Source organism: Aquarana catesbeiana, linkage group LG05, assembly GCF_042186555.1.
Source record: "Aquarana catesbeiana isolate 2022-GZ linkage group LG05, ASM4218655v1, whole genome shotgun sequence".
Classification (NCBI taxonomy): Eukaryota; Metazoa; Chordata; class Amphibia; order Anura; family Ranidae; genus Aquarana; species Aquarana catesbeiana.
The window spans coordinates 604122144-604194232 of record NC_133328.1 but is presented as its reverse complement, the minus strand read 5'-3'; the positions used below and the strand labels follow the sequence as shown (position 1 = coordinate 604194232).

General features: G+C 46.0%; 1 protein-coding gene across 1 annotated transcript; it reads left to right on the top strand.

The window, feature by feature from the left end:
• The first annotated feature begins 16428 nt into the window (after positions 1–16428).
• LOC141146164 (uncharacterized) lies at positions 16429–44452 on the top strand. Its single transcript, XM_073632903.1, has 6 exons — positions 16429–16660; positions 40376–40500; positions 40599–40670; positions 42221–42310; positions 43454–43586; positions 43635–44452. Exons 1-6 carry the CDS (start codon positions 16533–16535, stop codon positions 43933–43935), a joined length of 849 nt encoding a protein of 282 aa, XP_073489004.1. The 5' UTR covers positions 16429–16532; the 3' UTR covers positions 43936–44452.
• The last annotated feature ends 27637 nt before the right edge of the window (positions 44453–72089 follow it).

Sequence of the window (72089 nt, the reverse complement as noted above, 5' to 3'; positions counted from 1 at the left end):
ACGCCACAAGACTCACAACATAACATGGACCTGAGGTGGGCAAAAATGCCACGATAGGGAAAGCTGTTTTATTGGTATACATGACATTTATTGGGCAAGCTTGGTTGAAGGCTTGCGACATCTCAACCTGGGGATTCAGAATGTACCAGGTAAAGCAGGTGGATTTCCATCTGCCTAATCTTCTGATGACATGACCCGGCACCCGAAGCCACTCCGATGCGGAAGGAGTGCCAGGAAAACTGGTTAGGGTTGAGGCCTAGATTAACCAGGAGGATGCGAACATGTCTGATGAACTGGCTAGCTATTAGTGGGCTGGAAGGAAAAGGCAACAATGGCCTGGAGCTAGACTGGCTCGGCAGGTGTGATAACAGCTGGTCCAGAAGTGCTACTGAACACCATTCATTGTGGATCCGGAAGAATTTGATGTTGACCCCAGTGCAGGACTGATGAGTTTTGGACACTGCCAGATTTAGGACAAAATGGTCTTGAAGGCAGACCAGATGGCACCTGCATAGCACCTGGCAACCGGGGCCACTGTAAGTGAACTCACTGGGCTGTAGGAAGCTGTAGAAGGCCAGGTAGGTAGCTGCTAGGATGACCAAGCTGGGCAGCAACCCAAAAGGGGACCGTAACAGGATGGCTGACATGTTTCAGAACGTGGAACTTGATATGGGCAAGCGCTTGCTACTGTCTATGGGCTGATGTTTCTGGATGTCACGCAGCAAGAAATTGAACGCATGGGTTGCAAACAATGAGGGTTTCCCAGGGGCTTGTAGAGAGATGAAATACTGGATGCCAGCTAAGTACAGTCTGACAGTGTTGTGGGACAGGCTCAGATGAGTGTGGCAGTAAGACACGTAGGCCAGGATGTGCTTCATGTAGCCTGTGCCCGTCCCAGGGCATGTGGCTAGGAATTTTCTGTAGGCACTCCAGGTGGTGTGGCAGGCCTTCAGCGTGTTGGGCAACAGTGACCAGTTTATGAGAGAGCGCAGCATTGTGAAGGTGGTCTCTTAGCCCATCGTTAGCTGCAACTAAGGTGGGCTAGGAAATGAGGTCGGGTCTCTGTAAGAAATACAAAGGAAAATTGAGGCGGGACAGTTCATCTGCTGCAAGATTGCACTTGCCAGGTATGTAAGTACAGTGCACATTGAAATTGTAGTGAAGGGATATATGCACCAGCCTGCATAGGAAGGACATTATAACCAGGGACTTGGACCTGCCTTTGTTGACAATCTCAGCCATGGCTAAGTTGTCCATGGAGAAGGCCACGGTCTGACCCGCCTAGGTGTGTCCCCAGACCTGAGCTGCCGTGATGATAGGGTAAAGCTTGAACAATGAGGATATCTGGCTGAACACAGGACCAGTAGGATTTCCTGCGGCCATGGACCTGCAAACCAATGGGTAAAAAAAAAGGCAGTGAAGCCTGTGGAGGCTGCTGCATCTGTTACTATATGAGGTAAGGAGGCTGAAGCTGCTGGGATGAACATGGATATGCTGTTCCAGTTCTCAAGGAAGTTGTCCCACATTGCTAGATCTGCAGCAGCTGCCTGGTCTAGCCTGATGGTTTGATCGGGGTCCTGTGCGTGGGAAAGGAAGACCAGGAGGCAAGAAATAGAGGAACGCCTCTGAGGGACAATCCTCATAGCAAAGTTCAGCATGTCTAACAGGGACTGCAGCTGTCTCTTGGTGCAACTTCGTGAGGTGGTATAGGTGTGAATGACCACCCTAATCTGTGACAGCTTGTCAGGGGGTAGGCTGGCCTGCATAGAGCAGGTGTCAAGAGTGACTCCTAGGAAGGTGATGGACTGCGCAGGGCCTTCCACTTGATGCTCTGCTATGGGCACGTTGAGGTTGCCGAACAGTACCCTTAAATTGTCTAAATCTGGGGGGCTCGTTGGGCCAATTCGATCATCAGGACGACGACCAGGTAATGGATGACTTTCTGGCACTGCACCTGGTAAGTTAGGATCCAGGTGAGGGACTGAGCGAACGTATTGAAGAGCCATGGACTGCTTTTTGAGCCGAAGGTCAATTTGGTAGCAAAGTAGTATGAATCTCTCCATCTGATCCTGTGCCACTGCCACAAGGAAGGTTCAAATGGTAAGAGCTTAAAAGCATCTGAAATATCTGCCTTGGACAACCATGCACCTGTGCCTACGCTAATGATGGACTATATAGCTAAGTCAACGGACGCATATTTCTCTTCATAGAACTCTTCGAAAGGAATCAGTGGGTTAAGACTGGGGATGTGGGAGGAATGAGGCGTGGACAAGTCGTACACCAAACATAATTTATTTGAGAATTTGCCCTTGACAAGCCCAATATAGCTAACCTTCCATGTCTCAAATGGTGACTCAGCGAAGGGGCCGATAATGAATCCCTGGTCCAGCTCGGTCTGCAATAGATTGTCAATAGCCTGCTCGTCAGTGGGAGCTGAGCGAAGGTTCCTGCACTCATGGGTGGTGTGGGGTAGGGTGATGAACCCCGTGTGGAATCCAGAGACAAACCTGCGTACCGGGGATAGTGCTATGCGGTTGACGGGTGAGAGGAAAGGTAGAACTCCAGCCATCGTATGTTCACCCGGCTCAGTCAGGATTAGTTGTGATGCATGTGCTTTTGAGATGAGCTCTATGACAGTTGACACAAATATGGAGCAGTCTGCACTGGTTGAAGCTGCAGGTTCCATAGTTGAAGTTGTTGCTGATAGTTATCTTGCCTATTAACTGGAGGGGCAGTCCACCTGAGGATGCTGCATAGGGGCAGGCATGCCTTGAGCGGCACAAGAGGTAGTGGGGAAGGCCAGAGAACGTCTGGCGTCCATGTTAGAGCACCAGTTTTCCATGTGCATGGAGGACTGGCAAATGGCACAAATCAGGGAATGCAGACCGGCAAAGTGATGGCAGAACAACTCGGTGTCCACGATGCTCCAATTTGTACCCTAGTTCAACAACGACATAGAGGTACAAATCCATCTCTTCCCTCCTGCCGGAATTGGCCGAGCACGACATGTTCCTAAACATGCCGAAGGCCAGCACAAACTCGGTGATCGACAGTTTGCGATTGAGCCTGGGGTCTTTGGCCTTCAGAACCAAGGACATGTCCCCCCAGGCGTAGGACTTATTCTCGGCCAGATTGTGGACCGAGATGAGCAGGGAGGCCAGGTTAACATCCTTTCCCTCCAGGATGTCCTTGCTGAAGCCAGCAGGGACGAGGTGTGCAGTAAAATTAGTGGAACTAGTGTCCAGTGTGCCTGTGGGTGGTAGTGCCAAGACCGGAGCTGCGACCGTGTCTAGGGAGGTCACCGCTGGGTGCCCCTCTAGGACTCCCACTCTCGCCTGCACGTTGGAGATTGCTGTGTGGTCAGTGTGCCGATCATAGTGTGCAGCTGGGCGAGAGCTGAGGGGATGGACTGCAGGGATGCCTGCTGGGCGCCGGTAGCAGCTTCTGCTGGTGTTGGGAACAGCAGCCTGAATAATCCGGCTTTTCTGGCCCTGGCGGGGTAGGGAATAGCCCTACGCCACAGCTCTGCCATGAGATTGGGGATAGCCCATCCCCTGAGGGATGGGCTGGGATGAGGGACTGAGGGATGAGGGACTGAGGGATGAGCGACTGAGTGCTGCCTGGCCCTGAACCTGCTGTGGGTGACAGAGGGGCGGAGGCAAGGTCCTCACTGCCGGACCGTGACATGACTCCAGCTATAATAAGAAAAGAGGGGAGGGGGGAGGGTGTATGTTTAAGAAGAGTTTTTTGAAAATGAGAACAGTGGAGGAGAGACGGAGTACGTAACAATAGGTAAGCAGCAAGAGGGAGGAAGAACAGAAAAAGAGGCGTGCTGGAGCATGTCTGCGTTTGCGACCTAAGAAGTTGCATGAGTTGTAGGTGTGAACCTGCAAATGAGTGGTATAAGTGGCGACTGAGAGCTTGTGGCAGGAACCTCCAGGGGGAGGCTGTGCTGCAGAAGCTCGTGATGCCTGAAAATGGGTTATGAGTGGTATGAGTGGAGACTGAGAGTTTGTGGCAAAGAACCTTGAGAAGGAGGCCGTGTAGCAGAAGCTCATGGTGCCTGTGATGAGTAATGAGTGGTGTGAGTTGCGACTGAGAGCTTGTGGCAAAGAACCTTGAGAAGGAGGCTGTGTAGCAGAAGCTTGTGGTGCCTATAAATGGGTGATGAGTGGTATAAGCAGCAACTGAGAGCTTGTGGCAAGAACCTCATGGGGGAGGCTGTGTTGCAGAAGCACAGTGCCTGTTGGAAGAACGTATTATATATATATATATATATATATACAGTATCTCACAAAAGTGAGTACATCCCTCACATTTTTGTAAATATTTTATTATATATGTTCATGTGACAACACTGAAGAAATGATACTTTGCTACAATGTAAAGTAGTGAGTGTACAGCTTGTATAACAGTGTAAATTTGCTGTCCCCTCAAAATAACTCAACACACAGCCATTAATGTCTAAAGTGCTGGCAACAAAAGTGAGTACACCCCTAAGTGAAAATGTCCAAATTGGGCCCAATTAGCTATTTTCCCTCCCTGGTGTCATGTGACTCGTTAATGTTACAAGGTCTCAGGTGTGAATGGGGAGCAGGTGTGTTAAATTTGGTGTTATCGCTCTCACTCTCTCATACTGGTCACTGAAAGTTCAACATGGTACCTCATGGCAAAGAACTCTCTGAGGATCTGAAAAAAAGAATTGTTGCTCTACATAAATATGGCCTAGGCTATAAGAAGATTGCCAAGACCTTGAAACAGCTGCAGCACGTTGGCCAAGACCATACAGCAGTTTAACAGGACAGGCTCCACTCAAACAGGCCTCGCCATGGTTGACCAAAGAAGTTGAGTACATGTGCTCAGAGGTTGAAGGGGTTGGGGGTCAGCCTGTCAGTGCTCAGACCATACACCGCACACTGCATCAAATTGGTCTGCACGGCTGTCGACCCAGAAGGAAGCCTCTTCTAAAGATGATACACAAGAAAGCCCGCAAACAGTTTGCCGAAGACAAGCAGACTAAGATCATGGATTACTGGAACCATGCTCTGTGGTCTGATGAGACCAAGATAAACTTATTTGGTTCAGATGGTGTCAAGCGTGTGTGGCGGCAACCAGGTGAGGAGTACAAAGACAAGTGTGTCTTGCCTACAGTCAAGCATGGTGGTGGGAGTGTCATGGTCTGGGGCTGCATGAGTGCTGCTGCCACTGGGGAGCTACATTGTTCATTGAGGGAACCATGAATGTCAACATGTACTGTGACATACTGAAGCAGAGCATGATCCCCTCCCTTCGGAGACTGGGCCACAGGGCAGTATTCTAAGATGATAATGACCCCAAACACACCTCCAAGATGACCACACTGCCTTGCTAAAGAAGCTGATGGTAAAAGTGATGGACTAGCCAAGCATGTCTCCAGACCTCCAGTACACTTAGGGGTGTACTCACTTTTGTTGCCAGTGGTTTAGACATTAATGGCTGTGTGTTGAGTTAATTTGAGGGGACAGCAATTTTACACTGTTATACAAGCTGTACACTCACTATATTCCTCGATGGGTGACATATGACATCATATCTACCATAAATTTGAAGGTGCAAAATAGTCTGTAAGTGTAAATCCTCCTTGTGATGTATCAGATCACACTGAAAAACAAAGTGAGTATCCACCACCAGATACTGTAAATTCCACGCTTACCAGCTTGCACAAGCTGAATTGCTTGTAGCTAATACCCAGCCAGGGCCTTTTCCTCACAAAATGTCAGACATATAGCACTCAGGTCGGATAGACTTTCACTGAGCGAAGGAACCTGGATAAGCATGCTTTCAACTGGGTAAAGGATCATCACTTGGGCACCATGATTATGGATGCGAAAAGAGAGAGACTCGCCATAGTGTAAAACGAATTGTTTAATGTATAAAACGTATTGCACTTACATCAAATTGGATGACATAAAGCAGATTTAAAAAGCCATCTTGCTGAAGCAAATGCCCATCCTTCGGGGATAAAAACAACGTGGTGACATCAGCACGTCCCTCCTCCTGTCGTGTTTCGTCACAATAGGATGTCATTGTGGGGGAACCAAAAAACCTGAGTGGCCGAATTGTGTGCCACTGGAGACAATTAGTGGTCAGATCGTGTTCCACTGGAGACATGTTTGCAACGATTGCAAGAAAGTAGCCTCATCAGGGAGACAAAAACAAGGACAAATCGTGGTGACTCAGGTCGGAGTTATGAAGCTGGAGTATCTTATGTGTATGAGTAAGTGTGACCGTATGCATTGTCTGAGTAATGACTGGTTGCTTGTGGCAGGAGCCTCATGAGAGAGATCGAGCTGCAAGAAGCTTGTGATGTGTGTGACAACTGGAATCAACTTGTGTCGTGCCGAGGATATGAAACACTATGTTGCTGACGCGACCGGGATTCGAATCGGGCTGTCGTAGAGTGTTAGGGTGCCACCCCCTCCTCCAAAACCGAACACATACCAACCACCCAGCCCCAGAGGCTAATCAAGTGCAGACAAGGCACCAAGTGGGTCTAATTACCACCTCAATCAGCCACAGAGCCCATACAATCAATACATGCTAATCTCCAAATGGATGAGGCAGCAACCCCGTAGACAGTGAATCCCATAACCAACGAAGCCTGTGTCAAGTGATATTGGACAGCGACCGACAGCGGCTCGGAGGCTTGGATCTACGAACGAATCGTATGTTTGTGGATGGGATGACAAACAAGGCAGAGGGAACCTACGAATCTACTACGCCTGTGCCGAATGATGTCGAGACACGACCGACAACAACTCGGATGCAGCTAAGTGCGAACGGGATGCGGGATAGGAAACATAACGAATCGTAACATTGCGTATGAAACTAAAAAGGTTTGAATCCTACCTGCAACAGTGAGCGAGAACTGCTGATGAGGGCCATGAACTGAGAAGCCGCAACACACTTGTAATCGAACGCACAGACTCACGAACACAAAGTGAGCTGGGGAGAGTCGGCTTAGTGACGTATAGTACCGCGCACTGGAACCGACAAGGAACACAGGTGAGTGGGCTGCTTAAATATACCCCCCCTCCTCTGGGCTCCTCCCATAAATTCAGGCCACCATACTGGCCTTCTAATATATATATATATATATATATATATATATATATATATATACAGGGCTTTTTTTCTCGGAAAATAAATACAGGAACTCAATCATGCCCCCCCTTCACACACACCCTCCAAACTGCATCAAATAGTGGGTGTGGTCAAATTTCACTAACAGTGGGGGGTCTTGACAGGGCCATTAACCACTTGCCTACAGGGCACTTACATGCCCCCTTTCTTGCCCAAGCCATTTTTTAGCTTTCAGCGCTGTCGCACTTTGAATGACAATTGTGCGGTCATGCTACACTGTACCCAAACAGTTTTTTTTATCATGTTCTTCACACAAATATAGCTTTCATTTGGTGGTATTTAATCACTGCTGGGTTTTTTACACAAAAAAAAAGACCAAAAATTTTGAAAAAAAAAATGTTTTTTCTTTTTTCTGTCAGTAAATTTTGTAACTAAGGAATTTTTCGCCTTCACTGATGTGCGCTGATGAGGCGGCACTGATGGGCACTGATAGGCTGAACTGGTGGGCATTGATGAGGTGGCACTTATGGGCACTGATTAGGTGTCACCGATGAGGAGGCACTAATATGCCGCACTTATGGGCACTGATAGGTGGCACTGATATGAGGCACTGATGGGCACTGATGGCCCTGTTAGGTGGCATTGATGGGAACTAATAGGCGGCACTGATAGGCGGCACTGGTGGGCACTGATAGGCGGCACTGATGGGCATTGATGGGTGGCACTGATGGGCTACACTGATGGGCATTACTGATGGGCATTGATTGACATCAGTGATGGGCATTGCTGGGCAGCACTGATAGGCGGCGCTGATTGCCAGCACTGACTGGCATCCCTAATGGGCAATGATTGGTGGCACTTGTGGGCAGTGGTGGGCACTGATAGCTGGCATTGGAGGGCAATGGTGGGCACTGATTTGTGACACTATATTGCAATATTGTAATCAGGGCACTGATGATCAGTGCCCTGATTACATTCCTAGATGTCCTCCTGCGTTGAGATGCCGCTGATCTGCTTTCCTCGCCACACACTCTGTCAGTGTGAGATGAGGAGAGCCGATTACCGGCACTTCCTTGTTTACATGTGACCGGCTGTGATTGGACACAGCCAATCACATGGTTTACAGAGATCGGGGTCACGCCATGTCCTAGCAACACAGCGCGGCCGCGATAGCCACGCTGCGCGCCCCCGCAGGCGTGTGAAAGAGGCCGTTCTGGGCATCCCAGAACGAGAGCGGCACCGCTCCGCCGTCATTTGACGGTGGGCGGGCGGCAAGCTGTTAAATACCAGAAGTGTATTATATACAGAGTGCAGAGTTCGGAGGGGTTACACACAGACTGCAGAGTTCGGGGTGTGCTACGTAAATAGTGCAGAGTTCAGGAGTGCGCTGCAAACAGAGTGCAGGTTTCAGGCTTCTTCCACAGCTGCTTACCTCTGCATCCTCCATCCACATCTCACTTTCACCCCTCCTCAGCTCTTACCTCTGCATGCAACCCCCCCTCGACTGCCCCCATATTCTCCCCATCTCCACCATCTTCCACATGTCTTATTTTTGTTGCTATATTAAGCTGAAGCACCCAGTCGGCTCTAGTACCTCCCCACATACTGTAGTTGGCTCCGCCTCTCTCACTTTCAGGGAGATCATCCAGTGGTGATATTAGCATTTGTACTGTACCCTGGGCACCTGCATCTCCCTTGTCACCATTCCACTTAGTGGGAGGCACTCGACTCCAACATCAGCTGTTCGCAAGTTCGCCGAACAGCGAACAATTTGGGGTGTTCGCGGCATTCGAATGCCGCGGAACACCCTTTAAAAGTCTATGGGAGAAATCAAAAGTGCTAATTTTAAAGGCTTATATGCAAGTTATTGTCATAAAAAAAGTTTTAAAAACGGCCGTTTTTTCAGGAGAAGTGATTTTAATAATGCTTAAAGTCAAACAATAAAAGTGTAATATCCCTTTAAATTTCGCAGCTGGGGGGTGTCTATAGTATGCCTGTAAAGGGGCGCATGTTTACCATGTTTAGAACAGTCTGACAGCAAAATTACATTTCAAAGGAAAAAAAGTCATTTAAAACTACTCGCGGCTATTGCATTGCCGGTCCGACAATACACATAAAAGTTCATTGATAAAAACGGCATGGGAATTCCCCACAGGGGAACCCTGAACCATAATTTAAAAAAATAAAATGACGTGGGGGTCCCTCTAAATTCCATACCAGGCCCTTCAGGTCTAGTATGGATATTAAGGGGAACCCCGGACAAAATTTAAAAAAAAAATGACCTGGGGGTCCCCCTAAATTCCATACCAGACCCTTCAGGTCTGGTATGGATTTTAAGGGGAACCCTGCACCAAAATTTTAAAAAAACGGCGTGGGGTCCCCCCAAAAATCCATACCAGACCCTTATCCGAGCACGCAACCTGGCAGGCCGCAGGAAAAGAGGGGGGGACGAGAGAGCGCCCCACCCTCCTGAACCGTATCAGGCCACATACTCTCAACATTGGGAGGGTGCTTTGGGGTAGCCCCCCAAAACACCTTGTCCCCATGTTGATGAGGACAAGGGCCTCATCCCCACAACCCTGGCCGGTGGTCGTGGGGGTCTGCGGGCGGGGGGCTTATCGGAATCTGGAAGCCCCCTTTAACAAGGGGACCCCCAGATCCCGGCCCTCCCCCCTGTGTGAAATGGTAAGGGGGTACTGCCTACCATTTCACTAAAAAACTGTCAAAAATGTTAAAAATGACAAGAGACAGTTTTTGACAATTCCTTTATTTAAATGCTTCTTCTTTCTTCATTCTTCCATAATCTTCTTCTTCTTCTTCTTCTGGTTCTTCTGGCTCTTCTGGTTCTTCCTCCGGTGTTCTCGTCCAGCATCTCCTCCGCGGCGTCTTCTATCTTCTTCTCCTCGGGCCGCTCCGCACCCATGGCATGGGGGGAGGCTCCCACTCTTCTCTTCATCTTCTTCTCTTCTTCATCTCTTCTTCTCTTCTTCTCTTCTTCTCTTCTTCTCTTCTTCTCTTCTTCATCTTCTTCTCCTTGCCGCTCTGCATCCATGCTGGCATGGTGGGAGGCTCCCGCTGTGTGACGCATCTCCTCTTCTGACGGTTCTTAAATAATGGGGGGCAGGGCCACCCGGTGACCCCGCCCCCCTCTGACGCACGGGACATGACGGGACTTCCTTGTGGCATTCCCCGTGATGTCACAGGGAAGTCCTGTCAAGTCACCGTGTGTCAGAGGGGGGCGGGGTCACTGGGTGGCCCCACACCCCGTTATTTAAGAACCGTCAGAAGAGGAGACGCGTCACACAGCAGGAGCCTCCCACCATGCCAGCATGGATGCGGAGCGGCCCGGAGAAGAAGATGAAGAAGAGAAGAAGATGAAGAAGAGAAGAAGCTGAAGAGAAGAGCGGGAGCCTCCCCCCATGCCATGGGTGCGGAGCGGCCCGAGGAGAAGAAGATAGAAGATGACGCAGAGGAGATGCTGGACGAGAACACCGGAGGAAGAACCAGAAGAGCCAGAAGAACCAGAAGAAGAAGAAGAAGAAGATGAAGGAAGAAAGAAGAAAGAAGAAGCATTTAAATAAAGGAATTGTCAAATACTGTCTCTTGTCATTTTTAACATTTTTGACAGTTTTTTAGTGAAATGGTAGGAGTACTTTTGTACCACCTTACCATTTCACACAGGGGAGGCCGGGATCTGGGGGTCCCCTTGTTAAAGGGGGCTTCCAGATTCCGATAAGCCCCCCGCCCACAGACCCCCACAACCACCGGCCAGGGTTGTGGGGATGAGGCCCTTGTCCTCATCAACATGGGGACAAGGTGTTTTGGGGGGTTCCCCTTAATATCCATACCAGACCTGAAGGGCCTGGTATGGAATTTAGGGGGACCCCATGTCATTTTTTTTTTAAATTTTGATTCGGGGTTCCCCTGTGGGGAATTGCCATGCCGTTTTTATCAATGAACTTTTATGTGTATTGTCGGACCGGCAATGCAATAGCCGCGAGTAGTTTTAAATGACTTTTTTCTTTGAAATGTCATTTTGCTGTCAGACTGTTCTAAACACGGCAAACATGCGCCCCTTTACAGGCATACTATAGACACCCCCCAGCTACGAAATTTAAAGGGATATTACACTTTTATTGTTTGACTTTAAGCATTATTAAAATCACTGCTCCTGAAAAAACAGCGTCCCCTGGGGCAGGACCCAGGTCCCCAAACACTTTTTATGACAATAACTTGCATATAAGCCTTTAAAATTAGCACTTTTGATTATTCATGTTCGTGTCCCATAGACTTTGACGGTGTTCGCGTGTTCGAACAAACTTTTTTCCGGTTCACATGTTCTGGTGTGAACCGAACAGGGGGGTGTTCGGCTCATCCCTAGTGGTGAGCAGAGGTCCTGAGCCAGAGGTGGTGGAACAGAGTTCCACCAAGTTCCAGCTGAAAAAAAGCCATATATATATATATATATATATATATATATATATATATATATATATATATATATACACAGGCAGTCCCCGAGTTATGAACACCCGAGTTACAAATGACTCCTACTTACGAACGGCCTCAAATGCTGGCCACTTGTGCTCCATGCCAAAAGAGCCCCAGATAACATAACAAGCGCCCGGAACATCCCACATCCATGCACAGGGGGACGTTACACTTACAAATGCAGTGTTGGGACTTACGAACAACTTCCACTTACGAACAAACCTACAGTCCCTATTGTGTTCGTAACTCGGGGACTTCCTGTATATATAATTTTTTAATATTTTTTTTTAGCTCTAGTGTATCTAAATCTGCTAGTCCACCTAAAACTCCCCTCTCCCCAGAATAATAAGGCTTCTGTGTGCTGTGTCCCCTGTGCTCCTTCATCCAGAGTGAGGATACTCAAATACAGAAGGTGTGCTACTGGCCAGATCACCAGGTGAAAACAGAGGAGATTGAAGCCTAAGAAAAGAAAACGAAAAAAAGGGAAATGTCCCCCACGTGGGGTTTTCTAGGCAGCAGAAGGGTAAAAAGATGATAACATGTGGTTTAAAAATTGATGGACTTTATTAATAGCATATATTGCAGCTTGCCAATCCTTAGATGTGGTGGCTGCATTCGTTTTCTTTTCTTTAGAACGGGGAAGACACATAATGAGAGAAGATTTGAATGCTGCACACCCCGAGTGATATTGAAAAAAGCGCCCGAATCCTCTGAAGAAGACCCAATGGGGTCAAAACGCGTCAGCATTAATATCCTATTTTAGCGCTTGAACATTGTATATTATTGTACCTAGTTTCACTTGTGTTATCTCCTGTACCACAGTTCCTATTTATACTACTATTGTCACTCTGAGATTATGCTATTATTAAAGTCCATCAATTTTTAAATCACATGTTATCATCTTTTTACCCTTCTGCTGCCTAGAAAACCCCACATGGGGGACATTTCCCTTTTTTCGATATCACTCGGGGTATGCAGCATCCAAATCTTCTCTCATTATGTGTCTTTCCCGTTCTAAAGAAAAGAAAACAAATGCAGCCACCACATCTAAGAATTGGCAAGCTGCAATATATGAAATTATTTTGGGTTTAATACCGCTTAAATGATTAAAGTTCCAGACTAGGATCCCAATCAATGACCTGGTTTCCGTCTAATCAATCTGCATCATTATATCACTCCCTTCGTTTTTACTATTACCCTACTTGCTAATGCGGAAATATATATATAATTGCTCCATTTGTAAAAGACAGAATTGTAACCAGATTTATTGAAGTTGTGGATGCTTGAGTTGGAATTGTTAATGCTGTAATAAATGGGTTGTGTGATCATAATAAACAGATGTTGAAAAGTAAAAGAAAATGTCATGGAAAATATTTGTGTCAAGTTAATAAAGAGGGAAAAAATGAATGTGATTTATATAAAAAGTTCCATGTTTGTCATTCTTTCGTTTCTGTGGGTATGTGTATATTTCACACCTTTAATTTTATAGGAAATAAGGTTTCACCAGTGTTAATGAAAACCATACACAGAGCTTCTGCTAATCTGTTTAAAAGAATTACACGGAAATAATTTTCCCTTGCATGTAAGTGAGTGTAAATTCTCATCAGTATCCAATTCACCAAATTTTAATATGCATAGGAGTACAATTGACATTGATCCTTAAAGAAAATCTGTCACTTTGCATATTCAGGACAGAGTGACAAGTTTTCTTCATGGGGACCCACTTGTATTCACCTTTTGGACTCCATCTGCAGTATGTGCTAAGAAACATTATTAGCTGGGTATAGGGGAGCATATGACCTTCTGCCAAGGATGCAGTGCATTGTGTTGGCATTTGTGAGGCCCAATTACTGTCATGTGTGAGAAGGAAGACGGCCTTCATTTCTGCTTAAAGTGGTTGTAAAACCTTACATGTACCCAGTGAAGTGGCTGGTCTCAGGTGATACACAGAGATTAAACAAATCCCCCTAATAAGTTGTACCTGATTAAATGTAGTCTTCTCTACATTCCCTCAAAGTGCAGAATTTTTACAGCTTGTCTGATCTTTCAGAAAGCAAGGGTCAGAGAGCTGAAGTTATACTCTTCAGTAAGAAGAGCGCTGAAAGCTGATTGGAGGGAGGGAACGCGCTGAAAGCTGATTGGAGGGAGGGAACACCCCCCCCCACAGCACACAGGAACAGAGCTGAGGCTGTCAATCACAGGCTGTGTGTTAGAGGTCCCTCTCTATCCCTTTTTTTTCTCTTGCTGTCAGGAAAACATGTCAGAAGTGATTCACGCTGATAGCAGGGGACCGGGGCAGCAGACAGAAATGACAGTGCTCTGGATTGAGACAAGTGCACACTATAGAGGGATATGATTTGTTCATTTTTCATGTCTGAGCTTTACACCAACTTTAAAAAAAAAAAAAAACCTGCAAGACAAAGGCATAATGAGCTAGTATGCATCACATACTAGCTCATTATGAAATACTTACCTTAGAACAAAGCTGTTGCAGCGGTCCCCATACATCGATGTGACCGGCGACATGTCTCCCTGAGTTATTTCCGGGTTCGCTCACGGCACAGCTACTGAAGAAATGGCACAGATATAGTGAATATCTCCTAAACGGTGCGAGCTTAGGAGATATTCATGGCACCTACAGGTAAGCCTTATTATAGGTAGGTAAAAGTGGTTTTACAGGATTTAAAACCACTTTAAGCTCTAACTCAGGGGTCTTATACAGAGTTTAGACTCAGAGTCAGCACTTATAAACGGGAAATGGAGCAATGAGATAGAGCACAAAGGGGAGCATCTGTGGGGGTATACCCTGCTGCTAAGCCCTGGTTGGGCTAGGACATGATGGGTTCTCTTTAAAGGGCTAGTTCAGTTTTCAGTTTACAAATAAAATGCCTATGCAGATAAGGGAGGTCTGTAGATAAAAACAAACTGTGCAGCTCTGACTAAAGTTAAATAATAACTTGCTATAGTTGTAGGTCATTTGCATACAATACCTCCTGAAGCCTGACTCGAATACTCCCATGATGTTGAGGCCTAGTCATTACTGTTCACCTCCACCATCACAGGAATTCAATTTTTACTTTGAAACCCCCTCTGATGCTCTTCCTCTCCCTCGATGAAATAGCTCTGAGCTCAGCATTTGAGCGCTCACTCCTCTAGTCGGTAATGACTAGGCCTCACATAGAAATGTCCTAACAATAAAAATGTTTTGGGAGTATTCCAGTCAGGCTTCGGAGGTATGTAAATGTCCTACACCTATAGCAAGGGCATTATTCAACTTTAGTCAGAGCTGCATAGTTTGTTTTTATCTACAGACGTCCTGTAGTGGCATAAGGATTGGAGAAACATGGGGAACCTAGGGCCCAACACTCCCAGAGATGTTGAATGTCAAAGCGTTTTATGGAGGCGTGCGGACATGATACAGAAGGCGGTCAGAGAGGGTGTGGACATGGCACAGAAGACGGTGGGAGAGGGTGAGGAAATGCTACAGGAGACAGTCAGAGAGGGTGCGGACATGCTACAAGAGACATTCAGAGAGGGTGCGGACATGCTACAAGAGACATTCAGAGAGGGTGCGGACATGCTACAAGAGACATTCAGAGAGGGTGCGGACATGGTACAGGGGACAGTCAGAGAGAGTGCAGAAATGGTACAGAAGACGGTCTGAGAGGATGCGGACATGGTACATAAGACAGTCAGAGAGGGTGTAGACATGCTACAGGAGACGGTCAGAGAGGGTGCGGACATGGTACAGAAGACGGTCTGAGAGGGTGCGGACATGGTACAGAAGACGGTCTGAGAGGGTGCGGACATAGTACAGAAAATGGTCACAGAGGGTGCGGACATGGTACAGAATACGGTCAGAGAGGGTGCGGACATGGTACAGAAGACGGTCTGAGAGGGTGCGGACATAGTACAGAAAATGGTCACAGAGGGTGCGGACATGGTACAGAAGACGGTCAGAGAGTATGCGGACATGGTGCAGGAGATGGTCAGCGAGGGTTCAGACATGCTACAGGAGACAGTCAGAGAGGGTGCAGATATGGTACAGAAGACAGGCTGAGAGGGTGCGGGCATGATACAGGGGACAGTCAGAGAGGGTGCGGACATAGTACAGAAGACGGTCTGAGAGGGTGCAGACATGGTACAGAAGACGGTCAGAGAGGGTGCGGACATGGTACAGAAGACGGTCAGAGAGGGTGTGGACATGGTACAGAAGACGGTCAGAGAGGGTGCATACATGGTACAGAAGACAGTCAGAGAGGGTGCGGACATGGTACAGAAGACGTTCAGAGAGTATGCAGACATGCTACAGAAGACGGTCAGCGAGGGTGCAGACATGCTACAGGAGACGGTCAGAGAGGGTGTGAACATGATACAGGAGACGGTCAGAGAGGGTGGGGACATGGTACAGATGACAGTCAGAGAGGGTGCGGACATGGTACAGAAGGCGGTCAGAAAGGGTGCGGACATGCTACAGAAGACGATCAGAGAAGATGCGGACATGCTGCAGGATTTGATGTGCACCTCCAACCCCAAACACAGCTCTGTGCCCCCCAACACACAGAACGTCCAGCAGATAACCCCATGGCCACTCACCTGCAACTGTGGTGCCTGGAGCATCTCCCCCTCGTCTCTGGCTGTCAGCTCACTAAGAATTGAGGGGAGGGGCCCGCGGGATCTTCCCTGTGTACAGTGGAGAGAGGAGGGGCCTCTGACCTGGGCAACTTATCGGCTTCAGTGTACAAGTGAATTGCTTTGCTTGTACACTGAAGAGAGAAGCCGATTAGCTGCCTGGGTCAGAGGGCCCCTCCCCTCTTCACTCTACAAAGGGAAGACACCTGCTAGCAGGAGGGGGATCCCGCGGGCATGTTTTCACAGCAGGAAGCTGCAGCAGTCCCGGTGATCTGACAGATCGCTTAATGAACACTGGAACAAAGCCAATTTCCCATGATTTTTCCCAGGACACGGACAGACTGGGACTTGGGTCTGAGTACCATGAATGTCCCGGCAAAATCTGGACTGTTGACAACTATGGGTCAAAACACAGGTATGTTTTAACTGCTTTGTTGATAAAGGTTTGCTTGGAGAGCTGAATCTCACATTATACACTCAGCTGAATAAGGGCTCATGCACACAAGTGTATATGGCCATACAACATACAATACAGCTGTATTCTGGTGCCCAGGAGCCCAGGTGTTGTCTACAGCTTCCCATGCATTTGAATCACAGCATACGGCTATACGCAGGACTATGTCGGTCCTAAGGTAAATGCGCACAGACTGCATGTGTCCAGGGGCACTGTATGTGTGCATCCGCGAATACTGTCATAATTAATTTCTATAGGTGACTGCACATGGCAGATGTGGGTCCCGGGAGGGGAAATATGCCAGAATTTAAATTATTAAGCCTTGTTCACACGGGTGTACTACAGTGCACAGCTGTGCGAGGACTGTGTTTAACCTCATCAGGATGAACAGGTGTTGCATGCATCCCAATGCAGGCAGTCTTATTCAGCTGGGACACAGTGGCTCTGTGGACAAATTTGACACAGTGTGCATTCGGAACTATACACCTGCATCTACACAGATGTCAAATTGGGAGCAGAAGCTGTGTCCATGAAGCCACTGAGTTTCAATTGACATGAATAAGACTGCTTGCATGGAAATGCAAGTAAAACCCGTGCATCCCCATGCAGGAAAATGCGACCCTCCACAGGTGAATGCTGTAGTACGCCTATGAGAATGAGGCCTTACAGTCCCAGGCACAGGTGTACATGAAGCTTATATCAGTTGAGTGACTCTGCCCTTACACATGTTGTAGAGCTATGAACAGAGTTCAATTAGAGAGAGAGAGAGATAGTCTGAAAGGAAAAAGCTATTGCTGTGTAAAGATGAACTAGTTAAACAAAATCCACTCCAGTAATTCAGCACAGGAAGATCCACTATTTAGTCCAATGGAGATCTATTGGCTTTGTCTGGTAGATTAGCAAAGTGATAAAAAAAGTGGTTGAAAAGAACACATACCCATTCACCACTGGCAAAGGGCACAGTAACATACTATAGAGGAAACCTACTCTCAAAGAATCTATAGGGTCCTCTCCAATCATCAGGAGAGATCCAATAAAGATCCTGCTGTTAACACACAAGTAATGGGATGGAAACCTGCAATGCTTTGACATCATTGATCTAATAAGAAGTAAACCACTGATTCACAAAATAAGAAGATGTTTTATATAAGTAGTTAGAAGCCTCTATAACTGTATAAAAGGATTTTTCCTTATCAGAGTGGAATTCCCTTTCAAACCAAACCTTTATACATTTTCCATATGAATTTTTACTTTTGCTCGACTTGTGCATTGGTAAAATAATTTAATTTTCTGGGTAATTTCCTAGTTTATTATTCCAAATCACAAAATAAAACATAAACTTTGTCTTTATGGGGGGTTTGATAAATTTGATTCACAGCATTTTAGAGCAATTCATAAGTACAGCATTTTTAAAGTTAAAATAAAGTTCACACAGCCCGCCAGCGCATTCCTCCAATATATTTTGTTAATCACAGAACATATATGCTAAACAGCAAATTTCTAAGAAATAACATAATTATTTCTAGCATTGAAACAATGTTTCTCGCTGAGTAACTTATACAAAGCATAGAGTATTTGGATAATTGTGGGTTTTTAGAATACAAGCATAACCGCAGTTTATTCAATAGAAAGTGGAACGTGGAGGAAAAGATGATTCATTCATACATCAAAAATATAATTGAAGACTTGTGGTGGCTTTATTCCTGCTATACTGTAAAATGCATGTAAACGCTAACAATGAATTGTAGCCACTTTACTCTATGCAGAGGCGTTTATTCAAATTTAGAGTTGCTTGGTTGTAGTCAGCCTAAGCTGGATTGATAGTTCAACTTTCTGTAGGTCTCTCGTAAGCTCTAGTTGTTGTTTGCTTCTGTCTTTTTCATGCATGGGTTGTTGTATCCTTGGTAATGATATGGGAGGCTGCCATGACCACAATCATAAATATTTATATCACTTTGGCCAACCCCTAGGAGGTTCATTCAGGCTTTAAGAGGCTATCAATATTAAGGTGTGACCTTGAGAAGTGAGTCTTCACCTAGGCCTCCTGCCCGGGGGGAGGCATGCAGTTCTATATTGAAACCTCTTGACCATGCCACCTTTAGGCATAGCTCCCAACTGTCCCTGATTTCGAGGGACTGTCCCTGATTTGGAGCAATGTCCCTCTGTCCCTCATTCTTCCTCACTTGTCCCTCATTTTGGTCTGATTTATATAGATGTATATAAAATGCACTTTTTATCTATCAAAAAGTGTTTTCCAGCACTAAACCTTTCATCTGATTTCTAAATTGCTGCATTTGTAAATTCCAAAAGCAAAAAGGAATAGTAGTGGTAAAAAAAGCACTTGTGGGTTTAACCAATCTTGTTTTTTTTGTACAATTCCCCTTTAAGGGGGCATGGCCAGGGGTGTGTCCTATGCCTGTATACTTTTGCTGATAGATGTCCCTCATTCCCATCTCAAAAAGTTGGGAGGTCTGCCTTTAGGAGGTGCTCAGGTGGAAGCCTGGGATTGAGACCCAAAGAGATGAATAAGAGGATTGAGGCACCATGGAGGAACTTTAACTTGATTGGGGTATTGGAGAAGCTGGAAAGAAGCTTGTTCCTCAATTGAAGTATGGTGACCTCTCCACAAGGAGTCAGTAGCTGGACCACCTAGTACATTGCCACCAGGAGTTCAATTCACAGAATGCTTCAAGATTCTTTAGCTGTGAATGCTGTAAGTACTGTTTGATCCTCTTCTGGAGTCTGCCAAGCCCAAAGGTAACCTGTGCTTCAGCCCTCTCTCTAAGTATAACCAGTAAAGTCCATATTTGTTCTCAAAAGTGACTGGTGGTTATATGTCCACTTTACTCCACTACCGCTAAGGATCTAAGCCTAGGGTTAAACATTATATTCCAACTGACCACTGTGGGTCTCTACTAGCCTTTAGGGGGTAAGGGGGTCCTACAGAAAGTCTCTAATTTGCTTCCTTTTGGTTTGGTAAATATACCATTTAAAGTGTTTTGCCATATCTGTTCTATATCTGTTGAGTGCAAAAAAAATATTACCTGTTGATCCCGCCAGAAATTTTGTAAACCGGTAACATTTTGCTCTTTGCCTGTGCTACACTCTTATCAGCTACATTATTCCCAGTTTTCTCTCTGGACCACATTATGTAGTTCTAACAAGCGTCTTGTCCTAGGGTAAAAATAATGTTCCTCCATATATATAGTGCAGTGAGCGAACACTGTCACCCTAGCACAGGTGAAAAAAAGAAAACAGAATCTGAAAAAAGAAAACAAATGCAGCCACCACATCTAAGAACTGATGAGCTGCAATACATTACATATTTGTTCTTGAGTTTAGAAACACTTGAACTAATTGAATTAAAAAAAATGGAATTCTGAGATAACATTTTATCTCATGTAGTAATTTGGGTTGAAATAAGCCATCAATAGAAGTCTGGCATTGGATCCTAAATTTATTGATTATTATTTATTATTTATAAACGCTTGTGTAAACCATTTCAAAACTCCTAGTTTATGGAAATAAAATGTAACAGCTGGATTTACTAAAGGAGCAAAAAAAAAATTTTTAAAAACTGCGTTCACTTCAATCATTCAATGACGTTCAATAACAAATCCCTTGTGCAAAATTGGGCATTCAAAGCTTGCACACCTTCACCCTATTTACTGATTGCAGCCTTTAGTAAATCAAACTATTCATTTTAAAGCAGCCTTGTTACCACACCAATCATTTCAACAACAATTTTCCCATAAGATTATATTCACATTTAATGTATTTAACTTCTTGTGTACTTGCACTAAAACCCCCCTCCTGCCCAGACCAATTTTTAGCTTTCAGAGCTGTCACACTTTGGATGACAATTGCCCGGTCATGCTACACTGTACTCAAATTAAATTTTTATCATTTTTTTCACACAAATGGAGCTTTCTTTTGGTGGTATTTAATCACCACTGGGGTTTTTATTTTTTGCTAAACAAACAAAAAAATACAGACATTTCTGAAAAAAAAAAAAAACATGTTTCATAGTTTGTTATAAAATTTAGCAAATGGGTAATTTTTCTCCTTCATTGATATTAGCTGATGAGGTTGCACTAATGGGCACTGATGGGCTGCACTGATGGGCACTGATGGGCTGCACTGATAGGCACAGATAAGGCGACACTGATAGGCACTGATAAGACGGCACTGATGGGCACTGATGAGTGGCACTGATGGGTCGCACTGATAAGTGGCACTGATGGATGGCACTGATAGATGCCACTGATGGGCACTGGTAGGTGGCACTGATGGGCATTGGTAGGTGGTATTGATAGGCAGCACTGGTGATGAGGCACTCATTGGTGACATTTATAGCTGGCACTGTGGGCACTGATAGGTGACACTGTGGGCACTGATGGGTGGTACTGTGGGCACTGATGGGTGGTACTGTGGCCACTGATAGGTGACACTGTGGGCACTGATGGGTGGTACTGTGGGCACTGTAGGGTGGTACTGTGGGCACTGGTAGGTGGTGCTGGTGGGCACTGGTAGCAGGCACAGGTGGTCACAGAAGCCTCTGCAGAGGCTCTCCATGATCGGGACTGATGTCCCTCTTACGTGATCGGCTTTTTTTTTCTACTCACGCTACCAGCGTGGAGAGAAAAAATAGCCGATTACCAGTTCTGTTTATGTCCCATGATTAGCTGTAATTGGCTGACAGCTGATCACGTGGTAATGGGTCAGGATCGACCCCCTTACTCCAATCTGTGATCAGCTGAGTCTCATAGACTCGCTGATCACAGAGCGAGCTGTGCACGCCCTACAGGGGACATGCAGGCCGCTCGAGCATGGGAGGACGCCTATCGGCTATAGTGCGGACGGGAGGTGGTAAATGCATGTTACTCACCTGTGAAAGTCTCCCTTGTGTAGACATCCAAAAGCCCTGAGCCTGATCACCTGATGATAGGTGCTGCAATCTTGGATGTGCAGTCAGCAATTGATTTTCTAGCATATTTAGAGGCACATTGCAAGTGAATAAAATATCATTTTTGAAAAGGAAAAAAGGAGGTAATCCTTGATTATTTTGTGCTATCAAGTGCAATTTTTTGGGGACAGGGACTCTTCAAAGCTTTGACATGCTGGGGTTGATTTAATGAAGGAATAGAGAAGGTTTACTTAACACATTTAGAGTTCACTTTCTTTAGTAAATAAAGTAAAGCTTTTTTTCATTTTGTATACCTATTCATATGCAATAGGATTCAGTAAACTGCATTTTCCTTGACACTGAGTGCATGATTGATTTAATCACAGCTTTACTATATTTGCAAATCTAGCATATGCTACTTCAGAAAATCAACCTAATACCTCAGAAATATAGAAGTATTATAACATAATTTTGACATTATCATAGGACTCTGGGTTACTATGACCAAATTGTGTATTGCGGGGGGGGGGGGGATTATTTTTCACTTACCCTCCCCATTCTCTTCCTTCCAATCCTATTTTCCTGTTCCCTCCTTTTCTTTTTCTCATTTTTATGGATATTTATAGATTATTGAGGAAATAGTTCAATGTATTGTATGGCACAAATACATTACGGTAAAAATCACAAAGATATTAGATTGTTATTATTTTGATTTATTGATTGCTCATGTTATATTTGTGTGTGTGTGTATATATATATATATATATATACATATACACAGTGGGGACAGAAAGTATTCAGACCCCCTTAAATTGTTCACTCTTGGCAGCCATTTGCTAAAATCATTTAAGTTAATTTTTTTTCCTCATTAATATACACACAGCACCCCATATTGACTTAAACCCAATTGAGCATCTCTGGAGAGACCTAAAAATGGCTGTCCATCAACGTTTACCATCCAACCTGACAGAACTGGAGAGGATCTGCAAGGAGGAATGGCAGAGGATCCCCAAATCCAGGTGTGAAAAACTTGTTGCATCTTTCCCAAAAAGACTCATGGCTTTATAACATCAAAAGGGTGCTTCTATTAAATACTGAGCAAAGGGTCTGAATACTTAGGACCATGTGATATTTCAGTTTTTCTTTTTTAATAAATTTGCAAAAATGACAACAATTCTGTGTTTTTCTGTCAATATGGGGTGCTGTGTGTACATTAATGAGGAAAAAAAATTAACTTAAATGATTTTAGCAAATGGCTGCAATATAACAAAGAGTGAAACATTTAAGGGGGTCTGAGTACTTTCTGTCCCCACTGTATATATATGTGTATATATATATATATGTATATATATATATATATATATATATATATATATATATATATAGTATCTCACAAAAGAGAGTACACCCCTCACATTTTTGTAAATATTTTATCCTATCTTTTCATGTGGCAACACTGAAGAAATGACACTTTGCAGTCTCCCTCTTTGTTAGTCCCCAACAGTGTTGATCTACTCACTCTGTCCTCTCTTTCTCCCGTGCCTCCAGGAAGGGCTTCCTCCCGTGTGTTATGGCAGGATTTTTCCAACACCTGAGCCTTGGCCAAAGTCAGGACACCCTCCTAAACTAGGGGGCACCCCTGAGGGCCACCGACAGCCTCCTCAACATTGTATCTCCATCTTCCACCTGACTGCCCTGCTGGCATGGCCCATGTCTATTAATGGAGTGGTCTCAGCCCCCTGCCAGGCTACCTCAGAGGATTGGCTGAGGTTCCCTTTATATTCAAGGCAGCTCCTCCTAACCTCCACCCACTGATTCTAGAAGATTCCCCAACCTTCTAAACCAGGGGGAGGCACCAGGGAGCTGCCAGGATAAGTCACCCAGCCCTGAACCTTACTGAACCCTGACCCAGATTCCATGGCTCAGACTTAGCTCTGAGCCAAACTATATTTTACCTACTCTAAATTCTAAGAGACCCTGTACTAACCTCTAGTACACACTAAAGGGTGCTACACTTATATACATGTAGCACCCTCTAGTGTGCTAGAATAGGTTTTGTTATTGTAGGTAAATTGTCAGGCTTGGCTGGCAGCCAAGTCTGTGTTGTTTTGTTAATCTGGGTCGGGTAAGTGACTCAGGGATGGCTGGATGACTCACAGGCAGCATTTCTGAGACCTCCCCCTACTTCTAGAAACTTACAGAAGATTCTAGAAGAATGGGAGGAGAGGAGGAGCTGCCTGGAGTATTCTGAGGGCCCTGACCTATACCCAGCAGATGGGTTGGCAGGGGGCAGGTCCCCTCAAATACTCAGGGTCAACCCAGCTGGGTATAGGTCAGGGTGGAGTTTGGGTGGAAGCTGGAGATGGAGTGTTAGGCTATCGGTGGCCCTTGCAGGTGCCCCCTAGTCTGGGGGGGGGGGGGTGACCTCAGGCTTGGGTGTGGAATGTTCCCTCTTCATGACACACAGAAGAGTCCTAACCAGAGGCACGGGAGCATGTGGAAGAAAGCGAGAGGACACTGCCGGACAAATCTCCAGGGAAAACGACAGCCAGGTGGGCTGGTGAGTGTTACAGTCAAGAGGACTGAGAGGCATGCCTGAGAGAACTGGGCGCAAGCAGTCTGGGATGGATGCAGAGTCAGTCTGGGAGGATTGTGGAGTCTCAGCCAGGAGGGCTAGTGAAAGGGGCAACTGCATCCAGGTGGGCTTGCATTGCCTGAACAGGTAGTGTTGGGATCAGTAGCCACAGGAGGAGGACAGATGGGAACTAGGACTTTTTGCTACACTACCATAGACCCGTGGTCCCTGCCTGCTAAGGGCATTTGCTAGTGGTCTGATTGCTCTTGTCAGACCATTCATACGGTGCCAGCTGGTCCTGCGATGTGTAGCTCTACAAGCAAGATTTGCTGAAGGTAGAAGGAAAGTGTATATACGAACTGTATATAGTTGTTTCCCTGAAGAGTTCTACTACCTTGATCAAGTGGGCATCCCATAATGCCCTGATCCCTATCCAAGTTCAATTCCCCTAATAAAATACCAAAAAAAAACAATGCTGCAAAGACTGCTTCTTCTCCCCAGAGTGCTGTGGAAAATTCTGTGTGCCTTGCTGTGCAGGGTGGGAGATACCTTCATTCACCAGTGGCTCCTGCGGGGGTAGCGCCACATACACTATATATATATATATATATATATATATATATATATATATATATATATATATATATATATATACTGGATTAATTAGTTGTATTTGATGTTAAACATAGAAATATTTTCCCTTGGACCACCCTAGTCTTCATGATTAAAGTATAACTAAAGGCAAAACTTTTTTCTTTGGTTAGAGTGGAGAGGGATTAGAACTGTCAGTTCTTAATGCTGTCTGTGCCTGTTAACGACATTCCCCCTCTCTATTTGTCCTATTTACTATTATCATTGAATATAAAAGTAAAAGAAAATCCCACATTTTGGATTGTCCTCAGAAAAGTAATAAAAGGGAAATCTTCCAATGAGGACTGGTGACCTGGGGGTCCTCAAGGAATTATCTTAGTTTGCAGAGATTTCCTTTCACTTCCTGTTTGCTTATGGGACAGAACATGAAGGGAAATCTCTGCAATGGGACACAGATAGTGAAAAAAAAAACGACAGGGGTTATAACCCCCCCCTTGCTCTATCCAAAATGAAAAAAAAAAGGTTTTGCCTATAGTTCTACTTTAAGCCCCTTTGGGCGAAACGCATTGAAGCAGCTGGATGACAGGCCTCAAGTCACTGTATGTGTATGTGTTACTGGAATTAAACTTTTTAACAACTGTGATGTCATTGTTCACCCTTTCCCTTCCTTTCTTCCTTTTCCTTTTAGTAAACCAGGTTCATTAGCTCAAAAATAGCTCATAGATATATTGTGATATTTGATATGAATCTGGATCACTAGTTACCGTATATACTCGTGTATAAGTCGAATTTTTCAGCCCCTTTTTTGGGGCTGAAAGTGCCCCCTTCGACTTATACACGAGTCACCGCCGTCTGCCTACGTGATCAGCGTGTCATGCAGGCAGACGGCAGCCAACGTGTGCTACATAGCACTCGGCAGCGGCTCTCACTGTTCAAAAGCTGCGCCTCCTCGTATGTGATAAGCAGTCAGTGTACAGCCTGGTATGAGGATGAGAGAATGTCCGTGATAGGCTGACCGCTGACTGCTGGGAAATGGAGTTTTTTGGACGAGGAGGAGGCGCGGCTTTTGAACACTGAATGGCCGCCGAATACTACACGCTGATCGGTGCAGAGCGGCGCACAGAGGATGCACAGGACACAGGTAGGATGCACACACACACACAGACACATGCACACAGGTACATATACACATACACAGAACACAGGTACATATACACATGCACATATACACAGGTACATGACACAGGTACATATACACATGACACATGCACATATACACAGGACACATGCACATATACACAGGACACATGACACATATGCACAGGACACATGATACATGCACAGGACACAGGGAGGTATACAGCTGCAGATGGGCATTGTTGACCCTCTTTTTCCACTTACAGTAGCTGCTGCATTTCTCACCCTCGTCTTATACTCGGGTCAATAAGTTTTCCCATTTTTTTTGTGGTAAATTAGGGCCTCGACTTATACTCGGAACGACTTATACTCGAGTATATACGGTAGCTCTATTTGTTATAGTAAACAATCTTTATTTTCAAATGTCAAATGTAAAAACAACTTTTCTTCAACAGTTCACAAACTTCAGGTACACAAAAACAATTAGTTTGCTCACCACCAGCCTCACACTAGGGTTCAAAATTCCCACCTGTTTCAGAGGTCCAGAAAAGTGGCCGCAGTAGTTCAAAAACATCTCAGTAGCCAGACCTCATAAATGTGTCCTCTTTCCACCCAACACCTCATGGACACCTGCTGACTGCTTCCTGCTCTTTTCAACCCTCTCTTGCAGGGGGGTTAATCCCGTCAGGACCACAAAACCCATAGTCAGGGTTGGAGGCCTAGGAAAACGGTAAATTCGTTTTAACTCTTTACCAGATCACCCGGAACCCCTTATCCTGCATGGATGAGAATCCCTGAGAACTCCACAGTGCTTGTTTTTGTCCCCCTTAAAGAGGCTACAGTCCCAATAACGGGGATACCTATCTGCTTTGTAGGACCCATCCCTAGCATCCTGTACAATATATATATATATATATATATATATATATATATATATATATATATATATATATATACAGTAGGGATAAGCTTCGAGTTCAAGTCGAACTCCTGTTCGACTCGAACATCGGCTGTTCGCAAGTTCGCCGAACAGCAAACAATTTGGGGTGTTCGCGGCAAATTCGAATGCCGCGGAACACCCTTTAAAAGTCTATGGGAGAAATCAAATGTGCTAATTTTGAAGGCTTATATGCATGGTATTGTCATAAAAAGTGTTTGGGGACCTGGGTCCTGTCCCAGGGGACATGTATCAATACAAAAAAAAAGTTTTAAAAACTGACGTTCTTTCGGGAGCAGTGATTTTAATAATGCTTAAAGTGAAACAATAAAAGTGTAATATCCCTTTAAATTTCATTGCTGGGGGGTGTCTATAGTATGCCTGTAAAGGGGCGCATGTTTCCCGTGTTTAGAACAGTCTGACAGTAAAATGACATTTCAAAGGAAAAAAAGTCATTTAAAACTACTCGCGGCTATTAATGCATTGCCGGTCCGACAATACACATAGAAGTTCATTGATAAAAACGGCATGGGAATTCCCCACAGGGAAACCCTGAACCAAAATAAAAATAAAAAAAATGACTTGGGGGGTCCCCCTAAATTCCATACCAGGCCCTTCAGGTCTGGTATGGATATTAAGGGGAACCCCAACCAAAATAAAAAAAAAATGACGTGGGGGGTCCCCCTAAATTCCATACCAGGCCTTTCAGGTCTGGTATGGATATTAAGGGGAACCCCGCGCCAAAATTAAAAAAGAAAATGGCGTGGGGTCCCCCCAAAAATCCATACCAAACCCTTATCCGAGCACACAACCTGGCAGGCCGCAGGAAAAGAGGGGGGACGAGAGAGCGCCCCCCCTCCTGAACTGTACCAGGCCACATGCCCTCAACATTGGGAGGGTGCTTTGGGGTAGCCCCCCAAAGCACCTTGTCCCCATGTTGATGAGGACAAGGGCCTCATCCCCACAACCCTGACCGGTGGTTGTGGGGGTCTGCGGCCGGGGGGCTTATCAGAATCTGGAAGCGGGACGTTTTTAAAACTTTTTTTTGCATTGATCCATGTCCCCTGGGGCAGGACCCAGGTGCCCAAACACTTTTTATGACAATAACTTGCATATAAGCCTTTAAAATTAGCACTTTTGATTATTCATGTTCGTGTCCCATAGACTTTAACGGTGTTCGTGTGTTCGAACAATTTTTTTTCCTGTTCGCATGTTCTGGTGCGAACCGAACAGGGGGTGTTCGGCTCATCCCTAATATACAGTATGTGTTGTGTGTATATATATATATATATATATATATATATATATATATATATATATATATATATACAGTATCTCACAAAGGTGAGTACACTCCTCACATTTTTGTAAATATTTTATTCCCCCCTACCCAAACAGCCATTTACTGGAAAGATGAGTGTGCTGCTGTTTCTCCTTCTCCAGCTCCCTGAACCCCTTATGCAGAGGGTATGTGATTATTTATAACTTACTTTTATTTATATACAGTATCTCACAAAAGTGAGTACACCCCTCACAATTTTTGTAAATATTTTATTATATCTTTTCATGTGACAACACTGAAGAAATGACACTTTGTTACAATGTAAAGTAGTGAGTGTACAGCTTGTACAGCAGTGTCAATTTGCTGTCCCCTCAAAATATCTCAACACACAGCCATTAACGTCTAAATTGCTGGAAACAAAAGTGAGTACACCGCTAAGTGAAAAAATCCTAACTGGGCCCAAAGTGTCAATATTTTGTGTGGCCACCATTATTTTCCAGCACTGCCTTAACCTTCTTGGGCATGGAGTTCACCAGAGCTTCACAGGTTGCCACTGGAGTCCTCATCCACTCCTCCATGAGCACATCACGGAGCTGGTGGATGTTAGAGACCTTGAGCTCCTCTACCTTCCGTTTGAGGATGCCCCACAGATGCTCATTAGGGTTTAGGTCTGGAGACATGCTTGGCCAGTCCATCACCTTTACCCTCAACTTCTTTAGCAAGGCAGTGGTCATCTTGGAGGTGTGTTTGGAGTCGTTCAGTTCAGTATGTCACAGTACATGCTGACAATCATGGTTTCCTCAATGAACTGTAGCTCCCCAGTGCCGGCAGCACTCATGCAGCCCCAGACCATGACACTCCCACCACCATGCTTGACAGTAGGCAAGACACACTTGTCTTTGTACTCCTCACCTGGTTGCCACCACACACGCTTGACACCACATAAAGAAAATAAGTTTATCTTGGTCTCATCAGACCACAGGACATGGTTCCATTAAACCATGTCCTTAGTCTGTTTGTCTTCAGCAAACTATTTTCAGGCTTTCTTGTGCATCATCTTTAGAAGAGGCTTCCTTCTGGGATGACAGCCATGCAGACCAATTTGATGTAGTGTGCGGCGTATGTCTGAGCACTGACAGGCTGACCCCCCCACCCCTTTAACCTTTGCAGCAATGCTGGCAGCACTCATACATCTATTTTCCACAGATAACCTCTGGATATGACGCTGAGCATGTGCACTCGCTGAGCACAAGGCCTGTTCTGAGTGGAACCTGTCCTGTTAAACTGCTGTATGGTCTTGGCCACCATGCTGCAGCTCAGTTTCAGGGTCTTGGCAATCTTCTTATAGCCTAGGCCATCTATATGTAGAGGAACAATTATTTTTTTCAGATTCTCAGAGAGGTGCCATGTTGAACTTTCAGTGACCAGTATGAGAGAGTGAGATTGATAACACCAAATTTAACACACCTGCTCCCCATTCACACCTGGAACCTTGTAACTCGTTAGTCACATGACATCGGGGAGATAAAATGGCTAATTGGGCCCAATTAGGACTTTTTCACTTTGGGGTGTACTCACTTTTGTTGCCAGCGGTTTAGACATTAATAGCTGTGTGTTGAGTTATTTTGAGGGAACAGCAAATCAAAGTGTCATTTCTTCAGTGTTGTCACATGAAAAGATATAATAAAATATTTACAAAAATGTGAGGGGTGTACTCACTTTTGTGAGATAAAATATATATATATATATATATATATATATATATATATATATATATATATATATATATACAATGTGCCAGGGCTTGCTTTTCATATTATTGTAAAAAAATATGATATTATGATATGTCACTAACATATATGCCAGGACTGATTTTTGTAGCTCCTCAGTATAACTGGAGGAGGTCCAGTTGGCCTGTCTCGTAGAAATACAATAATAACACAGACCCCTCTTCAATAAGAGACTAATTATTCTAGGGTTTAGATATAAAGCCGTTCCCTCTCTTTCCCCTAGACCTGAACCTCCACTGCACTGACGTCTGTTTATTTGTGTTGATATTCAGAGCATAACACTTCATATACTGCAGCAGTTATTTCTCAACGTCCCTGTGTGTATATGTTCTGCATTGCTCATAATGTTATCACTGTGCTGCTCCATGGGATTTTCCACCAGGAGCATCACTGAAACCATCTGTCTGAAAGTGGTTGGCCTGATACAAATGAGGTGTGCAGCTTCATCAAAGACCCAGCGCGGGAATCTCATCCTTCTTAATGGATGCACTTTGGACTGGATTTATTCCCAGCTGCGCTCCAGTGCTTAGTCTCATCTTGGCAAAATACCAACATACAGTATATATGTGTAAGGGCTCTGTCACCGATCAGGAGGTACTGAGGGGTGCAGGGATGAGGTAGGCCAGACAATACGTGAGGCCAATGATCCCCAATGTCCCCAAAACTTCCCCATCCAGACACAAGTAGCATCTTCTGTTAGTAGACTTTGTTCTTCAGGAGACTGGCACACAGGCTTTTGTCCACCTTGCACACTGCACTCCAGCTGTTACAGGTTATCTAAGCCAAGCAAAACCCCTTATTCGTTTCCGAATTTCGTTTTCGTCCTAAAAATAAATTTATTTCGTTACTCCCGAAATTCGTTTTTCTTTATTTTGTTTTTCGTTAAAAACTTACATTCGTCCGAAAATCCAAATTAAATAAGGTCGAATCTGTCATTGAAGGCTTATGGTGTCTGTCAAATGTTCAAAGAAGATTAGACAGAGCAGCTAAACTATACAACGCCGCAATCGTACATTTCCGGTCAAATTTTCCGCCTACAAGCTAGCTGTAGTAGAATTCTAATGTTGTATGACTAGTAATAAATTAATAATTATTTATTAATTATTTTACTAGTCAACCAACATTAGAATTTTTCTATAGCCTATGGGCGGATGCATTTGACCGGAAATGTATGATTGCAGCATCGTACAGTTTACTAGCTGCTCCGTCAAATCTTCTTAGAACTTTCGACAGACACCATAAGCCAAAGATTCGACGTTTGTATGTTTTTCGTTGCTTTGTCGAATCTTCATCGTTCACTCATTGGTCTACTACTCTACCCCAACAGTCAGCTAACTTTCGTTTCTCAATCGCAAGTGCAATGGCGGGTGCGGTATCCGATGCTGTGTCAGTCTCAATTTCAAATAATATGGCATCAATGAATTTCGACATGGAGGACGTTCCACTTCCTGGGCCTTCTATGGAGGCAGCAGCAACATCCCCAACACCATCATCCAAAAAAGGGCGCAGGAGGGGGACACAAGCTGCAACCAGCAGGAAGCGAAACTGTTAGGTACCTGGTAGTAGAGCCTGACTTTGTAGGAGAAGACCTCTCATACAACGCTGGTTCAGGAGTCACTGGAGTGGGAACAGTGATCTCCTGAGCACAGTGGGGTAGGAGTGCCTGTAGAGCGGAGTCTCTGGAGCTGAAGAGAGGAGAGATCCTACAGGGATGGCTGGACTACAGATCTGGTAGACACTGGAGACAGCACGCAGGAACACTTGTAGATGCAGAGATCACTGGAGCTGAAGCTAAAGGTGCAACAGCAAGGACAACAGCAGGCACAAGCAGGGTCAGACGGTCCGGGTCAGCACGGATAAGAAGCAGGCGAAGACAGCAGGCAGAGGCAGAGTCGGTAGGCAGGCAAGGACTGGCAACGGTATCAGGCAGGTAGCAGAAGAGTAGTCGGGCAAGCCGGGTCGGATAGGAGCGGAACGGGTAGTCAAACAAGCCGGGTCAGATAGGTAACAGCAATCAGGTTCAGGTTTACACGAATCACAAGCTGAGACGAAGCAGCAATGAGCCAGAGGCACAGGGGGATTTTTATGTGCACTTTGGCGCCAAACCGGCGCTATCGCGAACGCGCGCACGCCCGTACGCGCGCACGTGCACACGCGCGCACGCCCGAGCGCCGCGTACCCGCGCGCGCCCCAGCGCCGCGCTGACGCCCGGGAACACCACAATCTTGCCGAGAAGTGTGTAATGGAGCGCGCCGGCGCATAGGCGCGCGCCGACGCCCAGGTCCGGTGCCGGTGATACCCTGACATTGCCCCCCCCCCAAGGGGCAACCTCCGGGTGCCCAAAAGCCTTTTTTCAGGATGGTTAGCAAAATAGGCTCGAACTAGGCGCCTAGCATGCACATTACTATCAGGTTCCCATGAATTATTTTCTGGGCCGTAGCCCTTCCATTTGATCAGGAACTGGATCTGCCCTTGTCTTCTCCTGCAATCGAGGATAGCCTCGACTTCAAATTCCTCGTTACCATCAATCACAATGGGTTCAGGAGGTCTAGTTCCTCTACCAGGAAAGGGATCAGGTACAGCAGGTTTGAGCAAAGACACATGAAACACGGGATGAATTTTAAGAGAGTCAGGCAGAGTCAGTTCATACGAAACTTCATTAATTTTCCTTCTAACCGGAAAAGGTCCCATAAACCTAGGTGCCAACTTCTTAGAGGGACAAGCTAGTTTGATATTATTCGTAGAAAGCCATACCTGATCGCCCGGTTGAAGCTTCAATTCCCCTCTTCTCCTTTGGTCAAAGATCCTCTTGCTGTCCGCCTGAGCCTTGGATATTGCTTCCTGCAACATCTGGTTGTTATGATTGATGAAGTCTACCGTACTCTGTACTGCTGGAACTGAGGACTCTGGAAGAAAATCGGGTAAAAAGGTTAGATGGAAACCATAATTAGCGAAAAAGGGAGATTGACCGGTGGCTGAGTGCTTGGCGTTATTGTAGGCAAATTCTGCCAATGGCAGTAAGGATACCCAATCATCTTGTGAAAAGGAAGTAAAACATCTGATATACTGTTCAAGAGTCTGATTGGTCCTCTCTGTCTGACCGTTGGTCTGAGGGTGATAGGCCGATGACAAAGCCAACTTGATCTTTAAGGACTCACACAGGGCTCTCCAGAAGCGTGAGGTAAATTGTACCCCTCTGTCAGAGGTTATGTTTACGGGGATTCCGTGGAGTCTGATAATCTCCTTGATGAAGATGTGAGCTGTTTCAATAGCTGACGGAGTTCCTTTTAATGGAAGAAAATGGGCCATTTTGGTAAAACGGTCAACTACCACAAAAATAGCAGAACACCCCTCAGAACATGGAAGCTCTACAATAAAGTCCATGGATATCATTTTCCAAGGCCTATCGGGTACTGGTAAGGGTTTTAACAGGCCCCAAGCTCGACTCCTGGAAGTTTTATTCTGGGTACAGATAGGACAGGAGCTAACATACTTCTCGCAAAAGTCCTTTAAATTGGGCCACCAGAAGGTACGTTGTACCAGTTCCAAGGTTTTTCGAACCCCAAAGTGACCTGCCAGTGGATGATCGTGAAGAAGTGCTAAGACCTTGACCCGAACCTCCTCTGGAACAAAGATTTGACTCCCTTTCCAAAACAATCCGTCCTTGTTACTTAAGGTAATCCCTGTGGGTCTGGCTGATTCAGAGGATGCTTCCTTGATCTGGGAGAGGAGATCAGTTTGTATGAGCAGAAAATTGTTTGCAGGTAAAATGGTATCCGGAGCAGACGAGTCTTTTGGGTTGTCATGCATACGTGATAATGCGTCTGGTTTGACATTTTTTGAACCTGGCCGATAAGTAATGTGGAAGGAAAAGCGTGAGAAAAACAGCGCCCAGCGGGCTTGTCGGGGTCTTAGCCTTTTAGCAGATCGTAAATATTCTAGGTTTTTGTGATCAGTATAAATTAGTACCGGATGCATAGCTCCCTCCAGCAGGTACCTCCACTCTTCTAATGCAGTTTTGATGGCAAGGAGTTCCCGGTCTCCAACATCATAGTTCCTCTCCGCGGAGGAAAGTTTTCGGGAGAAAAACCCTACAGGATGCATATCGTTTTTACTGCCCCTTCGTTGAGAGAGTATCGCACCGACCGCTATTTCAGAAGCGTCCACTTCCAAAATAAATGGCAAGGATGGTTCAGGGTGACTGAGGATTGGTGCTGAAGTGAAAAGTCTCTTGAGATTCTCAAAAGCCTCTTGGGCTAGGTGATTCCAGGAAAAACGGGTATTCTGTTTGGTTAGTTGTGTGATTGGTGCGATTATTGCAGAAAAACCCCTGATGAATTTTCTGTAGAAATTTGCGAACCCGATGAATCGTTGAACCCCCTTCTTGTCTAGGGGTACCGGCCAATCCAGAACAGCAGAAACCTTCTGTGGATCCATCCTGATGCCAGTTGAGGAGATTATCAAGCCCAAGAACTGAATGCTTTCTTGCTCAAACTCGCATTTCTCCGCTTTTGCATAAAGTCTGTGTAAGCGGAGACGACTCAACACTTGGCAAACATGTTTTCGATGGAGATCCAGGGATTCTGAAAAGATCAAAATATCATCTAGATATGCAATCACAAACAGGTCTAGGAAGTCTCTAAGCACATCATTAATCAGGTGTTGGAAAGTCGCAGGGGCATTGCAGAGTCCAAAAGGCATGACTAAATATTCATAATGCCCGAATCGGGTCCGAAAAGCTGTTTTCCACTCATGCCCAGCCCGAATGCGGATCAGATTATAGGCCCCTCTTAGATCAAGCTTGGTGAAAATGACGGCAGTCCTTAATTTCTGAAACAGTTCGGGTATCAAAGGTAGGGGATACCGATTCTTAACCGTGATCTTATTCAGTTCTCGGTAGTCAATACACGGGCGGAGAGATTTGTCTTTTTTAGCAACAAAGAATATTCCTGCACCTGCTGGGGAGGTGGAATGGCGAATGAATCCCTTGGCCAAGTTTTCATCTATGTAAGACTTCAGCACTTCTTGTTCTTTCTCGGATAGAGGGAAGATGCGTCCGAAGGGAATTTCGGATCCTGGCAGCAATTCGATGGGGCAATCGTAGGGGCGATGAGGTGGAAGAGAATCTGCCCCCTTCTTGCTAAAGACGTCAATGTAGTCATGATAATGTTTGGGAATGGCCTGACAATTTTTCTGGTCGGAGTCCAGGCAAAGCAAGGTAGCTTGGGAATCCAGGTCTTCTGCCAAACAGTGTTCCTGGCAGTAAGATGACAGGAATTTCACTTCTCCAGAGGCCCAATGGATGTGTGGGTTGTGAGCCCGTAGCCAGGGGATGCCCAGGATAATGGGGAACATAGGGGAGGAAATGGCATCCAGGATCAGCAATTCCTTATGCAGAGAGTCAATTGTAGTGGATAATGGCTGAGTCTCTTGTGTCACTTGTCCAGATCTGATACGGGAGCCATCGGCAAGAAAGACAGAAAGTCCATGGGTCTTGGTCTGCAAAGGGATATTATGCTGTTTAGCAAAGTTTAAGTCTATAAAGCAGCTGCATGCCCCGGAGTCAATAATTGCGTTGACTTGGAGTGTCCTTTCTTGAAGCTGTAATGAGAGAAGAATGGCAAGGTGGGTGGAATTGGTAGATAAAGCAGAAAAACTGTTAAGTATAGGAGATGGACACTTACTCATTCTAACTGGGCAATTATGGACGAACTGCCCATTCCCACCACAGTAAAGGCACAGATTTAATTGCCGACGTCGGGCACGTTCTTCAGGGGACAGAGCGGGTCGCATCACACCCAGTTGCATTGGTTCAGAGGTATCTGGTGTGGTATTGACTGAATTAGGACTGGAAGCCGGGGAGTAGCGTGTTGCAGGCATCGGAGCTCGGGCTGTCATCCAGGTCGGACGGTTGGGTTGAACCGATCGTTCAGATCGTCGTTCTCGGAGGCGACGATCGATTTGAATGGTTAGGGTGATCAAGGCCTCTAAGGTATCTGGAATGCCTACACGAGCAAGTTCGTCTTTCAAGCTTTCAGACAGTCCAATGCGGAACTGGTGACGCAAGGCCGCGTCATTCCACTGTGTGTCCGCGCTCCAACGTCTGAATTCAGTAACATAGTCCTCCGCAGGTCTGCGGCCTTGTTGGAGCGCGAACAGGGCAGATTCAGCCGAGGCCGTCAGTTGAGGGTCCTCATATAATTGTGCCATGGCTTGGAAGAAGGCGGATAAGGATTGAGTTGGAGCAGAGTCCCCTTCAAGTAGACGATGGGCCCAGGTCTGAGGCTCCCCTTGCAAAAGGGAAATTACAAATCCAACCTTAGTGGCTTCTAGTGAAAAAGTTCTGGGCTGTAAGGCAAAAAAGAGCTGGCAGGCACTGCGGAAGGCCCGAAACTTAGCCCGGTCTCCAGAGAATCTTTCCGGAATGGGAACCTGTGGTTCAGGCGGGAGCATCACAACTGCGGGTCCTGACGCAGTCTGTGTTGGAGCAGCAGCTGAAGAAGAGGCAGGGGGGTTAGACCCTGCCAGATTCTGAACTTGTCCCTCCAGTCTGTTGTAATTATCCTGGAGGGCTTGTACTGCTTGGGTGAGGGCTGCCAGGTGTGTGCATATCTCCTTCAGTGGAGAGGTATCTCCTGCAGGCTCAGACATGGCTGCTTCGTACTGTTAGGTACCTGGTAGTAGAGCCTGACTTTGTAGGAGAAGACCTCTCATACAACGCTGGTTCAGGAGTCACTGGAGTGGGAACAGTGATCTCCTGAGCACAGTGGGGTAGGAGTGCCTGTAGAGCGGAGTCTCTGGAGCTGAAGAGAGGAGAGATCCTACAGGGATGGCTGGACTGCAGATCTGGTAGACACTGGAGACAGCACGCAGGAACACTTGTAGATGCAGAGATCACTGGAGCTGAAGCTAAAGGTGCAACAGCAAGGACAACAGCAGGCACAAGCAGGGTCAGACGGTCCGGGTCAGCACGGATAAGAAGCAGGCGAAGACAGCAGGCAGAGGCAGAGTCGGTAGGCAGGCAAGGACTGGCAACGGTATCAGGCAGGTAGCAGAAGAGTAGTCGGGCAAGCCGGGTCGGATAGGAGCGGAACGGGTAGTCAAACAAGCCGGGTCAGATAGGTAACAGCAATCAGGTTCAGGTTTACACGAATCACAAGCTGAGACGAAGCAGCAATGAGCCAGAGGCACAGGGGGATTTTTATGTGCACTTTGGCGCCAAACCGGCGCTATCGCGAACGCGCGCACGCCCGTACGCGCGCACGTGCACACGCGCGCACGCCCGAGCGCCGCGTACCCGCGCGCGCCCCAGCGCCGCGCTGACGCCCGGGAACACCACAATCTTGCCGAGAAGTGTGTAATGGAGCGCGCCGGCGCATAGGCGCGCGCCGACGCCCAGGTCCGGTGCCGGTGATACCCTGACAGAAACCTTATGTGGACTCACATTGAGTCACAGGTCCTTGTAAGAGAAACGCTTCCTTGCTGGATGCAGCTGTGTGGCCCCCGCTCCAGGGAAACCACTTAGGAGTGGAAGCGGGAGAAGTGGGAGGAGATCTCCAGAAGGGTTGAGGAGACCTATCGCCATCGGAGTGACCCGACTGCCTGTCGCAAAAAATTCTGCGACATAAAACAGTAAGTAATGTGTCTGATTATTTATTTTTTCTACATTTTAACCACTTCAGCCCTGGAGGATTTGTCTGCCAAATGACCGTGCCACTTTTTGCGATTCGGCACTGTGTCGTAGACATGTGCACAGCCAAAAAATGTGTTCATTTTCGTTTTCGTTTCATTAGTTTATTTTTTTTTTCATTTTTCAGGTCATTCGTTATGATTGCAATTCGTAAGTTCGTACATTCGTAAATTCGTTCATTCGTACATTCATACATTCGTTCATTCGTACATTCATACATTCGTGAATTCGTTCATTCGTACAATCGTAAATTCGTACATTCGTAAATTCGTACATTTGTGAATTTGTACATTCTTACATTCGTATATTCGTAAATTCGTACATTTGTAAATTAGAAAATTCGGAAATTTATAAATTCGAAATTTGAAAATCCAAAAACCCGAAAATTCCAAAATCTGAAATAGTAACTAACTATTAAATTATAGGTATTGTAATTTCCTTTCAAATTTTACTGTCAGTGAACGTAACAAATACGAATTTATCCGAAGTTACGAATTATCCAAAAACGAATGCTTCATCGAAACAAATGGAACGCACCAAATTAATAATAAATAATAATAATAAAACATTTTTATTATTATTATCGTTATTTATTATTATTAATTCATTACGTTCCATTCGTTTGGATACAGCATTTGTTATTTCGGATCATTCATAACTTCTGATAAATTTGTATGTGTTACGTTCACTAACAGCCAAATTTGAAAGGAAATTACAATACCTATAATTTAATAGTTACTAGTAATAGTTAAGTTATTATTAGTTAATTATTATTTCAGATTTCCGAATTTCCGAATTTACGAATTCATTCATTTACTAATGTACAAATGTATGAATTTACGGATGTACGAATGTTTGAATTTACAAATGTATGAATTTACGAATGCACAAATTTTTCGAATTTACGAATATTCGGAAAAATTCGGTAAATGGGTTTTCGTTAATTCAGATATTTCCGAATTAACGAATTTGTCGAAATTCATTAAAAAACAAATTCAGAACGAAACAAATTGCACATGCCTACTGTGTCGATTTAACTGACAATTGCGCGGTCGTGAGACGTGGCTCCCAAAAAAAAGTATCCCCAAAAAATATATAAAAAACAAATTTTTTCCTCAGTTTAGGCCGATACGTATTCTTCTACATATTTTTGGTAACAAAAATTGCAATAAGCGTTTATTGATTGGTTTGCACAAAAGTTATAGTGTCTACAAAATAGGGATAGTTTTATGGCATTTTTATTAATCATTTTTTTTACTAGTAATGGCGGCGATCAGCGTTTTTTATTGTGACTGCGACATTATGGCGGACACATCTGACGCTTTTGATGCCATTTTGGGACCATCATCATTTATACTATGATCAAAGCTCAAAAAATGCACTGATTTTACTGTGTAAAAAAATGACACTGGCAGGGAAGGGGTTCGCTGTTCGGCGAACTGGCGAACAGCCGATGTTCGAGTCGAACATGAGTTCAACTCGAACTCGAAGCTCATCCCTACTACCCAAATGAAATTTATGCTCTTCTTCCACCACATATAGAGCTTTTATTGGTGGCATTAGATCACCGCTGGGTTTTACATTTTTTGTTATTGAAAAATAAAAAGAGTTAAATATATTTAAAAAAAAAAGTGGATGGGGGGGTCCACATTCGCAAGTGGGTTAATGCTTTGCAAAAGAAACAAGAAAGGAAATTTTACACCATACGCAGTTCACACAAGCGCGTAATAATTAGAAAGGTGGACTGGACATCTATATTTACTCGGCAGTCGGCACAATCCCAATCCTGTCTTTTAGCACAATCCCAATCCTGTCTTTTATATTTTGTTGTGCACCAAAAAAGCATACATTTTTCTTAAAATAAATTTGGTTAGTAAATAAATGTGCACATCTTGTGCTACATGAAAAAATGCGCCAAATCCAAAAATTTCATTTGCTTTGTTCCATTCTACACAGGGCCATCTTTAAGGCAGGGCAAAAGGGGCAGCTGCCCTGGGCCCTGTCATTGTTGTGGGGCCCAAAGCAGCTGCCTCATACTTGCCAACTATCCTAATTTAAATTCCCTTGTCCCTTGAAGTTTTAGTCCTGTGCTGTGTCCGGATATCTCAGTGTGAAGTGCTGCTACTAATGCTGCCCAGCTCTGCCCTATTGTTGTGTACAGATGACTCACCTGCAGACTCTGTGTTTACATGTAAATAACTGGCATTCATATGTAAATAGCGGCGGCATTCATAAGTAAATAGCTACGGCCAACGGCATTGGATATGTAAATAAAGGCAGCATTCATATGTATATCATGCCTCCCTGCAGTGAGGAGAGGATGTGCTGTAACCTCTAGCAACCAATCAGTGAGCAGTATTACTGTACAGTAATCTCTAGCAACCAATTAACAAACAGAAATCATTTGCTGTAACCTCTAGCAACTAATCAGTGAGCTGTAATGTGTGCTGTAACCTCTAGCAACCAGTCAGTAAGCAGTAATCATATGCTGTAACCGCTGGCAACCAATCGCAATTGCTGCCTGATCTGATACAGTAAACTGATTTTAAGTCTAGCTGCTATTTATTGTATGTCTCAGGGCAGGTGGAGAGCGAAATTGCATGGGGGGGGGGGGCCCAATAAAATTTTTGCCCAGGGTCCAGTCAATATTAAAGACGGCCCTGATTCTACGGGTTCATTCTACATGTGTTTCATGTGTTGATGTCATTTTCAGATTACAATTTTAGTTTAATTGTGGAACCCGTACCTTTTCTCTTTTTGTTTTGCAGTTCCATAGCGCGTAAGCGCAGGCAGTCGGGGCGCAGAGGGAAGCAGGTGCCTCTCCTCCCCCATGAGAAGGAGCTCCTAGCGGGTGTAGGGGAGGATGAGATCACCCAGCTCCTGGCTCATCAAGGTTGGTGTTAGCATTGCATTGTGCAATGTGTGCAGGACATTTTTTTTGTCAAGCATCCGACGCAAAATTTACCATGATGTGTTTGATTTAATTTAAAGATCGTATCCAGGCCCAGCGCCGCCAGAGGCAGAGGGCGGAGGAGCAGGAGTCCTCCACATCAGCAACGTGCAGTAAGTACTGTAGTAGTGACACTAATGCAGTGGGTCCTTTTCCATTTGTCTAGCCTTCCATTGTCGATTCCAGGGTCATTGCTTCTCGCTCAAGCAGTGACAGGTAGAGCCTCTGCAACGCTCTGTCAGGGAACGCAAGCGCTTGCGTAACTTACGTAATTTGACAGAACGTTGCCACTCTGAACTGAGGCGCCTGATCAGTGGCGGTGCACCTAGCACTCGCCGCTGGAACCAGGACAGGTAAGTGCCTCGTATTTTTTTTTTTTTTTACTGATTTTTTCTAAATAGTGAATGCATGTCCCTGCCTTGTAGATAAACATTAGTGACCTGCGCTGTATTGCAATGCTAATGGTTAATTCATTTTATCTATATACACTACAGTATATTTATTCATAGTAATTTGAAGCTTGAACATTGTAAGGTTCATCATTTCTCCTTTAACCACTTCAGCCCCGGAAGGATTTACCCCCTTCCTGACCAGAGCACTTTTTGCGATTCGGCACTGCGTCGCTTTAACTGACAATTGCGGGGTCGTGCGACGTGACTCCAAAACAAAATTGACGTCCTTTTTTTCCCACAAATAGAGCTTTCTTTTGTTGGTATTTGATCATCTCTGCGATTTTTATTTTTTGCGCTATAAACAAAATAAGAGCGACATTATTTTTTACAATTTTGCTATAATAAATATCCCCAAAAAAATATATAAAAAAACATTTTTTTTCCTCAGTTTAGGCCGATACGTATTCTTCTACATATTTTTGGTAAAAAAAAATCGCAATAAGCATTTACTGATTGGTTTGCGCAAAAGTTATAGCGTTTACAAAATAGGGGATAGTTTTATGGCATTTTTATTAATATTTTTTTTTTTTACTAGTAATGGCGTCGATCAGCAATTTTTATTGTGACTGCGACGTTATGGCGGACATGTCGGACATTTTTGGGACCATTGTCATTTATACAGCAATCAGTGCTATAAAAATGCATTGATTCCTGTATAAATGACACTGGCAGTGAAGGGGTTAACCACTAGGGGATGGGGAGGGGTTAAATCAGTACTGGGAGTGATCACTAACTGTAGGGGGGATGGGCTGTGTGTGTGACGTCACTGATCTCTGCTCCGATGACAGGGAGCAGAGAACAGTGACACTGTCACTAGGCAGAACAGGGAGATGCTGTTTACATCAGCATCTCCCCGTTCGCCCTCTCTGTGAGGCGATCGTGAGTATCCCCGCGACGATCCAGTCCGCGGGACCCACGACCCGACTCACGGAGCTCGCGGCAGGCACGTATGGGTACGTTACTTTGCGCAGCCGTGCCATTCTGCCGACGTAAATGTACAGGAGCCGGTCGGGAACCAGTTAAATAGGTGTCATCCAGTCAGAGGGGGAGGCTCAGGAGGAGGAGGCTGAGGCAGCAACGCCCACATGTAAGTTAGTATAATCTTGCTGGTATCTTCTGAGTGATCATACATGTTTCAATGTTCTTGTACTAATGTGTGAGATTGTTGTACACTGCAGATTGTAATGTTCTTTTCTATCATTAATCAACAGCTGCTGAGGCTGAGCAGGAGGTGGAGGAGACCTGCCCTGTAGAGGCTGCTGGGAATGCAGAAGAACAGCCAGACGCGGCAGATCCAGGGAGTAAGCATAACTTTTTTTGTATTTTCCAGGCAAATATAGTATTTTAAATATGAAATGCTGATTGCATACCTTGTCTAGAAATGGTTGTGATTTATTCTGCAAGGCTTCGGTTTAGCTGGAATTATTAATTATATTAGTTCCCCTCTGCAGCTGATTCCAGCCTTCCTGTTAGCGTGACCTGTGCTTGTTATTTCCTCAATGTCCCTGATCACGCCACCTTCTTGCTGCAGTTCAGATTCCCAGTCTGAGCCAATCACTGTTAATCATTGTGAATAACACAGCAGGCTGGAGGGGGTGTGTCAGACAAGAATCTCCAGCTATTGGCTGGCAATCCCTGGACATGTTCAATCTCTGGCAAGCCCCGAATGCATACATTAACACTTTTCTCATGATGTTATACCTGTTATACCTCCTAGCCTAGACCAGGAGTGAGTAACCTACCTAGCCTAGAACAGAAGTGGGGCTTATTCAATCAGTAGCCTGGCCATATAAAATGATCAACTTTAAAAAGTAGCCTACTATGTTTTATTAAACAACTTTTTATTAGGTCATCCCAAATGCAATGGCTTGAATGGCTTCTCTTTGGTGAGTGTAATGTTAAAAGCTGGTATAGCTGATATGTTTTTCTGCAAGTGCAACTGATCTTCCATATTTGCGACAGTCAGTCAGTCTGGATGAGGTAGATTAGTTAGTGGTCGGTCACGACGGTCAGCACTTAGGCGTCCATTACACCTTTAGATTTTCTCCAGCCGGCCGAGCGACCAAGCGGATAAAATCTTTGGGAGATTCCCCTTTACACTGCTCAATGTGTAGATGGGAATCCCTTTATACTCTGGCCGGGGAGGACACTCAGCTCCGCCCGGGTCAGAGTACAGTAAAGTACTACACCTTCCTGCACAGCTCTGCAAACTTGGTATGACGCAGCGAATTGACACAGACACCACTATCTCCTACACACAAATTGATTAGGTGCATCTCACTGAATATCAAAAATGGAAAACTGGTATGGAAGTGAAAACATCTCAAGATGTTACAGGATTGTCTACAAGGGCTGGGAGATCTTTGCCTTTATATAATGTTAGGGTGAAGAAGCCATGCGTATTGTATTATCTATCTATCTAATGTATTTTCTTTTCTTCACAGGTGAAGTCTTCATCCTTCACCTCCACCCGGTGGACGAAGGCCTGGACCTGCCCGCGTCTGGTTGGGCTGACTGTCCTTCCTCCCCAGCGGTTTCTACAGGGCATGTTCTCCTCCACCCTTCATCACTATGCCCCCACCTGGACACACCCATTTGTGCCTCCTCCCCATTGCGTCCTGGTGCGGATTCTCCACCCACTCCAGGACCAGTACACAACCCCCTCCCTCCAGAGCCACATGTGAATGATTATCTGCGGCGCATTGTGGAGTTCCAAGAGAGACAATATGCCGTAACAAGGAGGCTGTGTCACTCTTTGGCCCTCCACAATCACCGGCAGCTCCATCACTATGTGGCTCTGGAGAGGTACCATCGTAGCCTTAGGAGACAACTGGAGGCTACTCTGTACCTTGGTGACCAGATGGCTGGCATTAATATGTCCCTACAGCGACTGGTCACCAGGTTTGGGGAGAATATATTTTTATAACTTTTTTTTATTCTATTTTTTGTTTTGTTTTGTTTATGTTAAAAATAAAAAAAATTTAACTGGAGGATTTTGGGGCTGCTGGGGGGCGGAGTCACACGAGAATGCTCCACTGTTCATGATAGAGTCTTCCCAGGCTGTTCCACCAATTTGTACCCTAATGCCCTGTACACACGGTCGGATTTTCCGACGGAAAATGTGTGATAGGACCTTGTTGTCGGAAATTCCGACCATGTGTAGGCTCCATCACACATTTTCCATCGGAATTTCCGACACACAAACTTTGAGAGCTTGCTATAAAATTTTCCGACAATTCCGATCGTGTGTACACAAATCCAACGCACAAAGTGCCACGCATGCTCAGAATAAATTAAGAGACGAAAGCTATTGGCTACTGCCCCATTTATAGTCCCAACGTATGTGTTTTACGTCACTGCGTTCAGAATGAACGGATTTTCCGACAACTTTGTGTGACCGTGTGTATGCAAGACAAGTTTGAGCCAACATCCGTCGGAAAAAATCCATGGATTTTGTTGTCGGAATGTCCGATCAATGTCATCATTTCCAGGGCTTGAGTAACATGGCAGCAGGGTAGATTACTCACACTGGTGACTTTGGACAATTGCAGATGGTCGTGAAACAGGCGGAGGATCAGAGAGGGCCCTGGTGTCCCCAGGGTCAGAGATGGCAAATGGGAGGGGTCCTGGGCATCTGGATGCAGCTCAGCAGTGACCAACGAATCTATCTTGCATAAAATCACGTTTCCAACTGTATGCTTTTTTGTGCTATGTTGTGTTGGTAACATATTCTGATCCTTGAGTTGACAGTCTCTCCATCAAGAGGAATTGTCATACTGTTGAGGTCATCTTTAATCATTGTTTCTTATTTCCAGACCATCATACAAAAATGGTTAAATTAGCACACGTTGCTATTTGTATTTACAAAGACAGCAACACGTGAGCAGTGGCGCCACGTCAAGGCTTCAACCCTTGTTACTGTCCATTCACACAACTTTCATTCATGCAATCACACACACTCTAGTCACTCTACACAACATTCATTACAAAAAAGGGTGATGGAAGGAATAAAGGGAAAAATTTGGATTGCTTAAAACAATATAATTCTATTTAAATCTTGGGGTCACACCAAAGACAAGTAGACAACTGCTATTGTGTTAAGTGGTAAGAAAATAAAAAAAATGATTTTCCTCAATATTTGGATGGTTCATCTGAGTCCCATCTATCTTCACATGGAAACAATGATTCAGGTCTCACAAGTTAAGGGTAGGGTAACCCAGCTTGGGGAGGTTAAATTTGAGGAACGTTATTTGTCCCATCAAATGGGGTATTAGTTGTGCACGGTGTGGATTAAGGATATTCCCAGTAATAGAGATGTAGCGCTGGTAGATTTGCAATCTACCGCATGTTAGGTAAATTTAGTAATTTGTTCGTTAGGAAGGTTAAGTTTGCCTCTGTTCCAACTTGGCTGACGTTGTGTGTGTTTCCGTGCTGACCGGTGGGTGTCGCTGTTATCACTGGTTAGTGTTGGAAAGGCAATGTATTTAAGCGTATGGATGCTCTTCTGTCCCGGAGACAACTCGGTGGAGGTGGTCCTCCGAGTTGCATTCTGGGCGAGGGTATTTATGGGACAGACGCCATATTTTGGGGTTCGTTTTACAGCCACCTGCTGGCCATCCTGGCCGACAGGTATGCATTAAGGAGCTACCTCGTGGTCCTCCGTTCCGGAGGCCCACGGTACCGAGGCGCAGGGGAGGGTCCAGAGGCTTGTCGGGGGCCTACCACCACGGCCGAGGAATGGTCCTGAGCTGCCGGTCCTGTGTGACGAAGCTGGACAACCAAGGAGATCCCAGGGGAGGACTCGTCTTGGAGGGATCATGCAGAGTGCTGGTCTATAGAGGGGCCTGGTGACTCGGTTGGAGGACATATCCAAAAGTAACTATACAGCATAGTGTTGCCAGGTTGGCTTAAAGGTTCAGGCACTGTGACTGACATTCATTACAGAAAATCTGATACATCCTGTGGCAGAGGATCGTACGGGTTTTGTTCCCAAACAAGTCTGTGGCAGAGACTTTGATTCGTGCTGCGTACTGGCTGCTAGACTAGTGAGAGAGGCCTATCCAGGCGAGCAAGGAGTGTGTCCCACGAGGGGAGCGCATTACATATAATATCTGAATTCTACCAAGACATTTGTCAAAAGAACCCTACAAGAAGATGTTTAAGTTTCTTCTGCAGTTTCCTTTCTGCCTCTTTCCTGCTATTTCCTAAGCCAAGTGTTTAATAAAGCATTGAAAACGTACTCCAGTGTTGGTGCTTGTGTCGTCCAGAGGTAAACTCAACGGAACCCTAGACCGGTGAAACAGAGGGAAGCAGAGTGAAGGTAACAGACCCACTTAAACCAGCAGCTCCACCGTGAGTTATTGCTACATGTGGGGGCTCGTCTGGGATTTGTTGACCGTCAATTCTCGCAACCCAGTGGAGTGTTTTACCGGGAGTTTACGGAGAGAGCTGGACTTTGAAAAAGAATCTTTCAGGAAGAGAAAAGGTAAAACTGCAGGACTTTATTTCTGAGTGCGTAGACGGCGGGCGCCAGTAAAAGGCCCGAGAGCTACGTGACTAGAAGAATAAGTGGGAGGAGTTACTCTACTTGTTCCCGCGTGGGACGCGTGTATGTGTTTGGCGCCAGAGGAAAAGAGGAGCCTCGTGATCGTGCTGAGAAGATCAGAGTGTGGCTATGTCTTTTTCCGGCGATGCAACCAGTTATGGGACCGAGAATGTTCCCTACAAGCACCGTGATGAATACTGTGCTATCTGGAACTCTGCTTACGCATACTGGAGTTCATTTGAAGCTGCAGGGGAGGTTTGTCCTGTATACCTCAGGAGATGTTGAGGGACTGGGCATGACCTGCCATCGATGCAAAGGATTGGCCGTGCATCTTCGTCCATTTGGCCGATGTCCGCAATGTGGAGAGTACTTGTTTGTGGTGGAGCAACCTACCACGTCGCCCCGTGCTTATCGGATGGATTGGGCAACAGGTATCGCCACAGTAGAAGCTTCTACCGCTACAGAGAGAGAGCGACAGGCCGCCACTTTGCCTGTTGTTGCTGACAATGTTCCAGAAGGAGACACTGCTGCTGTTGTCTCATCAAGGGACATTACTTTGGTTTCTGCGTCCACTACGCCTACTCCTGTGGTGCCTACTCAAAGGAAGGTGGGCTATGTAAAGGCTTCCAGCGGCCGTGGTCGAGGCCTACCCCAGAGGTTACCTGAACCGGAGCTACCAGAGTCCAAATCAGGAACGGGTAAGCCACTGTTGGGGAATGTGTTTGGGACTGTAAATAAATATTTGCCAGCGGAAGAGTTGGGAGATTCGGAAATAGAATCCATGCCGGATCTTTCCGGTGATGATGACCTATTTAAGACTATGTCACAAAGTGAGGATGTTGCCTCCACTATGACTTTCCCTGAATGGACAGCCCTGAGTTCTGGGAAGACGTCATCCTGTGTGGAGCCACAAAGTACTATTGATGGGACTTTGCCAAAAGTTGCTAGTTCACTACAGACACCGGCTGGGTCTATGGTGAGCAAATCATTGGATTCCTGTGTACCGCCTGTTATGGGGAGAGACAGATCATTGCCAAACCTTGCTCGCTTACAGAGGATGTTGAACAAGCATGTGGCAGCAGAGTATGGTTTGGAATTCCCCTATGTACCCCGGGATATCATGCAGGAGATTGAAACTAATCGGGAACTTTGGTACGGTGAGGCTGTTTGGGACTATTTGTCTGTACCTAAGCCCTTCAGAAAGACTGGATGTTCTGTTAAGATGGATGAACGTTTTAATGGATGCTTTGAACATTGGAATTTTGGTCGGCACATCTATGCTGACAAAGTGGTAATTTGCAGGCCGGGAAAGGACAATGTTGTATATTTTATTACCACCGTGTATAAAGAGGGAAAACCACTGACATTGCCAGATCCCCAGTTTTACTGGTAACTATGGACAAAAGAACTTTGAAGTTATTTAGCTAGTTAGCGTCAGGGTAAAGAGATCTGCATGGTCAAGGTCTACCTATTCTGTTCAGTGTTTAAATCCAAGGACTTCCTTTTGCTAGCTAGATGTTTCATGTGAAAAAAAAAAAAAGAATTTTATATAGGGATGGACTCCTAAAGAATATTTTTTTGGTATAGATTATAGGAAGAGAGCATAATTTTTAATGAGGCTTTGCTCCTAATTTTGTACAGGATATACATATGTGTGTTTAACTATGTTTCCTTTTCAGGGATCATCGGATCTTTTATTAAGCTGGGAGGCTTTTCAGCTAGTTAGATAGTGAGGTTATGTACAATCATACTGTGGTTTTGTTTGCGGATGTAAACATAATGTTTTATAGATGTAAGTCTTATAGTGTCTTTATACTGTCCTTTTCTCTCTCTTTGTCTGTCCAAAGTTATAAGAAACTCAAATGCTTACTCTCAGGCTTGGGTGTTATTGTCACTGTTTTTTTGGACAGACGTTGGGGATAGCATCTACTGTAGTGGGGGGAGTATGTAGCGCTGGTAGATTTGCAATCTACCGCATGTTAGGTAAATTTAGTAATTTGTTTGTTAGGAAGGTTAAGTTTGCCTCTTTCTCGCTGTTATCACTGGTTAGTGTTGGAAAGGCAATGTGTTGAAGCGTATGGATGCTCTTCTGTCCCAGAGACAACTCGGTGGAGGTGGTCCTCCGAGTTGCATTCTGGGCGAGGGTATTTATGGGACAGACGCCATATTTTGGGGTTCGTTTTACAGCCACCTGCTGGCCCTCCTGGCCGACAGGTATGCATTAAGGAGCTACCTCGTGGTCCTCCTTTCTTGGAGGCCCACGATACTGCAGCGCAGGGGTGGGTCCAGAGGCTTGTCTGGGGCCTACCACCGCGGCCGAGGAATGGTCCTGAGCTGTCGGTCCTGTGTGACGAAGCTGGACAACCGAGGAGATCCCAGGGGAGGACCCGTCTTGGAGGGATCACGCAAAGTGCTGGTCTATAGAGGGGCCTGGTGACTCGGTTGGAGGACGTATCCGAAAGTAACTGTACAGCATAGTGTTGCCAGGTTGGCTTAAAGGTTCAGGCACTGTGACTGACATTCATTACAGAAAATCTGATACATCCTGTGGCAGAGGATCATAGGGGGTTTTGTTCCCAAACAAGTCTGTGGCAGAGACTTTGATTCGTGCTGCGTACTGGCTGCTAGGCTAGTGAGAGAGGCCTATCCAGGCGAGCAAGGAGTGTGTCCCACGAGGGGAGTGCACTCCATATAATATCTGAATTCTACCAAGACATTTGTCAAAAGAACCCTACAAGAAGATGTTTGAGTTTCTTCTGCCGTTTCCTTTCCGCCTCTTTCCTGCTATTTCCTAAGTCAAGTGTTTAATAAAGCATTGAAAACGTACTCCAGTGTTGGTGCGTGTGACGTTCAGAGGTAAACTCAACGAAACCCTAGACCCGGTGCTGGTGAAACAGAGGGAAGGAGAGTGAAGGTAACAGACCCGCTTAAACCAGCAGCTCCACAGTGAGTTATTGCTACAGAGAAAACTCTCTCACTTTGCACAGTGGTTGGAGGACAGGATAGTAGTTGCTGGGCAACCAGGAAAAGACCAGGCCACAAACTTTTCTTACCATCCCAATAGGTCAAAGGGTCCACTGTAGGAAGCAAAGGTGATTCATATAGGTAGGCCCTGACCATTTCAGAGGCACTGCTCTCCTCTCGATTACCTGCTGCTTCACCTGCATCCACCAGATTGTCAAGTGCCTCTACCCAACATGCACATGCTCCACTCGGTTGTTTTTGAGTGATGGTGCCAGGCCTTGGAATAGCAGACATGGCAGGTGAATCTTCCAAACCGGCCTCATCTGGCATATATCTCTGTTGCTGCAAATTACGGACCCTTTCAATCAGTTTTCCTTTCCAGTAGGAGAGGCTGTTGTCTCTGAGTGCCAGTTTACCTTTGATCCTGGGATCACACAGGGAAGCCAGCATGAGTTCAGGGCTTTTGCGGACACGGTCATTTTGCCGATCTTTTAAGTTATCTTGTAGCTTTCTGATGAAAGACGCTATATCGGCATGAAGTGGGCTGCCACAAACAGGCTCACTGTTTTCTAGGAACGATCCCATCTTATCTATGAGATAAGTAAACAAGGGTATGACCTGTCCTAGGCTGGCATTGCTCTGACTCAAGTTTTCTGTCACATTCTGAAAGGGTTTTAAGACATGAACAAGCTGCCCAATTATACAACAGTCATCATGTCCCAGTGTGGAATCAATCCCAATACTGTGGCGGGATGATAGATTGTGGATGGCTGTCTTTTGCTCCAAAATGCGGTCCAGCATTTCCAGGGTATAGTTCCACCGGGTGCTGACATCTTGTTTCAGGCGATGTATGGGGAGCCCTGATTGTTCTTGCTCCTCCCTCAACAGTTGACTAGCCCCTACACTGCGGTGGAAATGCCCTGCAATCTTTCTGCAAAGGTCCAAGATTTGAGCAATCTTGTTGTTTTTCTCCACTGGGATTGCACCCTTGACCAGTAAATGCAGTATGTGTGCAGAACAGCGCACACCGACAAAAGATCCATCTTGAACCTCCGGCTGCCACAATGAACCCAACAGACATTGGTGACTGTCCACTCTCCAAACCAATTGGCCAACATCGATCTAATTGCCCGCAATATGTTGGCAGAGCTGTGTTTATCATCATGGACTTCTGTGTGGAGCAGGAAAGCTTGATAACACTGCTGGTCTTGTGCTGCAGACCTGCTTCCTGATGAAGTTTGAACTCTTACACTAGTGCCACCACCAACAGGCACAGTGGCCTGCCACCAGTGTGCAGTCAAAGACAGGAAAGCGTGTTGACCGCTGGGAGCTGTCCACAAATCAGTGGTCAAATGAATTGTCTGACCCTCGGCTTTGGCCATTTTTTCCTTCAATAATGCAACGCAGGAATGGTATAGTGCTGGAATAATCTTTCTGCTGAAAGTTGTTCGTGCAGGAACAACGTATCGTGGAGCAAGGGCATGCATGAGCTGTTTAAACGGCTCCCCTTCAATCATGCGAAAAGAGGCTCCTCCAACAGCAATGAATTGGCCAATGAGGCGGGTGATCTTGTTGGCCTGCTGTTTTGACATGCCCTTGGAACTAAAGCCAACAAAACTATCTAGGGTAGTCTGATGATGTCCTTGGGAGGATGAGGAGCCTGATTGGGCCTGCAGTGGAACTACTGCATGTGGATGGTTTGTCTTAATTGAACCCTCTCTATTGCCTCCTGTGCTCTGAGTAAGTGGTGTGGTTGAGGAGGTACCACCAGTACAGTCAGAGTCCGTTATGCTGCTTCCTGCGCTACCATCTTCTTTTTCTGTCTCTGCCCGCAGTAAAGTAGAGTGGTGGTAATTTTTAAGGTGTAGGTTCATACCAGCATTGGTTAAATGACCTAACTTTTTACCCCTGCTCACTTGCTTCCCACACAATTTACACTTTGCAAAGAACCCGCCTTCCAATGTTTGAAAGTATTTCCAAAAGTTGCTGCGGCGGGATGCAGCCCCTTGACCCTGTTGATCTCTATTTAGGGCTGATATAGCTGCAGCAGGTAGCACAACAGTGGTGGAAGCTGTTGCCACTACAGTTACACTTGGTGAACTAGAACTAGTGCTGCTAGGCAGGGGTGCTGGGGACTGGGAGGTCGGTGATATCATCACAGGATTCTTCCTCCATAATAACAGAGGGAGAAGGGGAGTTAGCAGCAGATGAAAAAAGTGGACTGCTACCTGTCCTACTCCTCACAGAATATCCCTCTTGCATTTTCTCTAGGTCAAACTGTAAGTCCCGTGGGCTAAGAGTGTATAAAACGTCTGCAGTGGTTGGGGAAAGAGGAGCATCACATTCAAAATCATTCTCTTCTTGGGCCAATAAAAAAAAAGTCTCTGCTGCTGTCTCCCTCAATTGCTTCTTTGGGGAGCTGGGCAGTGGCACTGGCAGTGTGATTGGCAGTGGTGAGTGTAAAGGCAACTCCACTTTACTAGGTTTCTTGACTATTCCATAAAAATAAGCAGCCATGACACCTGTAGAAGGAGAAGGAGGCGCTGCACTGGCAGTGGAAGCGGCAGCAAATGTTGGTGGTCTGGCAGGAAAACTAATATTATAACTGGTGGTGGTGGAACTAGCTTTGCTGGTGGCACTGCTGGTGACACCCACTGTTGTGGACAGCATGTTTGAGGTGGCAGAAGTGTCAGAGGCACTAGTAGCAGAGACCTTGCCACTTTTTTTAGCAAGTCGTCCACCGCGACCGCGACCACGACCACTACCTCTACCTGCCTTCACTTTTCCATTAGAACGGTACATTGCTGACTTGCTGTTGCTGTATAGTTCAGAAAATGGACTGGTGATAGTGATCAGTCACTGATCAGACAGGTGACAAGCAGGGCTGTGTTTTGGCCTAGGCCAACAAGGCCTAGGCCCAGGGCGGCACTTTGCAGGGGGCGGCGAAAAGGGCTGCCCCTCCGCATGAGAGGAAGCCCCCCCCCACCCGTCTTGCAGCTTCCCGGCTCCCGCCTCCCGCACACATGCAGCCCACGGCAGCCGGCTTTCTGTAGCGGCGCCGCGGTGTATGGGCGTGCTTGGCATGTGGGCTGCATGTGTGCGGGAGGCAGCAGCCGGGAATCTTGATGGGCACAGTGTTAGCATTTGATGGGCACAGTGTTAGCATTTGATGGGCACAGTGGCTACGTTTGATGGGCACAGTGTTAGCATTTGATGGACACAGTGTTAGCATTTGATGGACACAGTGTTAGCATTTGATGGGCACAGTGGCTGCGTTTGATGGCACAATGGCTACATTTGATGGCTCAGTGGCTGCATTTGATGGGCACAGTGGCTGCAATTGATGGGCACAGTGGCAGCATTTGATGGGCACAGTGGCAGCATTTGATGGGCACAGTGTTAGCATTTGATGGGCACAGTGGCTACGTTTGATGGGCACAGTGGCTGCATTTGATGGCACAGTGGATGCGTTTGATGGGCACAGTGAATGCGTTTGATGGGCACAGTGGATGCGTTTGATGGGCACAGTGGCTGCGTTTGATGGGGCACAGTGGCTGCGTTTGATGGGGCACAGTGGCTGCGTTTGATGGGGCACAGTGGCTGCGTTTGATGGGGCACAGTGGCTGCATTTGATGGGCACAGTGGCAGCATTTGATGGGCACAGTGTTAGCATTTGATGGGCACAGTGTTAGCATTTGATGGGCACAGTGTTAGCATTTGATGGGCACAGTGGCTGCGTTTGATGGCACAGTGGATGCGTTTGATGGGCACAGTGGATGCGTTTGATGGGCACAGTGGATGCGTTTGATGGGCACAGTGGCTGCGTTTGATGGGGCACAGTGGCTGCGTTTGATGGGGCACAGTGGCTGCAATTGATGGGGCACAGTGGCTGCAATTGATGGGGCACAGTGGCTGCAATTGATGGGCACAGTGGCTGCAATTGATGGGCACAGTGGCATCATTTGATGGGTACAGTGGCTGCGTTTGAGGGCACAGTGGCTGCAATTGATGAGCACAGTGGCTGTGTTTGATGGGCACAGTGGCTGCGTTTGATGGGGCACAGTGGCTGCGTTTGATGGGGCACAGTGGCTGCGTTTGATGGGGCACAGTGGCTGCGTTTGATGGGGCACAGTGGCTGCGTTTGATGGGGCACAGTGGCTGCATTTGATGGGGCACAGTGGCTGCATTTGATGGCACAGTGGCTGCATTTGATGGGGCACAGTGAGGCTGCAATTGATGGGCACAGTGAGACCCCACCCCCCGTGATAGCATTAAAACTCAGCAGCTACAAATACTGTAGCTGCTGACTTTTAATATTAGGACACTTACCTGTCCAGGGATCCAGCGATGTCGACACCTCAGCCGATTTTCGGATTGGCTCTCGGGTTTTACCACTATCATTCATGGTAAGGGAAACCGACCGGTTCCCTACTGCACATGTGCGAAGCGCGTTGCACTTTCTGAATGGCCCAGTGGAGGAAGGAGGAGGGGGGGCAAACTTCAGAGGGGACAGTGCAGTCTCCCGGAAGTGGGGAAGGATACCTGTCAGAAACAGGTACCGTACCTGTCAGAAACAGGTACCCGTTCCCCCCTGAAAGGTACCAAATAAGCCTAAAGAGGAAGGGGCGTGGTTTACACATGATAGGGTGGGTCTTAAACAGGAAGGGGTGTGGCCTCGACAGGATGGGGTGGGTCGTATTTAAATTAGGGGGGTGCATGCGTTTAGTCAGGCCTAGGGCAGCACAAAACCTAAATAAACCACTGGTGACAAGATAGGGTGTATGTATATATATATATATATATATATATATATATATATATATATATATATAAATCCCCCCTCACAACACGGGCAGCCTCTGAGGCTATCACAACACTAGCAGCAACACTAGTATCACTAGTATCTCTATCTATCAAGTTCACAACACTAACACAATAGCAGCAGATTATTGTGAAAAAGTTAAGTTGAACTGTAGCTTGCTTCACTATTGTTCTGCTGCTGTGCTTATGTTCAGTTGATAAATAATTCAGGTTCTCTGACAAAGTGACAAACGGACCAGCTAAGATTGACTGTCTTCTGAAATGATTCAGCGTGTGTATCTCTCTCTGTTAGAAAATCGTAAGTGAAAGTAAGTTGGCTGTACGTGCGTGGTTCTAGCTATTTTACTGCTCCTCCTCTTTGGTTACAATCGGCCAATAAAATTCATCATCATCATTATTTTTATTTTACTTCCCCCTCCCAATTCCAGCAGCGATCTTTTCTCTCTATGTCAAATCTTTTCTCTCTATGTCGAATCTTTTAGAATAATCTTGGACTACTATGGATGGGCTATAGAATTAAGGTTATGCACATTCGACCACAGGTTCGATAGACACAGATTGTTATTGTCAGCGTCATGTTGAATCTCCTATCTATATCGAACTGTTGTCGCAACGAAAATAAAGCATTTGTTTATGTCGGATCTTTCAGTTTCCGGATTCCGCGCTTTCGCGATATCGAAAATACCTGAAATTCGGACGAAAATGCATTCGGACGAAAACGAATGCACATGTCTAACATATAGGCACTGAAGATACAATACACAAACAGCAGCAGTCTCTTTAGATTTGTGTGCTCTTTAGAGCAATCAAAACCAGACCATTAATTTTTATATTTTATATCCCTAGGTGGGCAGTGCATACACAGTTAGTCCTCTCTCACATGCTTGGCGGTAAAACAGGCAGTTGACCCATGGTTTAATTGCCCCCCCAACCATCTACAATACAGCTGGAGTGGGCTGTTCACATGCTTTGTGTAACAGCAAAACTAACACACCATGTTGTGTTGACAGGTGGCACTATGTCTGGACTCAGGTCTGAACCTGCAAACTCCAATATTTCTGGCAATCTCTCTTCTTGCTGAGACACCTGGCATGCTGGACAGCTCCTTGAATGATCCTGCCTTGAACCTTGTATCTCTTGAACTTTGAACCCTTTGCTCCTCCCATGAACTTTCTATTTAAGCCATGCCTTTGCACTTCCTGTTTGCTAGATTATTGTGCTCTCTCGAGCCAAAATCTCACTCTTGTCACTCCTGTATCTCCTCTACCATTCATTATCAACCTTTGGCTTGTTCCTTCAACTAATAAAAAGAAAAGAAAAAGAGTCTCATTGCGCTCTAAGTTCAGGCTCATTCAACCTTAAATACAGGAATAAGGTACCACGGTCAGAAGGGACTTTGAGATGTAACAGAGAGGCTCCAAGTTCAATGCTCCTATAGAGTCTTGGTTTCAGTGGGATGGATCAGGGTGGGATACATTAATTAGCAGCCTTAGTGAAAGTCAATGTGTGATATATCACAGGAGAAGACGTGAGTGGGTATGGATGACGGCTCAGATTGTGGTTCAGCAGGGCTCATCAGGTCTGGGAATTCTCAATAACACGTAGAAAACAATCATATTGATGTTTGCACTTAAACCACATTTGTTTTCTACTTGTTCCTTCGACTACGCTTCTGCTTGATCCTGCGACCACTTGTTACCAACCTTTGACTTGTTTACTGACTATGCTGCTGCTCAATCCTTACCTGCTATATCTGCTACTGGACCCTGGCTCGTTCACCTCCAAGTGGGGCAATACTGAGGACCGCAACCTGGTACTAACATGCAGCCAAACCCATTTCCACCATCTGGAACGCTGGTGAACACCGGTTAGTACTTAGACTCTGCACCCTGGGTAAGCCTGTGTCATCTACCAGGGTGATCTGCTTCTGTACTTATCCAGCTGGTCAACGTGTGATTCTATACTGCTTTAGCTACTGAACTCTGAGCCTGACCCCTGACCGTGACACACTGCCTGTCAACTCGATCATTTAGGTCAGTGGAGCCCTGCCACAACTATTAGCCAAACACTCCAAAGATACGCTGGTAGGTCAACTGGCTATTGTTCTCCTTGGCCCTAGTATGTGTGTGCAGGCGTAAAAATTGCAACTGCAGCCTCCTATGGCAGACTCTGTTAACAATCTTTTGAGTAGCTAATGCAGCTCTGGAATGCATTTCAGGCATGGAACCACAGACAAAGTAAGATTCCAAGGTTAGAAATGCACTAAGATTGCAACATGACCATGGTGGAAGGGAAGGGGAGAGCTGAAAATAATGGTCCTGTCAAATAACACTTGAGTCATAGCTTTATGAATCGAGGCTAATAGTTACTATATTTTTGCATGTCACAATGTGCATACATATGCTTATAGATTGTATGGCAGAAGATGTTATCATGAATGTTTCCTGTATGAATCACTTTCTGAAGAACAGTAAAGTCTTCAGAATACCACACCAGTCTATCATAATCAGGAAAGTATGTCTTACAGAAACTATTAATTATGACAGCATTTTTTGAACCATCCAAAGTCAGTATCGCTAATAGAGGTTTGTATGTACCTTCTCCACATCTGAAGCAAGAGAATGTTATAGCAGACTATATTTAATGCTTTTGCTGCTAGCCTGAATAAATAGTTAGGAAGGTATATTATATTTAATTGTTTAAAACTTTTTTTACATTTCTTCAGTTGCTACCTGGTTTCTAGCCTAGGCCAAAATGATGTCATACATCCCAGGAGTCTTCAGGGACATTTTTTTTTCCATCTTGAATAAGGAGAGGAGGGGTTTGCTCAGCTTGTCCTCCTGCCTGCATGTCTGAGATAAGGGCAGATGAATTCCAGGAAGTAAATATTACATGAATCACCTGCCCTTACTCAAGATGGCCATGGCTAGATATGCTAGGGGGTGTCGTACAAACTGATTTCGCAACAAAATAAAGCATGGAGACATGGATGGATGGGTGAGGTTTTTTTGACTATCAAGAAAGAATTACTTTTTTAGCTTGTGATGCTCAAACACAGTTACAAACACAGTTCCACTTCAAAGCCCAGCTTCAGGCTCACTTCCTTTACCTTGATGCCCTCAAACAGTATGTTTTTTATTATTATTGTATTCTTACCTCTTTTTGATTTTTTTTCTCTCTTCTTGCTGAGACACCTGGCATGCTGGACAGCTCCCTGGACAATTCCTTGAATGATCCTGCCTTGAACCTTATATCTCTTGAACTTTGAACCCTTTGCTCCTCCCATGAACTTTCTATTTAAGCCATGCCTTTGCACTTCCTGTTTGCTAGATTATTGTGCTCTCTCGAGGCAAAATATCACTCTTGTCACTCCTGCTGCGGTCTGTATCTCCTCTAGCACTCATTATCAACCTTTGGCTTGTTCCTTCGACTAGTAAAAAGACAAAAAAATCTCATTGTGCTCTAAGTTCAGGCTCATTAAACCTTAAATACAGGAATAAGGTACCACGGTCAGAAGGGACTTTGAGATGTAACAGAGAGGCTCCAAGTTCAGTACTCCTATGGAGTCTTGGTTTCAGTGGGATAGATCAGGGTAGGATACATTAATCAGCAGCCTTAGAGAAAGTAAATGTGGGACATAGCACAGGAGAAGACGTGAGTGGGGATGGATGGATGACGGCTCAGTTTGTGGTGCAGCAGGACTCATCAGGTCTGGGAATTCTCAATAACACATAGAAAACAAACATATTGATGTTTGCACTTAAGCCACTTTTGTTTTCTACTTGTTCCTTTGACTACGTTTCTGCTTGATCCTGCGACCACTTGTTACCAACCTTTGGCTTGTTTACTGACTATGCTGCTGCATAAACCCTACCTGCTATATCTGCTACTGAACCCTGGCTTATTCACCTCCAAGTGGGGAAATCCTGAGGACCGCGACCTGGTACTAGCATGCAGCAAAACCCATTTCCACCATCTGGAGCGCTGGTGAACACCGGTTAGTACTTAGACTCTGCACCCCGGGTAAGCTTGTGTCATCTGCCAGGGTGATCTGCTTCTGTACTTATCCAGCTGGTCAATGGGTGACTCTATACTGCTTTAGCTACTGAACTCTGAGCCTGACCCCTGAGCGGGACACACTGCCTGTCAACTTGATCATTTAGGTCAGTGGGGCCCTGCCACAACTATTAGCCAAACACTCCAAAGATACGCTGGTAGGTCAACTGGCTATTGCCCTCATTTGCCCTAGTATGTGTGTGCAGGCATACAAATCCCAACTGAAGACTCCTTTGGCAGACTCTGGTAACAATCTGTTGAGTAGCTAATACAGCTGTGGAATGCAATCAGGCATGGAACCACAGACAAAGTAATATTCCAAGGTTAGAAGTGCACCAAAGATGGCAACATGACCATGGTGGAAGGGAAGAGGAGAGCTGAAAATAATGGTCCTGTCAAATAACACTTGAGTCATAGCTTTATGAATTGAGACTAATAGTTACTTGCCTGGGGTATTGCCCAAGTATCAACTGCATGGCACTTACCCAGATACCCAAATACCACCTTACCTTATGTCTGCTGCTACGACACCGCGTAATCCCGTCCATGATGACACTAACATAACGGAACTAAATAAACATACCACTGCCTACCACATCACAATAGGGCGAGAGGGCGGGAGAATCTTGTACGTTACTGTCCTAAAGTCCAAGTGATGCTAGAATATAGCCTCCCACCTAGCAATCCCTTAGGACCTCCCAGTACACACCCTGCCCCACCCTAATATCCTCCAATGGGGTAATACTAATCATTATCCCTCCCCAATTATTATCCCTCCTATTAGCTGAACTTATTTTTCAAACCCCCACCTTACGGCAGTAGGTCGGACGAGACGGGAGTCTCCCACTGCCTGCCACAATTTTATTACAAGCGCTTTTTTATCTTGGAAAATGTAAGTGTTTTACCTTTTAATAAATTAGTTATACCAAACGTTATTATGCTATGTGGCCCCTTTTTTTCTTTATGGGCTATTTCACCAAGACCAAGCTACATATTGGAGAGTCCCTTTTAAAGTCCTTGATGCAATCCGGACCACATCACTGTTTGGCTGAATGACCCCACTTTATTGCCTGTTGGTAATACAAGCCTTATCGACTCATTAAACATATGTTTGTATGGTCCAACTTGTCTGGTAAGCCTGCACTGCTTCTACGTGGGGGATCCACCATATCTGTTCGTTGTCTTACCAGCTGCTCACGTGGTGAACGGAATTATTGTATCTACAATATGGGACTATATAATCTTTTTCTTTAAAACTTTTTTCACATTTAACAGATATTTGCTAGGGGTTTCACACTTGGTGTCGTGCAAAGTTTGAGACATATGCATTTATTTGTCTTCAATGTTTTTGCTGTATGCAACATTACTACTGTATATTCATTTGTTATAAGTAGCGCTACACTATATATGCACCAGTTTTCTTTACAAATTTCCTTTTTTGTTGTGTGAGCTGCTATTGAACCGAGTAAGCGCAGAGTTTTTGGTTTTTTAATTTACAGTTTTGGACCTGTTGATGAAAAGTGAAACCACATCACCCTGTTGAACCACATCGGACAGATCCAACCCACCACCTCCACGTTTTGATCTGCACACTAACTCACCAATTCTAAAAGTCCCAAAAAATGCCAATATAAATGCCGTCCGAAAAAGCGCAGCCTCGTAATCCGATGAGCAAACCTTACCCAGGTTACCCGTGAGGGCGCCTAGCATGTGGAAAGAGACCGGGCGGCGAGCATCCGATGTGGTCTTGCCCCTTCTGTAGCCTTTCAAAACCCTCTTCACCACTGCATGCTTAGTAACATCCCCGACCCCCGACATCTGAAACCAAAAGGCTAGGCCGGTCATTTTTTGACCCAACTTGGAGATAGATACCCTGTCCTCCACGTTCCTGCCAATGAACTCCAGCACCAAGCACAAACGATCGCCATCGCTAGAACATCCGCCTACCTCATTCTCCATCACTTGCCACTCCCCCCATACCTTCTTGTAAGCGCTCCAAGTGGCCGTAACCACTGAATCCCAAAGCAGACCCGCTACTGTTTGAAGGCGACGTCCGATAAGTGGTCCGGGCAAGGCACCCCGTGCTGCTCCGCTCCCAGCGCCAACACTCGGAATCTGTCCCACTGTAAGCGAGACAATGCATCAGCCACATTATTGGTCACACCCGGCACATGTACTGCACAAACATAACAATTCAGACACAAACACTGAAGCACCAGATGCCTAAGGAAGCGCACCAGCGGGGGGAAGACGCAGAAACTTTGTTGATGGCTTCCAACCCCCCCAGATTGTCGCAATGAAAGCGAACCCGTTTGTTCCTGAACTCCTGTTGCCAAATTTCCACCGCCAGCACTATGGGAAATAACTCCATTAGAACTAGATTGCCCGCGAGTCTGGCCCTCTGCCCGCACTCCACTGCCCCCCAAAAATTGCCAAAACCTACCGCCCCAGCCGCATCTGTAGACAGCTCCAAGTCGCAATCAGACACCATCTCGTCCTTCCACAAGGACCTCCCGTTATACTGCTCCAGGAACAGCTGCCATACCTGCCAGTCGTCTTTGTGTGCTGTAGTCAAACGCACATAATGGTGCGGTGCCCTGACCCCTGATGTGGCAGCAGCCAACCACCTGCAGAAAATCCTACCCATGGGCATGATGAGGCACGCAAAATTCAGCTTGCCCAGCAGTGACTGCAGGGAACACAACTGAATCTTTTTGCTGCCAAGGGCAATAGACACCGCTGCCCGCAGGTCCTCCACCTTGTCAAGGGGGAGCCGGCATTCCATCAATACAGTGTCTATCACGATCCCCAGGAATTTTAGCGTGGTGACCGGTCCTTCAGTCCTCTCATTTGCCAGTGGCACACCGAACAACTCAAAGACGTACTGCAAAGTGGCCAACAGCGTATGGCACATCTTGCCTACCAAAGGGTCGATCACCAAAAAATCGACCAGGTCGTGAATTATGGAATGCATGCCCAACATGTCCTTCACCACCCATTCCAAGAACGAGCTTAAAGCTTCGAACAAGGAACAGGAAACAGCACAGCCCATGGGCAAGCAGAGATCCACAAAATAATGACCCTCCCACATGCAGCCCAACAAGCGGAAGCTGTGAGGATGCCTCAGAAGAAGGCGGAAAGCCAACTCGATATCAGTCTTTGCCCCCTTGCCGAACTTACGATCCCATGCAACCGCTTTGTCAAAGGACACGTAAGAGACAGCACAAAACTCTTGGTCAATGGCATCATTGACAGAATCGCCTTTTGGATAGGAAAGATGGTAGATCAGCCAGAAGGAATTGGGTTCCTTCTTGGGAACCACCCCCAACGGAGAGATAACAAGCTCGTCCAAGAGGGGTGCATTGAAAGGGCCCACCATCCTCCCCAAGGCCACTTCCTTGGCCAGTTTTCACAGACACCACCGAATGGTGGAGCCTTGTGGACTGTAAATTAGTGGGGACAGGAGGAACACTGGCCAAGGTGCAAGGGATCACGAAACCCGCAGAAAAACCCTGTAAAAGAAGACGCGCCGCTGCCCGGTCAGGATACCTACTTAGGAAGGAAGCCAACCTTTCCACCTTCACCGGAGTCCTCCCTCTTGCCAGCCTCACCGGACTTACCTTTGCTTTGCTTGAAGCACTTCGTGAGCGGATGAGAACCCCCGCAGCCGGAGCAGTCGTGGCGAAAACGACAGGATCCCCCAAATCTGTAGGTCCCCTAGTTGAACTGCCAACAGAAACCCTTACACTTTCTGGCCGATGGTGACGAGGTTCCTGCACCACCACCAGCCCCCCCTTGAAAGAGGGTGTTAGTGGCCCGTGCCCGAGTCATTAACTTCATCCACAAACTGACATCTTTGTGGTCCCACCTAATCGAGGGCCTGAGCGCCTTTTGCTGCCTGAATTGTTCATCGTAGAGCAACCAGGACACACCCCCATACACAACCGCTGAGCCTCCCCAATCACTTCCACATAGCAAAAAAGCGCTGAGCACTGCTCGGGAGACTTTTCGCCTATCACACTAGCCAGTATATTAAACGCTTGGAGCCAATTACCAAACATCCGGGGAATAATCTGATAACGCCGCTTTTCCTCCTCTTCTTTCTTACTCTCGTCCGGCTTGACCTTATCCAAGTTGAATTTTTCCAGGGGCAAGAGGGAGAATATCTCTACATACTCACCCTTCCAAATCCTTTCTCGCACCTCTGGTTTCAAATGAGCTCCCGGCGGTCCCTCGAAGCATACGTAGGCTTTGCATTTTGCCTCATCTGCCAAACGAATGCCCTCAGCGTCCCCCGTCGCCTTATTGCTCTCGTAGCTGTCTTGCGCGGAGCAGGCGACAGAGCCTCTGCAGAAGCAGTTGCCACCACTTGGTACCCTGCCCCTGACGGAGGAGACGACGACGCCAGGACCCCACCCTCCTGCCCCGCAGCACCCACCAGTGATCCCAGGCTGGCCGTCACCCCACATTGTGCCACTGGATCTCGCGCAGCCGTCCACGTGGACGCCGGGGAAACCACACCCGCAGGCAGAGGCGGCTCTCTAATTAGGCAAATAAGGCGGCCGCCTAAGGCCTCACACTCCCAGGGGCCTCGGGGCCGCTCAATATGCCTAACACGTGTGTGGGAGTTGCAGGGGTTTTCCCCCCCCGGTGTCCCCGTCTTGCGTCCGGGGCCACAACTCGTTTTCCCCACCCAGGGGCGGACTGTTACTGACCACTGCCCGAGGTCGGAGGGTCAGTGGGTTGCTACCATGTGCTCCTCTCCCCCGGCTCCTCCCTCCTGCCGTGCACCACGGATCTCTGACTCCAGGACTGGCCCGACACACATCCCAAGTGGGGCCTCATGTCTAAGATTTGCCTAAGGCCTCACAAATCCTAGAGCCGCCTCTGCCCGCAGGACCTGCACCCGTTTCGCAACAAGCCAGTGCCTCGCTGAACCCGGCCAAACATGCTTGCAGGAAGCTGGTAACACTACCTCCGCGGCTGCCGCAACCAGCACCACCTGCTGAGGTACCCCTGCAACCGAGCCCCCCCTTAGAGACCGACTCTGTACTGTAACAGAGCCCCCCCAGAGCCTGACCCTGTACTACACCCCCCAGACCGCCAGTAGGCACAGTACAATACACATCAGACATAACAGGAGACACACAGGGATGGTACTCACCAGGCTGCCCAGATAGCGCAGCCGTTGCTCCGGATCCCTGCAGCCGATAGTCTGGCCCCCGCACCGGGCCATCCTCTGCGTCCACCTCTCCTTCCTCGGATGAAGTCAGCTCCCCCTCCGACCGAACGACCTGCTCCAGCAGCCCGCGGCCTCTCGATCTCCGTCCCGGCGACTGGCGCCGGCCGATGAGGTCATTTGCGGCCGCCGCTCCTTCCTCCCGTTCGTTCCTCCTCCCCTGCTGCGCTCTCTGCCTAGATGACCTGACAGGAGCGGTGCGCTGGTCCCGCTGTAGTGTAGACATGGCGACGGCTCCTCCACGATCACCTCCGCTTTTCCCACTGGCAGTCCCGGCCACCCCAGGCATCCGGCCGGCACTGGGTGATCCAACTCTCACTCGCAGTGCCGCTCTAGCGGCGGGCAGGGGGCCTGCCGAGACGGCCGCATGGTCCCGCACTTCAGAAGAGGGGGGGTGGGAGCGGGCAGACGTTGCTGTCCTAAAGTCCAAGTGATGCTAGAATATAGCCTCCCACCTAGCAACCCCTTAGGACCACCCAGTCCACACCCTGCCCCACCCTAAAATGCTCCAATGGGGTAATACTCATTATCCCTCCCTAATTATTATCCTTCCTATTAGCTGAATTTATTTTTCAAACCCCCACCTTACTATAGCCTTTTAGGACAAACCCCATCATGTAGGCCCTACGCTTAGGCTGCGCCTGAGCTCCTGGCCTATACTATATGTTTGTGTGTCACAATGTGCATACAAATGCTTATAGATTGTATGGCAGAAGATGTTATCCTGAATATTTCCTGTATGAATCACTTTCTGAAGAACAGTAACGTCTTCAGAAATTATTATTTATGACAGCATTTTCCGGACCATCCAAAGTCAGTATCACTAACAGAGGTTTGTATGTACCTTCTCCACATCTGAAGCAAGAGAATGTTAAAGCAGACTATATTTAATGCGTTTGCTGCTAGCCTGAATAAATAGTTAGGAAGGTATATTATATTTAATTGTTTAAAACTTTTTTTTACATTTCTTCAGTTGCTACCTGGTTTCTAGCCTAGGCCAAAATGATGTCATACATCCCAGGAGTCTTCAGGGACATTTTTTTTAACCATCTAGATAAGGAGAGGAGGGGTTTGCTCAGCTTGTCCTCCTGCCTGCATGTCTGAGCTAAGGGCAGATGAATTCCAGGAAGTAAATGTTACATGAATCACCTGCCCTTACTCAAGATGGCCATGGCTAGATAGGCCAGGGGGTGTCGTACAAAGTGATTTATCATCAAAATAAAGCATGGAGACATGGAAGGATGGGTGAGGTTGCTTTGAATATTAAGAAAGAATTACATTTTTGGCTTGTGATGCTCAAACACAGTTAGTGCCGGTTCACACTAGACGCGGCACGACTTGCAGGTCGCCTCACCGAGGCGACCTGCACACGACTGCCGGGGCGACTTGCAAGACGACTTCTGTATAGAAGTCTATGCAAGTCGCCCCCAAAGTAGTACAGGAACCTTTCTTATAAGTCGGAGCGACTTGCGTCGCTCCGATTAGAACGGTTCCATTGTACAGAACGGGAGGCGACTTGTCAGGCGGCTAGGTCGCCTGACAAGTCGCCCCCGTGTGAACCGAGCCTAACAGTACGTTCCACTTCAAAGCCCAGCTCCAGGCTCACATCCTTCACCTTGATGTCCCCAAACAATATGTTTTTTTTAATTATTATTGTATTCTTACCTCTTTTTGATTTTTTTTTCCTGGTTGTCATGTTACAAGCTCAGTCTTTGGTTTTCTCTTAGTCATAGTAGGTAAAGTTGAATAAAGACAATAGTCAATCCAGTTCAACCTGTGAAGGTGTACAGTATGTGTATCGATTTCGGTAATCATTTTCCATGTCCCTGTATGTTGTGTTCACTAAGATGCATGTCCAAGAGTCTTTTAAAAATATCAATACCCCCCCCCCGATGGCACCACCAATTGTGGAAGAGAGTTCCACATCCTTACTGCCCTGACAGTGAAAAAACCCCTGTGCAGCTTAAGGTTAAACTGCTTCTCCTCCAATCTCATTGTCTGGCCCTGTGTCCTTTTACACTCCCTTAGACTGAAAAGGTTTCTTCCTACGCTGGGAAGGTGGGAGGTACTGTATGATGCAGAGAGTGTCATTGACATGTTGGCATCAGATCTACTCTCTGTATCTCTCTCTCTGTATCAATACCCTTGAGAGAACAAGAAGCAGTGGTGAACCCCCTTATGGGACAAATCTATGATGCTTTGCACTTCTGATTTCATTGCACCAGTCTGATCTCAGTCTTTGGGGAGTCACACTGGGACATATTGAGAACAGCTCTGAATTGGAAGTGAGTATTGCAGCCACAGATGTTTTTTTTTTTAAAGATAGCACAGAGTTAAGTCTTAAAATACTAAGTACTAAGTACAAAACATTACCTGAAATAAAGTGTAAATCTAAAGAATAACTTATTTGCAAGCACTAACAAAAAAATTCAGCTAGTGTGTTGTAACTGGGCACATACACAATTAGAAATGTTTTAGAGAAAAAAATGGGGGCAGAGAAACAAGGAATGTGGTTATTGGTTGATGGTATGGGTATCATGGTATGGTTCTAGGTTCTCCTACCCTATGCAGACAGTTGATTAAAATACTTTGTTTTTCTATTTTCTTTTCTAAGAAAATTAGAAGTATATATATCTGGCATAGTTTGTTTTATGTGCATCATGTCCAGATCATTAAAACTTACCATGAGATAATCGTAGTCTAACCTATAAAAGCCCTATAAATGGACCGTGTTAAAAAAAATTCACTGGGAAATATTTACTTTTAAGTGAACCTTCCAATGTTTGAAAGCTGAAAATATCAAGCAATAAATTCTCTGAAGATTATGCTTTAATTGCATTGTTCTCACACATTCCTATATGTCTGCAGAGCTGATTTTAAAATAGGATTATCCCTTACTTTGAGCTGTGATATAGGATCTATCTATCTTTATCCAACCATTATCTAGTTCTCATTCATCAATATGTTACCTATCTTTATTGTCTGTCTGTCTGTCTGTCTGTCTGTGCCCACTGGGATTGTTGTGTGACTATAGTGGGAAGACCCAGCACACAAAAAGCAGCAACCAAGTTTCCCAACATCCATACAAGCAGGGGAGTTGCTAGGTGGCAAAAAGACCAGGGACTTCAGTCCAAAGTCCAAGGTTGGCCGGGGGGGGGGGGGGGGGATTGGGTTTTTTGGCTGAGCGGTGGGGTTGTGTGGTGGGGGTAAGCTCACTTTCTGGTTGCTGCCTGGCTTACCGGTGCCCATCAATGCTGACCACTAAACTCACCTGCCTGCCACACTGACCTACCTGCCTGACACACACTGACCTACCTACCTGACACACACTGACCTACCTACCTGACGTGCACTGACCTACCTGACATACATACACTGACCTACCTGACATACATACACTGACCTACCTACCTGACATACACTGACCTACCTACCTGACATACACTGACTTACCTACCTGACACGCACTGACCTACCTGACATACATTGACCTACCTGGCATACATACACTGACCTACCTACCTGACACGCACTGACCTACCTGACATACACTGACCTACCTGACATACATACATACATTGACCTACCTATCTGACATACACCGACATACACTGACCTACCTACCTGACATACACTGACCTACATACACTGAGGGTAGTGACACACACTGACCTACCTGACCAGGAGACTTCATGTGTCCTGCAGCAGCAGCTCAGCCGTGGTGTGCAGTGCGTGCCCATCTTCACAGCAGGCAGCCGGAGGAGAGGAGGAGAGCTGAGCGCTGAGAGGGGATCTCAGGCGGCGGCTGCATTGTAATTCCTGCCTTCTGGAGCCTGCAGCGCCTATGACAAATGTCACACATCCCGTGGTCCCACCATTGGACCAGTGGGACGTCCATCAGCGCTGCAGGCTCCAGAAGGCGGGACCTGCTATGTGACTCGGCGGCGCTCTGCGGCACTCGGGATAAGATCGGTCGAGACTCGAGACTTGGGGCTTTTTGGGGACCCACTCAGGGCTTCAGCCACGGTGAGCCCCCCCCCCCCTGCCGACGCCACTGCATACAAGAAAGTCACGTGCAGAACGAAAAAAATAGTTTAGATTCATTATAAATTTGTTTGGTTAACTGCTTGCCAACCTCCGGCTGTCAAATGACGGCCAGGCGGCTTGGCTCTCGTTGCGGGTGGGAGTCATATGACGGCTTCCTATTGTGACTATGCCTTTGCCTACCGTTTGGACTGCTTCCACGTGAACTGACCCTGGCCTGTTTTATTGACTACGCTACTGCCTACCGCTTGGACTGCTTGCACGTGAACTGACCCTGGCCTGTTTTATGGACTATGCTTTTGCCTACCGCTTGAACTGATCTGTTGCCCTGCTACTGTAGTACATAGGGGTCTCACATATATGAGGGGCTCCAGAATTGTTTTTTCTGGATGGAGAAAACAATTGTTTTAGGGTCTGGAGTCTGGAGGCTTCATAGAGATTTGGGTGGGTGGAAGCCTCTACCCCTGTGCCCCTGTGCACAGGTCTTACCTGATTGCGGCCCTCAGCCTGTTGCTGACTTACTGCCACCATGCCTCTGCCTGCCACATGAACGGACCACAGCGCTACCTGGACTATGCAAATAATTAGCTGTAGCAAGAGGCAGTATGTTTACGAAGGGCTGGAGAGTGGTACAATAATGAGTGTCTGCAGGTAACAGTGTACCAGGACCAATATTATGGCTGTGCTGGCTGTCTCTGCCTGGACAATTCCTATGGACTGTGCTGTGCTGACAATGTCCTTGTGCTGACTATAGACAATATTCCTGCCTGCTGCCTGGATAATTACTATTGCTGTCGCTAAGCACATCCCTGCCTGCTGCCTGGACCAGTGCTCTCCTCTGTGGATACTACTAAAAGCACAGGCAATGCTTTTTTTTACCCTATCCGCAACAGAATTTATTTTGGATTGTAATTCTTGGTATGTACATGCTATGTGTTAGAAATATGAAGGGCTTTCAAAAACGATAGGTTGCCAGGAAATTATTTATGTCATTTATGCTCCTAGAACGCCTGATGGTGCTACTTGGATGTTGGGCCTTTGTATGTGGCCAGGCTGTGTAAAAGTCTCACACATGTGGTATCGACATACTCAGGAGGAGTAGCAGAATGTATTTTGGGGTGTCATTGTTGCTATGTACATGCTATGTGTTGGAAATATCTGATAAATGGACAACTTTGTGGGAAAAAAATGCGTTTTCATTTTTTTTCCACATTTTCCAAAAACTTCTGGAAAAAAATGAACCGTTCAAAAGACTCATTATGCCTCATAGATTATACGTTGGGGTGTTTGCTTTCCAACATGGGGTCATTTTGGGGGCAATTCGATTGTCCTGGCGCTCCAGAGCCTTCAAAAGTGTAATAGGTGGTTGAGAAATTAGATGTGTCATTTATGATCGTAGAATGCCTGAAGATGCTACTTCAATGTTGGGCCTTTGTGGCCAGGCTGTGTAAAAGTCCCACACATGTGGTATCTCCATACTTGGGAAGAGTAGCAGAATGTATTTTGGGGTGTAATTTGTTGTATGCATATGCTCTGTGAGAGAAATAACCTGTTAATATAACAATTTTGTAAAAAAAAAATCTTCATTTTGCAAAGAATTATGGGAAAAAATACAACTTAAAAAAATTCACCATGCTACTTACTTAATACCTTGGAATGTCTACTTTCTAAAAAGGGGTCATTTAGGGTGTATTTGTACTTTCCTGACTTGTTAGTGTCTCAAGAAATGAGATAGGCCTTCAGTACATCAGGTGTGATCAATTTTCAGTGATTGGCACCATAGTTTGTAGACTCTATAACTTTCACAAAGACCAAATAATTTACACTAATTTGGGTTATTTTTACCAAAGATATGTAGCAGTATAAATTTTGGGGTCGCACCGTGTTGCTAGGACACGGCGCGACCCCGATCTCTGTAAAGAGCCGCTGACGCGGCTCTTTAACCACTTCCTGCCCGGCCTATAGCGGATTGACGTCTGGGAAGTGGTTCCGTTATCCTGACTGGGCGTCATATGACGTCCAGCAGGATAACATGCCGCTGCGCGCCCACGGGGGCGCGCATCGCGGCGATCGGTGGAGCGGTGTGTCAGTCTGACAGGGCAGTTTATTCATTTCCTTGGGCTCCCCTACACATGAAAAATGCACAAAAGAACCTTTTTTAAAAATCACACTGCACTAAAATCCATGGTACTTTGTTGGGTATGTGTTGTGCCATTAAGAATTAACACCGCCCATGCACACCTTTAAAAGAGCTGTGTGCAATTGTGTAGTGCAGGCATGAACTCATTTGTGCACATTCCTGCAATGCAAAAACGTCTACCTAGGGAAGAGCGAATTAATTCAAATTCAAAGAGGCTCGGGTTGCTAAAATTTGCTGAGTTCCAAATCTCTGTTTAATAAAGCATTAAAAGTTTTCCAATCACATCCATATTTAATTAAAATAAAATAAAACCATTTAACATAAGGTGTCCTCATCAGAGTCCCCCTTTACATCAGTTGTCCCAATTAGAGTCCTCCTTTACATCAGTTGCCCCCCTTTACATCATGTGTCCTAATCAGAGTCCCCATTTACATCAGATGCCCCCCTTTACATCAGGTGTCCCCATCAGAGTCCTCCCTTTACACCAGGGGTGCCAATCACAGTCTCCCTTTATATCAAGGGTGCCAATCAGAGTCTCTGTTTCCAGCAAGTGGCTCCATCAGGTGTCTCAGTCCCCCTTTACATCAAGTGTCCCATCAGAGTCCCCCTTTACATCAGGTGTCCCCATCAGACTCCTCCTTTACATCAGGTGGCCCCCTTTACATCAAGTGTCACCATCAGAGTCCCCCTTTACATCAGGTGGCCCCCTTTACATTGGGTGTCCCCATCAGAGTCCCTCTTTACATCAGGTGTTCCAATCAGAGTCCCCTTTACATCAGGTCTCCCCATCAGAGTCCTACTTTCCATCAGGTGTCCCCATCAGAGTCCCCTTTATATCAGGTGGCCCAATCAGAGTCCCCTTTATATCAGGTGTCCCCATCAGAGTCCTCCTTCACATCAGGTGGCCCCCTTTACATTAGGTGTCCCAATCAGAGTCCCCCTTTACATCAGGTGTGCCAATCAGAGTCCCCCTTTATATCAGGTGTCCCCATCAGAATAACCTTTTACATCAGATGTCCCCCTTTACATCAGGTGTCCCATCAGAGTGCCCCCTTACATCAGTTGCCCCCCCCCCCCCCCCATTCCCACTTGTACTCAGCTCTCCTGGAATGAAGGCAGCTCCTCCTTCCTCTCCCCAGTCATGTGATAAGTCACATGACAAGGGGAGAGAAGAGGACAGTCTGTCTATCGCCCCCTGCAGGCTAGAGGGCGGAGAAAGCCTAATCCTCCCTCCAGCAAGTTTCGGCAGCTGCTCCTTGTGGCAGGAGTGAAATAGCGATCACTCCTGCCAGTGAGGAGCGGCACCAGGAGTGCACCCCCTCAACACAGCGCCCAGGACCCCACCCTTGAACCAGCTCTGGCTGACCCTCCATAGATACAATACAGTGAGTGAAAGTTGTCACCCTAGGACAGCAAGTGTGTTACTGGCAAGATCATCACGTAAAAATAAAGGACAAAAAGCTTGAAATAAGAAAACGAATGCCGCCATAACATCTCACGAATAATAAGCTGCAATGTATGAATTTTTTTTGTGATTTTAATACTTAGTGTCAATTAAATATTTCACAGGCAAGTCTTCCGACTTTATATGTTCCCTCTTTCCATACTCAGTTGGCAAGTGATATATTCTTTGTTATGAAAGCGGTACAGGTATGCAATAAATTTTAGTAATTTAGCGGTGCTCCATCTGTGTGTAGTTTACTCCAATATCGTGCTTATTACACCCACAGCAATCTGCTTCACATATTGAGCCAACCGTCCTGTCTACTAAAAATTCTTGTTAGAAGTCACAAAAAAATGTTTTATTTGCCCTTCTTCACTTTTTAATTAATGAGGGATGAGTGGCACATCTCATGGAAGATTTTGCGGGGACATTGCCAATTTTATGTTTGCTGAAAAATTGCCAAAATTGCCTTCTAGTTGAATTTTTTAAAAAAGCTATTTTTAAAGCTAGTGATTTCTAATTTTAACCCTTTTAAAAGGCGCTACTATATAATCAGTTAGTTCAATACAATGAAAAGTCCATGTGCTCATATAAAGTCCAAAAGAAAGGGAGAGAGAGTCCAGGTGTGCAAGATTGTTCCCAACACCACAAAATGTTAATACATCAAGTGCACTTCTTCTTATTTCTTCTACCTTAAACTCCACCACACGTGCTTATTAACCACAAATATTGACCCCAGATTAACCACTTGACTACTGGCCACTTTCACCCCCCTTCCTGCCCAGGTCAATTTTCAGCTTTCAGCTCTGTTGCACTTTGAATGACAG

Coding starts and splice junctions, on each gene's coding strand:
- LOC141146164 (XM_073632903.1), top strand. CDS start 16,533: ATGAACACTGGAACAAAGCCAATTTCCCATGATTTTTCCCAGGACACG. Junction 16,661..40,375: donor AACTATGGGTCAAAACACAG/GTATGTTTTAAC, acceptor TTTGTTTTGCAG/TTCCATAGCGCGTAAGCGCA. Junction 40,671..42,220: donor CTCCACATCAGCAACGTGCA/GTAAGTACTGTA, acceptor ATTAATCAACAG/CTGCTGAGGCTGAGCAGGAG.